Source organism: Gracilinanus agilis, chromosome 6, assembly GCF_016433145.1.
Source record: "Gracilinanus agilis isolate LMUSP501 chromosome 6, AgileGrace, whole genome shotgun sequence".
In the NCBI taxonomy this organism is placed as follows: Eukaryota; Metazoa; Chordata; class Mammalia; order Didelphimorphia; family Didelphidae; genus Gracilinanus; species Gracilinanus agilis.
In genome coordinates, this window is record NC_058135.1 from 18,453,576 (window position 1) to 18,524,678 (window position 71,103).

At 45.8% G+C, this 71,103-nt stretch overlaps 3 protein-coding genes and 1 pseudogene across 3 annotated transcripts; 2 read left to right on the forward strand and 2 right to left on the reverse strand.

The window, feature by feature from the left end:
- Positions 1-3,196: 3,196 nt before the first annotated feature.
- LOC123251828 (GTPase NRas-like) lies at positions 3,197-5,415 on the reverse strand. The gene is given in 2 exon segments (XM_044681144.1): positions 3,197-3,795; positions 5,370-5,415. Coding segments are annotated over 2 exon segments (645 nt in total).
- A 10,011-nt stretch (positions 5,416-15,426) lies between these two features.
- On the forward strand, positions 15,427-45,815 carry LOC123251829 (E3 ubiquitin-protein ligase Mdm2-like). Its single transcript, XM_044681145.1, is given in 17 exon segments — positions 15,427-15,600; positions 15,603-15,698; positions 19,175-19,308; positions 20,062-20,111; positions 22,374-22,420; positions 22,552-22,642; positions 29,623-29,786; positions 31,614-31,692; positions 32,282-32,449; positions 32,677-32,678; positions 34,224-34,314; positions 34,655-34,803; positions 36,231-36,321; positions 39,192-39,355; positions 43,232-43,354; positions 45,070-45,148; positions 45,493-45,815. Coding segments are annotated over 17 exon segments (2,025 nt in total).
- Positions 45,816-49,871: 4,056 nt separating this feature from the next.
- Positions 49,872-50,438, forward strand: LOC123252165 (annotated as a pseudogene).
- A 19,049-nt stretch (positions 50,439-69,487) lies between these two features.
- On the reverse strand, positions 69,488-70,510 carry TRMT9B (tRNA methyltransferase 9B (putative)). The gene has a single exon (XM_044681150.1). The coding sequence runs from the start codon at positions 70,442-70,444 to the stop codon at positions 69,488-69,490; it is 957 nt and encodes a 318-aa protein (XP_044537085.1). The 5' UTR covers positions 70,445-70,510.
- Between the last annotated feature and the right edge of the window lie 593 nt (positions 70,511-71,103).

Genomic DNA, 71,103 nt, shown 5'->3' on the forward strand with positions numbered 1-71,103 from the left:
TTCAGATGCAGACTTCTCTACCTCGGCAATTTCTCTCCCTCAAGCAACAATTAGCATTCACATATCACTTTAAGGTTTGCAAAGCAGTACAAATATATCAACTGATCCTCACAATAACCCAGAGGTAGTTACTGTTATGAGCCCCATTTTACAAATAAGGAAACTGAGGTCCAAAGAAGTAAACTATTGACAGCTGATGTCTGAGGCTTCATTTGAACTCCAGCTTTTCTGACTCCAGGTCTAGTGCTCTATCCATAGTATGACCTTTTAAAGTGCCTACTATGTGCCAGATAGTTTTAAGCCTGAAGGGATAACCAGCAAAGGATGATTCTAGTCCTCAAGGAGCTCCAGGTCCAATGGGAAATGTAAATAAATAAGATATCAATAGTATAAATTGGAGATAAATTCAGAGGGAAGGCACTACCATTAAAAGGAACCTAGACAGACTTCTTGTAGAAGGTGGTATTTTTAGCTGAGATTTAAAGGAAGTGAGAGGGTAGAAATGAGAAGAAAATATTCCAGGCATAGAGGACAGCCAGGATGTGGGTACTAAGTTCAGAGATGGAGGACAATGAATAATAGCAGCAAGGAGGCTCCTTCCCAAATGGGTATGGCCACAAAATTCTGTGGGGCTGCCCAAGATGAGTCCTGAGAGAACAGGCATTCAGTCCCTTGTGGGGTACACCTGAGAACTTTCCAACTTGGCATCAGTGAAACGTGTCAGATTAGAGAGCTCTGACTCTTCAAGGTATGTAACCCCCTTTCCTCCTATCCCCTATGATGGACTCCAAGATGGGAGGGACCTCAAAAGTCACCTTCTCTTACCTAACAAGAATGCCCTCCCCAAGTTCTCTGATTGCTGTTGCTTCATTTCTGAATGATCCAAACCAGCAGCTTTCAGCAAGTCCCTGAGAGCAAAATGGAAACAGTCATGTTGATTCACTGAAATAGTTTACAAAGCAAGGAGGAACTTCCATTTCTACAGGGCTTCCAAGTATGTCTAGCATGAGGTGAAGAAGGGAGAGAGATGTCAGAGACAGATAAAGACAGATGAGCTAGAGATGATAGATATAAGAGATAGGGGCTTGATCTATGGAAAGATGATGGAGATTCATGATCAAGATGGTAGAGACACTAGAAGTGATATGTAATAGATAGAGATGATAGATTAATAGAGAACTAAATAGAGATAATAGATGGGGGTGTTTGGGGTGTCCAGGGAGGGCTCACACCTCTGGTGTGCGGGCTTGCTGAGCCTATTTCAGGGCAGCTCATCCATTTTGGGGGTCTACCTGCCTCCCAGCTCTCACCCGTGACTTTAAAAACCTGTAGCATGTACAGCAGCCATACCCTGGTAAACTGTCTAAGTAGACATGTTAAGGGTGAGTGATAGGTCTCAAACCCACTGGGGAGTTCGAGAGGTATCTACCCCAGGTATGTGAAGACTTCCCCTGGCCGAAGGGGTAGAGAAGTTCCATCAGCAGGCACTGTGGAGAGCTTAGAGCTTCATCAGACATCAAAAACCCAAGATTGTTCACTGCAACCCAGACCATCATATATCATCCTGACTTTTGTTCTGTCACTAGACTTGGGTGACTCTGGAAGGGAGAGTGAGGCTAAAGATTGAGATCCATTTCACACATGAGTTGGCATGCCCTGAAATGGCACTGGTCCTCTTTGAAAAGAAGGAAGAATAAATAAGACTATAAATATATCCATTGATCTACAAATGTAATCTCATTGACCTTCCCAATGACTGTAAGATAAATGCCATTGTCCCTAATTTTAGAGATGGGGAACCTGAGGTTCTGAGGACCGGGGATTCTTAGATTTACAAACTAGTCCTAGAGTTGACCTGAGAGAATCCCATGGTCCCATAGCTAACGTACCCTTGCCTTCCTAACTCCCAAGTCCAGCTCTCTCTCCACCAGGCCACATTGCACTCATTATTCCTACCCCAAATAGAACAGCCCCTAAGAAATCATCAACAATACAGACTTAAAAACAAACCAGCAATCTTTATTTGTAATAAATCTTAGTATCCTAAAAAAAAAAAAAAAAAGGAAAAATGTGCACATTCTATAATAAATCTTTGAATAAGAAAAAGAGCTACCTTTGAATCAGAGCATAAGGGGAAGTCCCTGTTAAGATGAATCAATCCCCTCAGCCTCAAACCAAGTGGCTTTAGAATTCTTAGCCCTCTTGGAACTGAAAGCTGAAAACTGAAGCAAAGTAGCCCACTTCCCTTTGTACCAGCACTCCCAAGGTGGCACAGAGACGCACTGGTTAGCAGGCTCCCAAGGGGAAAGACCCTGCTTGACCTGCAGCTATGAACACTAAGAGCCTGGAGCCTCTCCTCCATCCCTCAACTTCTCCTGGCACTGCCACTTACAAGGGATGAGGTAGCTGTTAAAACATAAATAAAAATAAATAAATACTAATGGTACTTCCATCCCAGGCTTCCTCCAACCAGAAGACATGTCCGTTCTACCCCCTAGCCCTCTCTGCTAGGGAAAGTCTTTGGGATGATATGGAAGTTGAGGACAAGGGTCCATACAGACACAACTCAATATGAGCAACACAAAAAAAGCACCCCTGAGTCTTTGGTCTTGGAGGCACCAAATGGAGGCCACTTCCAAGCGGGACTCCTTACCCACAACAACACCCCAGATGAGGTTCTCCAGGCTACAATCCAAAGCTGCTGCCCCTGGCCCCAGAGAGCAAAGCCACCAAGCCCAAGGGCTGGAGGGAGAATCACCAGTGCCCACCCTGGCTTCTAGGGTCAGGGTCTCTGTGAGGGGAGAATGATTTCTGGGAAAGAGAAAGTCCAAGAAGGAAAAGGCCACCCCTTCTTCCTGGCCCTGACAGGAGCTGCTGATGAGGATGGTGACAGGTGGGGAAAAGAGGCCAGGGGCGCCCTGATGTTGATGGGAGCCTGAGTAGTCAGGGAAGGCGGGCATCTTCTCTGGGCTGATCAGGATCCCAAGACAATGAGATGTAGTCATTTCTCCTCAAAGGAAGGGGGGGAAGGGAGGGAAGCAAAAATCCAAAAAGCTTGGGTGGAGAATTGCTGATGAGTCCACCAAGAGGCTCTCCTGGAGAGAATCCTGGTAAGACTCAACAGGAAGGTGGCCCCAGAGGAATCCAGTGAAGAGCAGAGGAGGATGTGGGTTTAGTGGGGTAGGAGCACACCTGCTTACAGGATTGTGCACAGCTTGATGCCACAGCCGCGGTTCTTTCTAATCTCCCGGTGGTCCTTAAGCTCTTCCTCAGTTTCCAACCTCCGAATCTCCCGGACCAGTTCATGGAAGGCACGCTCCACACCTTGTCCAGTCTTGGCTGATGTCTTCACGAAGGGAACCCCGAGGCTCTTAGCTACCTCTCGGCCCAACGCGGGGTCCACCTGCCTCTTGGTCACATCAGCTTTGTTGGCTACCAGCACCACGGGCACCCGGTCACTGTCCTTGATTCTCTGCAGCTGGTCCCAGACAATGTTCACATACTGGAAAGATCTGAAGTCATCCAGGGCATAGACACAGAGGAAGCCCTCCCCCCAGCGAATGAACTGGTCCCGAAGAGTGCTGTATTCTTCGGTGCCTGTGGTGTCCAGGATGTCTAGCAGGCAGGGTTCCCCATCTACCACCATCTGCCTACGGTAGGAGTCTTCAATGGTGGGCTCATACTCAGTCACAAACCGATTCTGAAGAAGCCGGAGGATCAGGGCGCTCTTGCCCACACAACAGCTGCCCATCAGCACCAACTTATACATCTTGGCTCTGCATCTGTCTGGATCACCTATGAAGGTATGGACACCAGAATCAGAAGCCGGGAGAGCTGGAAGGGCCCCCAGAGGGGTCTGCCTGGGTTCTTCCAAGGCTCCTAGGAGTTAGCCCATTCCCCTGGAGGCCAGCTGTCACAAGGAAGAGCCTTTTTCCAACATTCAACCTTTTTGCAACTCTCCTCCTTCAATCCTGTATCCCCACCCACCCTGCTGTTCTGGGGCCAAGCTGAACTAGGCTCATACCTCTTCCCAATGACAGACAGCTCCCAAAGGCTCTAGCTGACCGTCTCCAAACAGTCCTTGGGACTCATGGGCTTCCCATGGGCTGGCCAGACTCTTCAAGACCCTCTCTTTGTGCTCTTCTTTGACCCTGGGGGCAGTTCTGGGTTCCAGGTTTCTTCCAGAGGGATCCCAAGGACCTTGTTCTGCAATCCATTCCCCTCGGCTTTAATGCAGCCCAAAAGAGTGTGTGGGCTGGGTTCCCCTTCAGGGCCAACAGCTCTTGCATTAATGCCTCCCCTGAGTGAAGGGGCTGTCCCTTCAGCATTAAATTAGCCTAAGAGGGCAAGAGCTCAGTTGCCTGGGGGCAGGGGCAACAGCGCCTAAGAGGGCATGATTCTCCTTGGCTGTAAGGCCAGCACCTACTACATTAATGCTTCCCAAGCGGGCACTGGCTAGGGGCTAATGGCCACTCTCATTGTCTTTAATACTGGGCTCACTGACCACCCAAATCACTTTCCCATACCCTGAACAGCTGGACTGGCCTCTACTTACCCTTTCTGAATTATAAAAATACCCAGACATCTAGTCTGAAACTACAGACAACTTGAACCTACGGAGAAGTCCAAGTATTAGGAGTCACGCCCCCCATGCAGTGCCGGGGTTTCTGGGAGCCCCACCCCCCAAACCAAAGGCTCTTGGGAGCCACACCCCACGGGGGGGCGGGGTTGGGGAGCTCTGCCCCACTTCCAAACGGATTTGGAAAGCCCTGCCCTCCCTATTGAGTCTCTGGGAACCCCACCTCCACCATTTAGGGTTTTGGGGAGACTCGCTCTCATGCTGGGAATTCTACCCTACTAGCGGATTTGGAAAGTTCTGCCCCCAGATATTGCAGGGGACTTGGAAAGCCTTGCTCCCACATCAGAATGCCACCCCTGTTGGCTTTGGGGGAGACCTATACGTACTCATGCTGCACAGCATTCAGGAAGCTATTCTCACGTGCCACAAGGGCTTCTCAAAGTACCCATTTATCCATCTTCTGTTGTTCCCCGCCCCCAGCAACACAGGGGTTTCTGGGAGCCTTAGTCTACCTCTGTTAGGGTTCCGAGAAAGCCTGTACCCCTGCTGTTGGAGTTGGGGGGGGGGTCTTGCCCCCATAGCACAAGGATTTCTGGAAGCAGGTTCTCCAGGCTTTGGGGGAGCCCTATTCCCATGTACCACAAGATTTTGGCCTCAGTTCCCACACTGCCTAGAGCCTGAAGTAGTTTTCCCCCAAGGGATCCAACCTGTGGGAGGGCAGGCCCAGAGGGACATTCATGGTAACAGAATTGTATACACAAAGAAGACTTCAATGGGTCTTCCCACCCACCTGGAAAAATCCCTGCCCTGGCCCTTCAGGCCATTCTCCTCCTCATCCTTCACCCTCCTTCTGACAACCTTGCCTTCCTCCTGCTGTGCTCAAGGTGTGCAGGAACTTTCCCTAGTCCTCTGCTTCTCCCATCTCTTTCAAAGCACCAGGTCCAGTTGGTTCTTTGGTGTTGCTTCCTGGCCTATCACAAGCCACCATGGCTATTTCCTCCTCTGAATTCTTGAGAAATGACTTGCTTGGCCCATGCCTTGGGCACCTGGTAAATGCCACCTGGAAGCATTGGCTTCTTTGCACTTAGATTCAATCAACCCAACTCAGTGCCAAGGTCCTTGGGAGATGCAGACCCAACCCCAGCCCCCTGGACCCTTTTATCTGAGTCAGTTAGAGACGGGTATTTCTAATGCCTTCTAATGCCCCACATTCCTTTCACTTCATTCCCCAATAGAGTGGGCACTCGCCTAGCCCAAGTGACCGCCAGGCCATGCACCATTCTGCTCCCCCAGCTCCAAGCCCACAGGAGAAAGTTGTGGGCTCCATTTTCCCAGTCAAGAGTGACGGCTCTACTCACACAAAATGTGGGTTCCTGGTCTTTGCACTGGCATTCTGACTCAAGAGTTCATTTGCTTTCTCCACTTCTGCTCCCCATTCTCTGCATCAGCTCCTACAAGGCTTCCTGACTCTCAGAACTACAAAGCCATGTTTCTGACAGTGTAATAGTATTCTGTCCCATTCGTTGACCCTAATTGCTTCAAACATTTCCCCAATGATGGGCACTCACTTCGCTTCCAACTTTGAGCTACCATAAATGTTGCTGGGATTATTTGGGGGCATATTGGACCCCAGGCTGCCCACGGCAACCCCCTTCTCCCACTCTCTACTGGGAAATTCACCTTTCTACTGGACCCAGCAAATGTATTTATTTTTATTTTTTAAACCCTTACCTTCTGTTTTAGAATCGATACTGTATCAATACACAGAAGAGCAATTCGGATGAAGTGACTTGCCCAGGGTCACACAGTTAGGAAGTGTCTGAGGCCATATTTGAACTTGGGACCTCCCATTTCTAGGCCTAGCTTTCAATCCACTGAGCCACCCAGCTGCTTCCTGGACCCAGAAAATTTAAAGAATTTGCTGTGAAGTCCCTCCTCTTCTAACAACCTCTTGGAATCATCTCCCAGTGCACTCTCTTCCATTCTCAGATGCAGAGGTGCCCCCTCCACTTGCCTAAGCCAACCCTTTTCTATGCCTCCTCCTTGCCATCCCTTCCCATCTTCTCCCCAGACTGCCTCTCACCCCCTTTCTCTGGGTTCTCCCTTTAATCTTTAACTACTGACGGCTTCCCTGCTGCCTAATGCCCAATTTTCCCCAACCCTTAACAAACTCATTAGAAAAGAGAGGGAGAGGGGAGAACAGAAGAAAATGGGATGGAGGGAAATAACACGGCAGTCATAACCGAATGTGAAGGGGTTGAGCTCACCCAAAAAACAAAAGTAGATAGAATGGATTAGAAACCAGACCCCAATGACCCTTGAAAGAGACTTACAGCCTTAAAATAAAGGGTTGGATCAGAATCTAATATGCTTCAGCTGAAGTGAAAAGGGGCAGAGATTAGCAATCATGATTTCAGACAAAGCAAAAACAAAAACTACCCTAATTAAGAGATAATCAATGGGGGCAGCTGGGTAGCTCAATGGATTGAGAGTCAGGCGTAGAGCTGGGAGGTCCTGGGTTCAAATTTGACCTCAGACACTTCCCAGCTGTGTGACCCTGGGCAAGTCACTTGACCTCCCCCCCTTGCCTACCCTTACCACTCTTCCGCCTATGAGCCAATACACAGAAGTTGAAGGTTAAAAAAAAAAATTAAAAAAAAAAAAGATAATCAGGAAAAGTACTACATCATGCCAAAAGGTGCCATAGACAATGAAGTAATATCAAAAAATTTTACAGCAAGTTTCTCAAATAAAGGCTTCAATTCTCAAACATAAACTGAATATAAAACTGAGTCAAATTTATAAAAATAAGAGCCATTCCCCAACTGATAGTCAAAGGAGATGAACAGGCAGTTTTCAGAAGAAATCAAAGCCATCTATATTTGTATGGAAAAATGTTCTAAATCTCTATATTGATTGGGCAAAAATGGAAACTGAAACAACACTGCGATGCCACTTCACACCTCTCAGAAATGCCAAATTCTGTAAAGGATGAGGATGAAAATAGGTACACTAATGAACTGCTGATGGAATTGTGGACTGGACCAACCATTCTAGAAAACAATTTGGGCTATAAAACTATGCCGTACCCTTTGACCTCCTCAGACTGTAGATCTAAGAGATCAGATGCAAGAAAAGGACTATATGTACACAGAACAGCTCTTCTGTGGTGGCAAAGAAATGGAAATAAAGGGGATACTCACAATTGGGGAATTGTTTGTATACAAGCTGTGGCATATGATTGTGATAGAGTAATTTTCATTTCTTCCTCTCTAAAAATCATGTCGGGATGGCAAGAGGTACTTAACACAAAACAGTAGTTTGCCAAATGTTTTACATAATCAATTTATTTTACAATGGCTCAATACAAAATGGATTTTTCTCATTCCTGATAACCACATAAACACATGGAGTTTAAGTTATCCTCATTCACTACAGTGAGTTTATAGAGAAAGATCCTTTGATTTCATTGGTCATAAGAACTCCCAGATGAGGAAATTCCCTCTAATACAGACTGGTAACTTCTCTGCAACTCAGTCTCAGCTGCCCTAGACATTGAAAGGTTAAATGACTTGTCCAGGGTGACACAGCCAGAATGTCTCAAAGATAGGACTTGTACGCCAGCTCTTCTCTATCCATTATGCCATACTATCTCTGTTATATTTATACCTACACAGTGTATACCCACAGTTGCATTAGCAAAAGTAAACCTCATTCATGACAATACACAATTATATAGTATATAAGCAACCAAATGTATTCCTTAGGTGTGATAATCCTGCAAATGAAAATACAAGAATGACACATTACCATGCCATAAAATGAAATAATATTCAGAGAGCACTTTAAAAACCTTAGCACTATATAAATGCTAGCTTTGTTGTTTTAAACACCTATTATATATAAAATTATACATTATATATTTTATGTAGCATAAAATATATAGTATATCTAATTTTACATAGTACATATAATTATATATAATAGGTGTGTATAACAGCAAAGTTTTATATATATATAAATTATATGTGATGCATCTTTTGAGTGGTTGTATGAGTTTGTTCTCGCTCTCTTTCTCGCTCTCTTTCTCGCTCTCTTTCTCGCTCTCTCTTCCACGTGAATTGAGTGGGGAATGTTACCTGTGTTCTCTAGCTCTCTAGTTAAATATTAATAAATCTCTATAAATATGATACTTTGGAGATACTCAATATTAATTTTAAAATCCACAATATATAGAAACATGTATAACTATATATATAAAACATATATAACTGTATATATAATTTTATATATTAGTACTGTAGTGACACTTCAACAAAAGCTGAAAGTTTACAAGGGCAAATAAAGAGCCATTGAAATAGAAAGGATGAGGATGACAGCTTCCAATCAAAGAATGAGCATGGAAGACCAGGAAGGGCTCAGAGGCTCCAAAAAAGAATCCATACCTACAGACTTCGACCTGTGGGCTCTTCTTCCCAACCCGCCCCAGTAACAGCTTCCCACTTCCCAAAAGCAACCTACCCAGGCCAGGCCAGCTACCCTAACAGAGCCTGGGGAAGGACAAGAACAGCTACTGTATCAGGGGCATCAGCTGAACCCAAAAGCAGATTGGCTCATCTAGGTCAAACATGGCTCCTCTCATTAGGTTCTCCTCATTTATAATTAACATAATTAACAATAATAAATTGCGCTTAGCCACCAGCCCGGTCCTACAGGGAATACCATGAGGGGCTTCCAGAGAGAGAAAGGACAACAGGGCTCTGGGCTGCATGCAATGCTACCCAAAGGAATGCTTTAGGTATTTTTAGAACACAACAATTTCAGTCTATCGATGTGGACAGATGGATGATGGTGGGAGTCTGAATCTCGATGAAGAGAGAGGTTGAAAGAGCGGTTCTGGAGCTGCAAGCTGCCTTCACCCTCTATCCCTTACAAGTGTGCATTGCTAGTCTTGTACCAAACTTGCTACCCCTCGCTTCTTTAGCCTCTGAGTGTATCTGAGTGTGTGTCCCTAGTATTTGGGAACTAAATGTTTTGCAGCTGCTCTTGTTCATTTGAGTAAATGCCTTTGCTAAAGAACTGAGCCTTTTGGCTGATTATTGAGAAAGCAGACTGGTTGGGGCTTGTGAGCTAGGGGAGCTAGCTCAGAGTTACAATACTGGTGCTCTCATCAGCTCCTGGAGATTTTATTGGCAATTCTCAAATATCTCTGCTGTCCCACAAGCGCCACTGACCTCCGATCTTATGTATCCGACTGTCTTTCAGCCATCTCAAACTGAATGCACACTTCTGGAATCTTAAACTTAACATATCCCAAACTAACTCATTATCTTTCTCCCACTACCTTCTCTAGTACTGTCAAGGGTACCAGCATCCTCCAGGTATTTCAGACTCACAACCTAAGAGTCATCCCGGATTTTTCTCTCTCTTTCACACCTGAAATCTGTTACCAAGGTCTGGTGATTTTGTTGTGGGGTACAGCCAATGTTGTGGGGTGTAATGGTGAACCCCTGGGTTTGGGGAGGATACCTTTTGCAAGAATGCAAGACTCTAAAACTTAGCTTAAAAGTGAAAAGAAAAATGTATTAATTTGGAAAGTAATGTTGAGAATGGCCAGGAGGATAGGAAGGTGGAACAGCAAGATGGGGAGCTGCTCCTTGGGAGGACAGCATGGATGGAAAAGCTGTCCCCTTGGACGACATCAATTCTGGGGCTTTTATAGTCTTTGTGACAGTGGAGATGTGACTCTAGTGTGGTAAACACTCTGGCATTTGGTGGGGGGGTTTGGTCATCTGACCCGGTCTGCCTGAAGACATAAGGGGTGACCCTCATAGTTTAGGGGACAGATGGATGTCTGAGATACAACTTGATGATATCAAGTAGGTGTCTCTCTCTTTCCATCTAAAGGACCATCCTAGGAGGATAATCCTCTTAGGGTCTTATAGGAGTTATCAGATGTTTTGGGTTAGGAGTCACGAGAATGTAAGGGAACAAAGGAATTTCCCTGCTTATAGTTTGCCTGAAACACTTCTAATTGTTTTGGGGGTACAATGCCCATGCCAATTTCACCTTGGCAATGCTTTCATAAAGCTCCGCTCCCCTCCTCTGACATGCCACAATCCTGAACTTCTGCAATAGCTGCTGATTGCTCTGTCTGCCCCAAATCTCCCCACTCCCATTCATTCTCCATTCAACCCCTAAAATGATTTTCCTAAAGCACAGATCTGATCATGTCACCTCCCCCCTCCCCCCAACTCATTGACCTCCAGTGGCTCCCTATTGCCTCTAGGAGTAAATATAAAATGCTGTTTGGCATTCAAAACCCTTCATAATCTGTTCCCTTCTACCTTTCCAGTCTTTTCTTCCAGAAGTTTACTCAGTAATCCAGTGACATTAGCCTCTTGACAGTTCCCAAAACAATAGATCTCATCTCTCATCTCTGGACATTTATTTCTGATTTTCCCCTTTGACTGGAATGTTCTCTCCCCTCATCTCTCTGCCTCCTGGTTTCCCTAGCCTCCTTGAAGTCCTAAAAAAAAAATCTCATTTTCTGTAAGAAGCCTTTCCCAATCCCTCTTAAATCTAGTACCTTCCTTCTCTTAATTATTTCCTTTTTTTCCTATCTATAGGTTGTTCATACATGTTTTGTTTGCCTGTTGTTTTCCCCATTAGGCTGTGAGCTCCTTGAAGGCAAGGACTGTCTTTGTAACCTCAGTACTTGGCACCATGACTAGCATATAGTAGACACTTAGTACCTGTTTATTGGTTGACTTGGGAATAGCAGCAACTTCCCCTCTGGGCACCCAGTTTGCCAATATTAGTATGAGTTGGGCAAATAAGCCCTGCATAGGGAATATATATATATAAGATGATTCTATTTTAAATATTCATTTTATATAAAATATAAATATATTTTAGATGTATTTATATAGCATATAATATACATTTTTTCTATAGTTTATTTTTAAATTCCTAAACAATTAATATTTAAAATAATTTTTTATTTTAAAAATAAAATACAATTATTTTCTAAAAATATTTTATTGATATATTTCATAAAATGTATCTATAGTATATATTTATATTATGTAATGTTACATATTAATAATAAAATATAAATATATATAACCCCTATAGATATATATGCAATATATAAGTAACATTACACAAAAGTCAATATATCAACATTTTATTTTGTTGTTCAGTTGCTCCTGAAATAAGGGTGCGGGTTCCCCTGGGGGACCCCAAGTCTCTAAAGGAATCCCAGGTCAGAAAGAGTACATGAGGAATTCCTTGATCCTGGACCCCAGGTGGCAGAAGAAAGCCAGGCCTGGTGTAAACAGAGACAATTGCAGAAACAAAGGATTCTCGGAGAGATGCATTTCCTTCTGTTTTATGATGAGGGCTTTAGCAAGGTATGCCTTCTGTTTGCACCTCAAGCATCACTAGATTCTCAGAGATATGCAACTCTCCCTCCTTTATGATCAGGGCTTAATGTGTCATAAACAACATAAACCTGTGCTTCTACCCCAGACACCAAGACATCTCACATGAGACTGTCACCTAATCCTCCTTGTTTGTCCCCCGCCTCACCCGCCTTTCTCTGTTCCTTCAAGGTATAAAAATCTTGGACCCCTTCTCTCCAACAGAGGCAAAGTGCCTCTTGGCCGTTCATTCAATAAACTACTCTATTTTTAAAGATCTCTAGGAGCCTGGTAATTTGTTAAGTGGGCATCCTGCAGGACCCACAACACTTCAGTCATGTTTGATGCTTCATTTGAGCCCATTTGAGTTTTCCTTGGCATTATTGAAGAAGTTTGTCATTTTGTTCTTTGGGACATTTTACAGATGAGGAAACTGAGGCAAATGGTGAAGTGACTTGCCCAGGAAAACATAACTAGTAAGAGTCTGAGCATCAACATTTTATAGACAATAATTCTTCCCACCTTTCAATAAATGTTATATTTGATGAATGGTTTAAAATACAGATCAAAATGCAGTTGCCCACATCATATCTACACCATAGCAAGAACTATGTTTGGCAAAATGAGTGTTTTACTTGGTACATCTTATATAAATCTAATCACTGGCTTAATAGTGTGGACATGGAATCTAGAGACCCCAAACCTGTGGCCTGGTGGGATCTGATGAACCCCAAGTTTTAGGACCAGCTTGTAAGTTGGAGACCCCAAAACTTAAACTTGTTCCCTGTTCCCCTGAGAATCCACCCTGAAAGGAATCTCAGGCTAGCAGTTTCAGACTGAATAATAGACCCTAAAGTAAAAGCAAGTGACTTTAGCACAGTAGGCAGCGTGTCAGTCTCCTAAGCTGAAGGTCCCGATCCCAGAAAGGAGGGTGTGGTACAGTGGGAGAAATGGGAGAAGCTTCTAAGGCAAAAGGAGTCACTTAGCTTTTACCTTAGGGTCCATTATTCAATGTGAAACTGCTAGCCTGAGATTCCCTGCAGGGTGGATTCTCACAGGAACAGGGAACAAAAGGACAAGCTTTGGGGTCTCCAATTTACAAGCTAGTCCTAAAACTTGGGGTTCATCAGATCCCACCAGGCCACAAGTTTGGGGTCTCTAGATTCCACGTCGACACTAGTTCTGACACCCTTCTTAGTTCCTAGATTGCTGATTATTGGTGTTCTAGGAAGGTTAAGTCTGAGATGAGATGGGTGTGCAGTGTTTCCTCCACCTCCACCTGGGATATTAAATTTAATCCTCACTAATCCTCTGCAGGGGTCCCTGTGTGCGGGACAGTATCATCTCAGCCCCCGCGATTTCACATGTTTCTAAGTTACTCTTGTCTTGCTTTCTGTCTTTCCACAAATATGTGGGCAGATACTTTCCCTTGAAATTTACTTAGTTGTGCTCATCACCACCTGGCTGAAGGTTCTTGTGTGTTACCTTGTCAGGTTTATAAAATAGCTCCAGAAAATGGTCAAGTTGACCATTGTCTCTACTGCATAGGAGGGGGTAGATTTCTAGGGGTTTCGTGTGTCTGGAATACATAAAATCTCAAAAGTTTCTTAGACTACCTGTGCTACTCTTTTATTTACTCATTTGTTTTTAAGCCCTTACCTTCACAATACTGTGTATTGGCTTCAAGGCAGAAAAGCGGGTAAGGGCTAGGCAATGGGGGTCAAGTGACTTGCCCAGGGTCCCACAGCTAAGAAGTGTCTGAGGCCAGATTTGAACCCAGGAACTCCAGTCTCTAGACTTGGCTCTCCATCCACTGAGCAACCCAGCTGCCCCCTGTGCTACTCTATCTTGACCCAGAACCAGGACATCGCATAAACACGACCTTCTCTCAACCCTCTTCCGGATCCTTGCCAATATGCCCCAACAGCCCCTCCCTTAATCCAGACTCCTATTGCCTCGAGTCCCTCCCACCATTAATAGATTAGTCGTCTTTGCTCTTTTTCTAAACATCGATAACCCCTGTGGCATCATTTTGAGTGGCATTATATGCAGGTATAAGCCGTCAGGAGGACTCCATTGTGATTTATGCTTAGATTTTGATGGTCCTGCTACATTCTTTCATTGTCATTGTTTTTGTAAATCGGTTCCTTTTTAATTCTGCTTGTAATTCTCCTTCCATTTTCCTCCTGAAATGGCCTGGGGATGGATAGCTTTGCTTGATTGGCTATTTTGCCAAGCTTGACTTAGATTGGCTCTCTCAGGTTAGTGAAACAATATTGCTCATTATGTGGTTCTCTCCAAGAATTTAGAAATGAGTTTATATCCTAACCCTACTTTGTCTTGGGTGGTCATCTTTCCCCATTTGGCAAAGTTTGCTGACTAAAGTGCCCACTACGGTGCTCTTCTGGTCTCCTTTTTTTTGGATGACGTTATCATACTTGGTGTTTATGCCATTTCTAGTTTTCATTCTGTTTCTGGACAGAAAACAGGCTGGAAAGGAGGGGCTAGAGCTCCTCCCTCAGGCCCCTCGCTGCAAGTCAGCAAGATTAATTGGGCTCAGGAGAGAGAACTAAAGGCTTTCTCCAATTGCCTCCTTTTTGGTTTCACTGATATAGCAAGAATGTTGCGATTTGTGATGAGTTTCTCTACTCAACCAGTTCCGCCCCGCCATTCTTGGATCATTGGGCAAGCAGGTAGCATCTAGAGTAGCCACGGCCAAATGAAACCTAACCAACGTTAGTGATTCTTATTTCCTTCTGCTCTTCCTCCTGCCGTTTACTGTCACAGCCAGAGGAAGGGACGGGAGGGTAACGTGCACGCAAAAGCTAGATGAGCACTTGGAAAAATTCTCTCCCTGTCTCTGTCTCTATCTTTGTCTCGGTCTCTCTCTCCCCGCCCCCCACAAAATAATACAAAACATTTCCTTATTAGCCAAGTTGCAAAAAGAAAAGCAAGCAAGAAAAATAAACTGAAAAAAAATCAAATCTCGGGTCCGCACTTAGAGTCCATTTTTTATTTTTTTTTTTTTGGAGGGGAGCACTTGGGGAGTTTAATCGGCATCATCAGCCTTTCTTGTATGTCTTTTTAAAGACTAGGCAATGAACAAAATAAGAAATAAAATCCTAATTTGTAAATGAGCTGCGCGCTCCCAGGATGCTCCCCTTCCCGTCCTGGGGTTAGGAGGGAGGGACGCCTCGAGGCACCAAGTGGTTGATGGGTGGGAGCTAAGGCACAGGCTGTACCAGGGAGGCCCAGCCCAGCCCGGGAGAACACCTGGGTGGCACGAGGCTGGCCGCGTGTCCTGAGGGCGGGGCTTCCTGTGGAGGAGGGGTGGAGGCGGAAGGGCGGGGCTTGGGGCAAAGACTCCAACACGAGGAGGTGAGACCACAGGGCCAGTCCCAGCGAGGTTCTTGCTGGGGTACCATGGAGCCAGCAGCAGCAGCAGCAGCAACAGCAGCGGCGGAGCTGGTGCAGGGTACCTCCAGAGACTCCCTGGTGAGTGAGCTGAGGCTGAGAGGTGGGCTCCTCTCAGGGGAAACTGAGGCAGAGTTGGGGTGGGCAAGCATCGGGGTGCGGCCAAGTTCACAGCCTTCCTCCTCGTGTGTCTCCCCCCCACCCAGTTCCGGCCCCAGACCTTGTTCCTGAGGGTCCTCCGGCACGGCGGCGCCTGCGAGGACAAGTTCACCTATGGTCAGGTGAGGAGGAGGGGAAAGGGGGTGACCGGGTGACTCCCCCGGGGTGGAAACCTTTAGAGGGAAAGGGCCCTACGATTAGGGGGAGAGTTGGATCCTGAGCAGCCCTCCCTTTCCTTGAACCCTTTTCAGCCACCCTGAGTTGGTGTGATTAGGAGGCCTCCCTCGAGCGCCTCAAAGACAGGCTTTGGAGAAAACAGGTTGCACCGCGGGGATCCTCATCCCACTGACCACCATGTGCGGAGGTTGGCTCCCCAGGTGCTAAATATGCTATTATACCCACAGCAGGGGTAGGTAGTCCCCGCCCGTGGTATGGAGCCAGCCTACAGGCTCCCCCCCACTCCCACCCGGGCATCTTTGAGGACCCTTGTTGAGGGAGAGGCTCTGGGGGAGGCCCCCCTGCAGGGCCCAGCCATTGCGGGCTCCTGGACTGCATACAGCTGACTCAGGCGAGGGGGTCAGGGCTTACACACTTTGGGGAAGGCACCAACTCTGCTTCTGGGGGGAAGAAAAAGGAGAGGCCCCCACCAATAAGAGTAAAAGCCGTGTTGTTGTAACACTTTTAAGGTTATCAGAAATCTCTAGAAACCTTCCCAGCACCCTGGCAAGTAGGTGCTGTTATCCCAATTCCGCAGTTGAGGAATTGGAAGCAGTCAGCTTCAGAGACTTGGCCAAGGGCACCCACATTTGCTGCTTTTTTCCCCTAAGCTGGAGCCCATCCAACCGGCCCCCTCCCTTTGGGGCAGGATGGCTCCTACTACTCCCCCATTGGCCAGATTGTTTTTTTTCCTTGAGCAGTTATTTATTTTTTCCCAATTATTTGGCCTTTGCTTTTAAACATTTGGATACGGTTCACACCCATTTAAATGCTGCCCTTTCAAAGACAATAGGAAGAACAATGACCCATCTTAGTTAGGCATTTGCATTCAATAGGAAAAGGGCTGCCCACAGGATTGGAGCCTCCTAGGCTTCTGGGATTGGTGGGCTGGAGGTCCAAGTAAGTTGGCACAAGTTCTTATTAATGTGTTAGGCCCCCCCCCCCCAGAAGCTCCCACTCTTAATAGAAGATGAAACACTAAAGGAAGTGGACTAGTGGAACCGTGGAGGTGGGCGGGGGAAGCCTGCAACCTGGCCTGCCAGTGTTAGAGTCCTTAAAGTCCTGGGGGAGAGCAGGAAGACCAGGGGCTGGCAGGGCAGAGGGATGCCCCAGGAAGTAGGTATTCCTACTAAGGAAGCGACATGGAAAGACCTGAACCTAAGAGGGTGATGTTGGCATCCCTGAAAAGGGTGTGCACTAGGGTGGAGATCTGGTAGAAGAGAGCTGATGCTTCAGTGGGTGTGAGGGAGATTGCTTGGAGGCTGGGTAGTAGTGAACTGCACTGAGTCTAGAAGCGAGGTTGGGGGCTTCCAAGGGAGGTTCATGGCACTGGGTGGCTGAGATAAGGTGCTATGGGCAGAGTGTGGCCTCCAGGTCGAAGGAGCTGGGTTTAAATGTACCTGACGCCTTGACCAAGTAAATAAGTCTCTGGAGACTCGGTTTGGTCATCTATAAAAGGGACTGGACTCCTAGACCTCTAACAGTTCCCAGTCTGGATAGGTGTGTCTGCCCCCCCCCCCTTTCCATCAGATTCCTTGGTATAATGCAGGACTGAAGCACCAGATGGCAAACTGGGCACATGGCTTGTGCCTGGAGGCAGGCTAGTATCTCTTAATAGTTACTAATTTAGTGTTCTAAGGTTTGGAGAGCACTTTACAACTATTATCTCATGTGAGCCTTACAGACATCCCTGGGAGGAGCTGGTCTTAGCCCCATTTTGTTTTGTTTTTAATCCTTTATCTTCTGTCTTGGTATTCAGTCCAAGAAGGGGGAGGGCTAGGCAAATGGGTTACTGTCCCAGCTATAAAGTGTCTGAGGCCGGATTTGAACCCAGGACCTCTTGTCTTTTAGGTCTTGATACTATTTCTGAGCCTCCTGGCTGCCTACTTCCGCCACACTTAGTCTGTTAAGTGACACTGACCTTCCTGACCCTGGAATGAGCTACTCTAGGTGTTCTCAATGATTCTCCGAAGCCTGCAATTCTCTCCTCCTCTTCCTCTGCCTCTCCGGTTTGAAATACCAGCTAAAGTTCTGCCTTTCATGGAAGCCTGTCCGGGTCCCCTCTCTGGCATCTCCAGTTTATCCTGTGTATATCTTTGTTTTCCATCCTGTTTTTAGCATGTTGTCTGCCCTCTTAGACTGAGCTCCTCAACAAGAGAGACTGCTTTTTTTCTCTGTCTCCCCGGGCCATGGCACTCTGTGTATTGGCTGACTGAGGTAGGGTCGGAGAGACCTTGATGGACAGGTAGGGGGATAGCCTTATCTGGGGAAGCTTAGATGATAGTTTAGATCAAGTTGCTTAAATGGAGAGAAATGATTGGATCTGTTTTGGGGAGACCATGGCCTTGGGTATCTTGCCCGCCTAGCTTAGCTATCTGAGCCTTCAGGGAGTAGATTTCTAGATGGCTCGGATGCAGATAGACTGGAGGGCTGATTTCTAGATAGTTTAAAGGATGGCCAGAAAGCAAGATAAATACAGAGAAGTAGAGCCACAGCAATGTACAGGGCAGGTAGGTAGGTAGAGCGACAGAGGACCTGGTGGATACCTGGGTGCATATAGGATTACAGTTTGAGGCCTACCTGCTTGCTTACTTAACCATCTTAAACTGCCTGCTGTTCAGTTGGGACCCCATTGGGGCTTTGTTGCCAAAGATACTGAATGGTTTGCTATTTCCTTGTCCGACTCATGTTGCCAGTGAGGAAACTGGGGCAAACAAGGTGGTCACACAGCTAGGAAGTGTCTGAGGCTGCCTTTGAACCAGGGAAGATGAGTCTTCCTGACTACTGGCAGGCACTCTTACTTGCTATACAAGCTAGCTGCTGCTATCTCTAGGCAGATATTTGGGTAGATAGAAAGCTAGAAGTCAAGAAGAGTAATAGGTAGGTAGAGAGAAACCTGGCAATTGTCTGCAGAGAGATGGCCCTGTAACCCATGGGAACTGGCCAGATCACTGAGGGGAGAGAGAGAAGAAATAGGACCCGGGACCCACCCTTGTGGGATGCTAAATGATGAGCTAGAAAAGTGCAGCCAGGCAGGAGGCCCATTCCCTTTGGGGAGCTCTGTTTGCAAAGCTTGGGGGGGGGGTTCTTCAAAAGTAGATTCCTGCTGTTGGGAAGAGTAGGCAGAGGGCCTGGGAAAGACCAGCAGGAAGATCCTTCGAGCAGCGCCTCTCCAGGGATTCTAATTGAATGAGGGATGGGGATACACTTAGCCAACAAAGGGCTCCGAGTAGTGCTCACAGTGAGAGAGAACCCCTCTGAACTGCCTGTGTGGGTGCCAGTGCTTTCTCTTCCTCCCCTCCTATTCCTTCCCATATAGATCCTAACATCTGTTGGTGTATTTGTGACCATTCACCTTCCCACGTCTCATTTCTTCCCCCAGGTTTTATTCTATCTTGGAGAATATATCAAGACAAAGGGGTTATTTGATAAAGAACAAGAGCATGTTGTCTGTTGTTCCAATGACCTTCTTGGAGATGTGTTTGGAGCATCCAGCTTCTCTATGAGAGAGCACAGGTAATTGGAGCCCTTACCCCAACCAGAGCTATTTGGGTGATGGCTTCAGAGCCTTGGGGAAAGGGCCAGCAGGCAGTCATTCTGCAGGTTTGAGACTCAAGGCCTGATCACTGTGACTTTAGACAAAGCCTTGGCTCCCTTTGGCCTCTGCTTAAAGAATGCATCTTGCCTGACTGACAGTATTAAATGTTTTTTCCCCAGTTTTATCTAAAGGGAATGGTGAGGCAAAACGTGTTTTCCATTGGAGTCTTGTAAACTGGAACTTTATACCTGGTTTGGTTCAGAAGATGGACCCTGGCCTCCTACCATCCTTCTGTCTGGATCTTCACAAGTTATTAACTAAAGATGATGAGAAAATCTGCCAATTTCCAATTACTTCTTTACATTTCCATGAAAACGGATCATTTTTTAATCTGCCCTTTGATCACAGAATATTTTTATCTGTATATTATTAGACATATATACACTATATAAAATTATATATTATATTTGAATGTAATTTGAGAAATCACAGAGGAGCATACATACACATGTTGAGATGGCCATCTAGCTCGGCTTATGTGCCCCCCGCTCCCAGTATCTGCCCTGTCTAGGAGGCCCATGGACCGTTGAGGAAAGGAGCTTTTCTTTCATCCCTGTTGTGGAGGTTCCTCCTAATAGCCTAAAGTTTTTGGTCTGATTGATGTATGGAGCACTGATGCAGTTTTTCAGTTTCAGATGTCTGGATTTTGTTGTTGTTTTCCTCTCTCCTAGGAAATTATCTGCAATGATTTATAGAAACTTAATTGCAGTTGATCCCTCAGGTAAGTTGAGCTTTAAGACTTCTAATGTGTTTCTAAGCAGTGTCTATATAGACTCCCGAATTGTGTAATTATGCCTTTCTCAAAACATCACATTAATTTAGCAGAGTAATTAGTTTTAATTGCTCGATGTAATGAGAGCCTACAAATGAACAGAAATTATATGATACTTGAAAGGATCTAGTACATCCTATTTTGGGATATGTTTAGAATATCTCCAGCTTTGACAAGCCAGAATTTATTGGTACGGAAAGTTAGGGGACGAGGAAGACCTTGGTTAGTCAAGGGAATCGAGTGCTAGAAGTGAAAACTGATCTACAAGCAGATTTCAGATTATGATCAGTAGGCCAGACACTTGGCTAGGACAAGGATGGCTAAGTCTTGACTTCTTCCTTTTCCACTGGGCCCAGTTGCCTATGCCCTTGAAGGATTAGAAACAGTGTCCTGGATCCTTTGTGCCTGTGCTGTGCCAGGCCAGCGCCACCCCCACTGCCAATATGACAAGGAGAAGGAATTGACTTTGAGCCCTCCCTGGCCCTGAGGAGGGAGTACTTGGAAGCTATCATTTTGGAGCAGGAATTTCTGTTATCCTTGCTTTCCTGGGCCAGACCTCTCAGACAGCATTCAAGTGCTCTTCTCCAGGATCCTAGGCTGAGTTAAACACCAGGCTATCCCCTGTACCATGGCTAGTAACACCTTCTCTGCCTCCCTTAGCCTTGCAGCCTTATACCAGAATCACTTGGAAAGGACATTGTTCACTTGGGACCCAAAACACAAACAGTGTTTAGACACATGTGCACTCACAGCTCTCTTATTTCTGAATGGCAGAAAAATGTTTTCACAGAATTGAAAAAGAAAACCATGACAAAATTAGTCTGTTGGATTCTCTGAAGCCTGGATTCCGACGTCCTAGGCAAACAGTGCTATTCTGGCTTCACTTCTTAGGCAGTGAGGAGGCACCACAGTGCCATGCTCGCCATCAGGAAGACTCAAGTTCACATACAGACACAGATACTGTTTGTGGCCCTGGGCAAGTCTTCATCTCTGTCTGCTTCAGTTTCTTTAACTAGGAAATGGGGATAATACTTAGTAGTTCCTTCCCAGGGAAGTTGTAGATAGACTATCTGTAAAGCATTTGGTACAGTGCCTGGCATGGAGTATGTGCTATATAAATACTTTAATTATTATTCTCCGTTCTTTGTTGTAAGTTAGAACTTGAATGTTAGGTCCAAGTACCTCTTCCTGGGCCATCAAGTGATCCTGTTATCTAGAATCTCAGCCCTTTTCAATCTACCCAAGTTCCCTTTGTCTGCATCTTGCCCTCTGCCCTGATCCTCTGGCTGCTACCTTTTGCCCAAAGAGACAAAGCAAGTATCCACTTGTTAACCCTGCTTGCAAGAAAGACCCTGAATAGAGGTGTGCAGCCCAAGAAGGAGAGCAGAGGAGGCCATCTAGGTAGACATCTTTTCATGGAGAAACTCCTCAAACAGGCTGCTGCGTGAGATTGCTAACTTGTAGGGGGCTTGAATGTTGCAGAGCATTTTTTTCTGTGTTACCTCATTGAATTCATAAATAGTCCTGGAAAGGCAGTGTCCTTCAATATCCCCATTTTATAAATGGAGACACTGAGGCAGACTTGAAATGAGTTGCTCAACTAGCTAGGCAGTATCTGAGGCCTAATTCTAACTTGGGTCTTCCTGACCCAAGTCAAGCACACTATCCACTAGGCCATGAAGCTGCTTCATTAATTATTACAGCATCTGGAAAGGTGTTTCTCTTGTTCAGAGGTTTGTTTCCCTGAGAAGCCTTGGGCACGTAACTACAACAATTAACGCCAAGATAGGCATCTCCATATGCTCTTCTCTCCTGCAGTAATACCTAAATATTTGCAAGAGCAGAAAAATGGGACGGCTTCAGTTACTATTCATGTTGGTGGGAAAAATAGGCAAGCTGTACCTGATAGTATGGCGAAGGTCTCATTAAAGACTTTAGTGAGAGTTGGCAGGTAGGAGTATCTATATCCATTTTACAGAAGAAATTGAAGCGCTGTAGCAGTAGATATCTGCTCATTTTTAACTTCCAGCACTTGGCAAGCCTCTGCCTGGGGCCAATACTACACTCAGATTTCAAGGAAGTACTTTGAAGACATTAGCAGTGTTGGCTAAGAGAATCATTGGATAAGAATGAATTGTGTAAAACTATTTCTATTTTGCCCATTATACCTAATTTTCTTCTATGAAATTCTTGTGTATGTTTTTACTTTAGAGTCTACTAGCCCTTCTGAGTCACATGAATCAGAAAGTGAACTCAAGGTAAGCCTGAACCTTTCCCATTGGGCTGTGGTATCCTTGAACTCAGAAGGAGTTAGATACTGAAGGGGGAGAACTACCTCTCTGGTGTTTCTTCAGCCTGCTTTGTTTGTTTCTTTGTCCCCTGTGCTCAGAAGTCAGTGCAGGAACTATGGGAAAAGCAGCCATCCTCTGTGGACACTAGATCATCCACCACCTCTGGAAGAAGATCCCCAAGTGAAACAGGTATTCATGAATCTTTACCTCATTCAAGAACCTTTGCTTTAGTATTTCTGGAAATAACTTGGTGGTTCCTCATGGTTCATTTCCAGTTACTGCTGGAAAGGGGCTCCTTGGCAGTTGTGTACATAGATGGATCTCCAAGTTCTTGCCATCCTCTCTTCATATAATGTTTGACTTGTCTCTTGACCCTGTTAATTCTTCTTCTATGGTTCATTGCAGTTTGCTACCTGTCCTATTACTACATTGCATTTTGCTATGGGACATCCTAAAATCAGTTTATAACCCACAAAACTTCTCAATCAAGAAAACGAGAGTATCTTTAAATTCAAAGAAGAAATGGCTAGTAATGCTAAGAAATAGGTCAAGTCCAAAGCATGCACACAAGGCATTCCACTTGGTAGCCTGGGGGCACCAGACTTTTGATTTCATCTACCAGAGCCCACCTCTTTGGTATGTACCTCTTGAAGTGAATGTCAGGTAGAAGGGGGCAACATCAGTATTCAAGGGTTATTGGATCTGCTGTGAAATGAACCCAGAAATAAAAAACAAGAAGATAGCAAGATGAAATAAACATTTTAAATTTATTAGTGACACTCACTATTTTGCCCCCTACCTTAGTATAATCAATGGTAATATTAATTATCATTATAAAGGGATTATTATTAATACTGTTTCAATGGGAGCCAAGTGATTGATTGAAAAGACTTTGTCTTTAAAAATTCCAGTCTAACCCAAGAGTTCTTGCCCTTGTTTATTAGCATGATGAAGCCCTCTGGACCTTTTCTCTGAGTCAGATTTGGAAAGGCATTTAGTAAAGAGAAACCAATTATCTTAGAATGCAGTTATCAGGATATTGGACAAAACCAGATCTAGGTCTTAGGTCAAGAGTTGTGGGCCTAAGCAAATCTTAAATAGCATTTTGATTACAAGGTCCCTTGGAGTTCTGTCAGTCAATACCCATTAAGGCTTGGGAACAGGACCATAGTTGCTCTCCTCTGTGACCTGTAACCAGGGACAGATGTCTCCTCAGTCTTCCTTGCTGTATCACCCAGAAGTGCTTTAGCAAGATTACCAGAGGCCATTCCTTCCTATCCTGAGAACTAGCTGACATCCAAGGACCCCTTCCTAAAGAGTTTGCTTCCTTTGAGTCCTTGTTGCCATGCTCCCAAACAGATTCCTCTCACTTTTGTTCTTTTTTTTCCCCTAATTTTAAATTTTGTTGGCTGCATGTAGAAACCATTTTTGACTTTGTTTTCTGATACTTTAGAATTCAGATTTTCACCTTCCCATCACTCTCCAGGCCAATGAATACTCTGATATAAATAGAGGTTATATTAGTACTTTTGTGCAATGCATATTTCCCTATTGCTCATGTTGTGATGGAAGATATTGCACATATAATGGAAATAGAGTGGAAGATGACATTCTTTGATGTGTGATAGTTCCTTCTTTGGCTGTGGCTAGCATTTTCATCATGAGTCCCTTGTGGTAATCTTGGAAATTTGCTTTGCTGATAATGGTTTAGTTCTTTAGTTGATCGTCATGTAATATTTCTGTTACTATGTACAGTGTTCTGGTTCTGCTCACTTCACTTTGCCTCAGCTCATGAGAGTTTCTGAACTCCTTTTTGTCATTTCTCATGACACAGTAGTATTCCATTAAACCATATACCACAACTTGTTCTATTATATTGAATGTACCACAACATTCCCCAAGTGCTGGACAACCCTCAGTTTCCAAATTCTCTGCCACTACAGAAAGAGCTGCTAAAAATATTTTGGTACAGCCAAGTCCTTTTCCTTTATCTTTGATATCTTTGGAGTACAGACCTATTATGGCATTGCTGGGTCAAAGGATAGTTTTATGGGCCTTTGAGCATGGTTCCATATTGCTCTCCAGAATGGTTGTATCACTTCACAGTTATGACAACAATGTGTTAGTGTTTCAGTTTTCCCCACATCCCCTCCATAATTTTATCATTTTCCTTTTTTTGTCATGTTAGCCTATCCGGTAGGTGTGAGGTAGTATCTTAGAGTTATTTTCATTTTTATTTCTCTAATAGTGATTTTTGGAGCATTTTTTCCCACTGCTTTTATTGATATAGCTGGCATTTCTAGTACAGTATCAAATAGTGGTGATAATTAGCATCCTTGCTTTATAACCCTGATCTTATTGTGAAGGAGTTTAGTTTGTCCCCATTACAGATAATACTTGCTGATGGTTTTAGAAACCATTTATCACTTTATAGAGGGTTCCATTTATTCCAGAGTTTTTCTAATATTTTTATAAGAAAAAGGTATTATATTTTGTCAAATGTTTTTCTGCATTAAATAATCATATGGTTTCCCCTTGATTTTGTTACTGAAATCATGATTTCCCTTGGCTGTTATGCTGGTGGTTTTCCTAATATCGAAAGAACCTTATTACATTTTTTTTTAAACCCTTAACTTCTGTGTATTGGCTCCTAGGTGGAAGAGTGGTAAGGGTGGGCAATGGGGGTCAAGTGACTTGCCCAGGGTCACCCAGCTGGGAAGTGTCTGAGGCCAGATTTGAACCGAGGACCTCCCGTCTCTAGGCCTGACTCAATTCACTGAGCTACCCAGCTGCCCCCTGTTCTTGATATAAAATTCACCTGGACATGGCAATATGATTCTTGTGATATTGCTTATAATCTTGTTTTTAAAATTTTTGCATCAATGTTTACTAGGGAGATCGGTCTATAGTTTTCTTGTTTTAGCTCTTCCTGGTTAATTATCAGTATCATATTGTGTCATTAAAAGAGTTTGGGAAGGACTTCCTTTTCCCCTTTTTTCCCAAATAGTTTATATAGTATGGAGATATTCTTTGACCATTTGGTAGGATTCATTTGTGACTCCATCAGGCCCCCTGGGCCTTTTTTCTCAGGGAGTTCTTTGGTGTTTGTTCAGCTTCTTTTTCTGTTAAGCAATCTGTTTCTTTTTTTTTTTGGTTAATCTGGGTAGTTGTTTTTTTTGTCAATATTCATCAATTTCACTTAAATTGTCAGGTGTATTGGCATATATTTGGCTTGTGATTATGACTTTTTTTGTTGTTGTTTTTTATACTAGCAGTTGGGTTTTCTTTTTTAAATCAAGCTAACCAATGATTTATTTTTCATAAAACCAATTCCATTTCTTATGTATTAGTTCAGTGATTTTCTTTAAATTTTTATTAATCTTTCCCTTGAATTTTAGGACTTTCAATTTGGTGTTTAATTGGAGATTTTTAATTTGTTATTTTTCTATTTTTTTGATAAAACTATTTGGAAATATGAATTCCACTTAAGTACTCTTTGCAGTATTTTCTTCTTGGCTTGGGAGCTCTTGAACTTGACTATAATATTCCTGGAAGTTGTCATTTGGGGATTTATTAATAAGTAGGGGGTGATCTGTGGATTCTTGCAATTTCTATTTTACTTTCTTGTTCAGGTATATAAGGGAAGTTTTCTTTGATAATTTCTCTTAATACAATGTCTAGGGTTTTAAAAAAAAATTTATATTGCCTCCGGGATCAATTATTTTCCAGGTCATTCATTTATTCAATAAGCTATTTCATATTTTATCAGTTTTTTCATTCTTTTGATTGTTTTGTTTTTTGATGTCTCATTAAGCCATTAGCTTCTATTTGGCTGATTCAAATTTTTAAAGAATGATTTTATTCCATGACCTTTGATTCTCCTTTTCCATTTGGCCAGTTCTACTTCTTATGGAACTCTTTTTCATTAGATTTTTGTTCTTCTTTTTCCACTTGACCAATTTTGCTTTTTAAGCTGTTATTTTCTTTTTGCATTACTTTCATCTCATTTTTCTTCTACCTCTCGGTATTTGATTTTTCAAATTCCTTTTTTGAGCTCTTGCAGTGCCTGAAACCAATTCCCATTTTTCTTTAAAGTTTTTTGTATATGGCTACTTTGATCTTACTATTGCCTATTGAATCTGTGTTGTGCTCTGTCTGCATAGAAATTTTCTTTGGCTAGGTGCTATATGCTCATTTTCTCAGCTTTTTTTTTTTTTTTTTGGCCTGTAGGCTGGGAGTTCTGAAAACTGCTATTGTGGTGGTCTTCTCTGCTTATGGCTTGAAGGACTTACTAGCCCCGTGTGTTATTTTGCCCTAGGACTAGGGGATTCACAATGCAGCTCTGGGCTTCCCTTTGGGCTGGTGCCAGGGCTTGGGACTTCAAGCAGTGGGTGTATTGGCATAGGCAATTCAAGCAGTGGCTTGTATTGGCATAGGCAGGCTTCTGGAGTCTCAAAGTTGTCTTGTGCTGAGGTTTGGAACATGAGTGGCCTGAAACTCCTCTGTGCATGGCTTTCACTGCCACTAAGTTGCCATTTTGGTTCTGCAGCCCATACCCACCCCACTCCATTTCTTTTTTTAACCCTTACCTTTTGCCCTAGAATCAATATTGTGTATTGGTTCTAAGGCAGAAAAGCAGTAAGGACTAGGCAATGGGGTTAAGGGACTTGACTAGTGTTACACAGCTAGGAAGTGTCTGAGGTCAGATTAGAACCCAGATTCTAGATTAGAACCCATCTCTGGAACTGGCTCTCAATCTACTGAGCCACCCAGCTGCCCCTTCCCCTTAATTTCTTAAATGAATTATTTTTTTCCCCAGCTGCAGGATTTTTCTGTCAATTTTCTGGTCATTTAACTTCTTTTCAAGTTATTCTAGGAGCTAAATCAATTGTGCAAAAAGCAAGCCATGCCCCAATTGATAAATGGTCAAGGGATATGAATAGGCAATTTTGAGATAAAGAAATCAAAAGTATCAATAAGCACATGGAAAAGGTGTTCTAAATCTCTTATAATTAGAGAAATGCAAATCAAAACAACTCTGAGGTATCACCTCACACCTAGCAGATTGGCTAACATGACAGTAAAAGAAAGTAATACATGTTGGAGGGGATGTGGCAAAATTGGATCATTAATACACTGCTGGTGGAGTTGTGAATTGATCCAGCCATTCTGGATGGCAATTTGGAGCTATGCCCAAAGGGCTTTAAATGACCGCCTACCCTTTGTTCCAGCCATGGCACTGATGGGTTTATACCCTAAAGAGATCATAAGCAAAAAGACTTGTACAAAAATATTTGTGGCGGAAAAAAATTGGAAAATGAGGAGGTGTCCATCGATTGGGGAATGACTAAACAAATTGTGGTATATGCTGGTGATGGAATACTATTGTGCTCAAAGGAATAATAAACTGGAGGAATTCCATGTGAACTGGAAAGACCTCCAGGAACTGATGCAGAGTGAAAAGAGCAGAGCCGGAAGAACATTGTACAGAGACTGATACACTGTGGTAAAATCGAATGTAATGGACTTTTGTACTAGCAGCAACGCAATGACCCAGGACAATTCTGAGGGACTTACGAGAAAGAAAGCTATCCACATCCAGAGAAAGAACTATGGGAGTAGAAACACATAAGAAAAACAACTGCTTGATCACATGAGTCAATGGGAGGATATGATTGAGGATGTAGACTCTTAAACGATCACCCTAGTACAAATATCAATAATATGGAGGAATTGCCTGTTGGCTATGGAAGGAGGGGAGGGAAAGACCATGAATCATGTAACCATAGAAAAATATTCTAAATTAAATAAAAGAATTTTAAGTTAAGTTATTCCAGGGGCTCTTTTGGGGTCTGATATCCTTTCACACTTTGGGGGAGAGTCGCATATTGTCCTTCTGAGTTCATATTTTGGTCTTTGTTAAAGTAACTTTCTAAAGTAAAGGTTGGTTGTTTTTTTGTCTTTTGTTCATCTATCTAGTTCTCCTTCCCTCCCTCCCCCCAATTAGTTTATCCATTGAAGTTCTCCTCCTGTAGTAGAGGGTGCATTGCTCCAAGTTTAATGAGTATCCTTATCTGGTACTTGAGATAAGCTCAACTGCCTTTGTTCCTCATGGTATGTCTGTCAAGGAGGTGCTCCTGCTGGCTGGCTCCAGAGAGGGGATTGCAGCTGTTTGGTCCCAGCATCTCATGCTGCCAGTCCCCTGGTTGTTTCATGGACAAGCCCCTGCTTTGCTGTTTCCTTACCCCTGCCAGTGGCCTGGGCTCTGCCACCTCAGGCACTCTGCTGCCACAGGAGAGTTTGTAGGGCTTAGGCGCATTCTGGTGGGGTTGTGGCATGTTGGGCGGTCCCCGGTTCTGCAGATTCTCACATATGCTGTGCTGCCTAGGCCAATCTCTCCTTACCCCAGTGAGACATGTTCCTCTAGATTTCCTTTGTTTTGAGATGATTTGTTTATTTTTTGTGTGGAGGGATGGGGGAGTGGAGCTATCCTTATTCCTCCATCTTCATTCTTAGCAAGCAACTCCACTATGCTCTTTAATTTGTTGGGATGTTTCTTGGATTTCACAATCAATATTCTTTCAGATGAATTTTCTGTCTATTTTGAGCAGGATGAGTCCGTTGTCGGTATATCTATGTTGTGGACAGATGGGTTCAAAACTGAATGTTGTGGGAAGTTCTCCTCATTTTTGGTTTTGAGTTGCTGAAAAATTTGGGTACTGAAGACACTCAAACTTTTTAAAGTAACTTTCTGAATAAACCACTTAGGGGCATGTTTGGGGTTTTGTTTTTTGTTTTTCCCCTCACAATTCAGGTGCTAATGACAAAAATTGCAAAAGTTCAACGTACTTTCCAGAAAAGCAAACATTTTAAGACTTTTTAGGGGAACTGAATTTAATCAATGATAACCCAAAGAATTTACTAAAGGATGGTTTTAGGAAGAGTTAAGTCTGCAGAGGTCATTGGGGGATGGGAGAGGGGATGGCTGCTTACAGTCTCATCTAGAGGTGTTCTAGGCAGCTGTTTTTCTCTTTCCAGTCATTGTTTGCAGTCACCGTTATCTTTCTTTTAGTCCCCACACGTCTAACAACACTATTTTGGTGACTATGAATGATCCCACATGGAGGTTGTTGCAATTGTATGAATTAATATTTTTTTTTATTGTAAAGAAGATAATGTGGAAGAGTTGCCTTGTGGACAGCCAAGAAGCCAGCAGAAGTCAGAGAGCAGCCTTTCTTTGCCATTGAGTGGTTGTGGTATGCTCAGTGGCATATGGCCTGGAGAGCCTGGAGAAAGCAGTCGGAGGCGTCCAGGGTTCATCACTTCAACTCTGGTAATCATTATTTGATTCAAAGAGATGGACACTGTGAAGACAGTGAGAGAGGGGAAGAAGGGAGGAGAGATTTTTTTTTTTTCCAAAAGGATGAAAGTAAGTTTCTAAACCAGGGTTTCTTCACCTGAGGTCTGGGAATTTGTTACTTTGGTAAATGGATTACATTAAAGTTGCATTATTTAATCCTACAAATTTTATGCATCTAAAGCTGTAATTCTCAGAAGTGATCTTTGGGCCATTTACCAGATTGCCAAAGGGAAATTTTTAATTTAAAGAAGTTTCATGAACCCTGTTGTGAAGTTAGTATTTAACTCTCCCCATTAAATGAAATAGCCATATTTTAAAACTGCCCTTTTACAATTCAGAATTATGCCCAAAGAGCTATAAAACAATGCATACCCTTTGGGATACAGATCTAGCCTAGTAGTGGTATCCAGGATCAAAGAGATCAAGAAAAGGGAGAACTCTACTTATACAAAAATTTATAATTTCTCTCTTTGTTGTGGCAAAGAATTGGAAACTAAAGGGATGTCCCTCGACTGGGGAATGGCTGAACAAAATGTAGCATATGATGGTGATGGCATACTATTGTGCTGTAAGGAATGATGAACAGGAGGATTTCAGAAAGAGCGGGAAAGATCTCTGTGAACTGATACAGAGTGAAATAAAGAAAATTGCCCTTTTAAAAAGAGTAGTATATAGATGGATGAGTGTAATAATAGTGTTGGCTTCCTTATGCTGAACCAACATTTGCCTGGTGGCACTTACAAACCCTTAATCTCTTTTGGTGGCCAAGCAAAGAAAATGGGATCCCTCTTCCACCAGATGGCCCTTCATATGTGTGACAACCGTGCAATCCTTTTTTGGTGGGTTCTTCTCTAGGCTTCCACCAAACTTTCCTCAGTCCTGAAAAGGAGAGGACCCTCCCCATCCTGATCACACACCACCCCCAGGGTGGGGGTGGGAGTGGATTTTGGCTGATCACTTTCCTCAGAAAGCCTCTCAAGACCTAAATAAAAGACCCCCAGAGACAGAGGATGATGGGGTTGCCATCCCCTTTTTTATGGAGGTTCCCCTTCATCTGAACATAGAATCTCGTTGACATAACACCAACCACCCATCCACCCCACCTCTATGGATGTAGACAGACAAGCAGCCAGAACTACATAGTCTGGGAATTGTCTGGAAGCCTAAGGGCTTCAGCGACTTGTCCTGGGATCCAGTGCCTGTGTGTGTTGCCCACAGAATCCCTAGTCATAAGGTTTAGTCTCTGCCTATAACATGATCCATTATGACAGTCTGTCACAGTGGACCCTAATTTAAAAGATGTGTGATTTTATTGGCGTAAGACCTCCCATCACCAACATTTCTTGTAACTTAGGTATTTGGTTTTCGTTATTTTCTTCACTTGGTCCCTTTGGACTTGGAGCCTGCTCTAGGGGACCATGGACCTTCCTTTCCCCATTAAAAGGCTAAAAATAAAAAGCCTCCTCTTTGGACCATTGGAACCTAGGTCCAATGTTTCCATTGAGTTAAACTTGCTTCTCAGTCCTTATATCCAACTGTAATATAAGGGATTAATGGTACAGGGTGAAGTGGGCCAGAATCTTGCCTACCTCTAGAGTGGGGAGAGGAAAGACAGGACAAAAGGTAAGGCAATCAATGAGATCAGCTATCCACACAAATTAGGGGGTAAATACTGGGCAAGCCCAAAACTTTCACATTTGGTTGTGATGTTCTTGGATGTGGGAAGGAGTTGGACCCCCTAAAGGACACCTGTAGCTGACTGATGGGCTTCAGCTTACTGATTATTTTGTTTGTGCTCAGGAGTCAGAACAAGAAGAGCATCCGTGCCCCAGTGTGGGCTCTGGATTCCCCTCTGCAAGAAGACCCTCAAGTGAAACAGGTACCCATCCCCTGAGACTTACCTGAATGGGAATCATTGGCTTCATTCTGCCCCTAGGATTAACTCTGATGTGATCGATGAGTGATCATTGCTGGGAAGGGGCTTTTGGTGGTTAGATCTCTGAATTCTTCTAATGTGTGGCTTTTTCATATGATTCACATAGCAGATGCCATTATTCTCGACACTTGAGTTACTCTTATTCCTTTCGGTTTGCTACGCACCATGTTACTGCCATTGCATTTTACTATGGAACACCCTAAAATTGGTTCCTAGCACATTTAAACGTCTCATTTGGTACAAGTATTTCTGGATTCAGAAAGGAAATGGCTGGAAATGCTGAGAAGAGGTCAGATGCAAAGCGTCTACGTGTAGGTTTCCACTTGATAGTGCAGGGAGTCACCCAGCAGAGGCTAGCCTCCAGACTGACGGGCCCTTGTTTAGATGCCAGGCACGTGGGCTACCTCAGATTTGTTATAAAGTGTACGCAGAAATTTAAACTAGAACAAAGACATTGAGACTTAAGTAAAAAACAATTTATATTTTCTAAGTTGTCATTTATCAGTTAACTCAAATTTCTTTTCACACAAAGAATACAGTTTGAATGAATCACCTTATGGAGAACTGAAAAAACGGAAGAAATCGGACAGCAGCATTTCCTTCTCCTTCAGTGGATGTGGTATATTCAATAGCGTAGGCCCTGGAGAAAGCAGTAGCTGTCATACAATGGTCTTCCCTTCAAATAAGGTAATTCCTAAGGGTAGGGAGGAAGGGGGTATGAGGACCTTTGTTTTAAATTTATTTAGCTGAGATCTTTATGTAAGGGGAAAGAAGGTAGAAGATTCAGCGTGGGGGGTGGGGCCCAGAGCCCGGTTGTGAGTTTCTAAACCAGTAGTCTTAATTCTAATGTCTTGATATGGAGACTACTTTAAAATTGTATTTTAATCTTACATCATTTTATGCATTTAAAACCACAATTCTGAGAAGAGGTTATTATGAGCTTCCCCAGAGTGCCAGAGAAGTTTTTGATTTTAAAAAGTTTCATGAACCCTGTTGTAAAATTGCTGCTAAAAATCTTCCCCATTAAATTAAATAGCCAGATTTTTTAAATGCCCTTTTTAAAAAGTAGTAGGGTAGAAGAGGGTGAAGTATTGAAAATACCTGATTTATGATTAAGGAAATTGCTTCCTTATCCTGAATCAAAATCTGACTGCCACATTCGCCACTAGCCCTTATTCTGCTCTTTTGGTGGCCAAGTAAAGCAGATGGGATCCTTTTTTTTTTAGTGTGTTCCTCTTTAGGCTCTCACCTAAATTCCTCAGTTCTGGAATGGGGAGGTCCTTCCCTATCCTGGTCACGCTCTCCCGGTTGGATTTTGACCCTCACCATTCCTTCTCTGACATCCTGGATATAAGACCCCATTGGCAGCTGCCAGAGGCAGAGGATGATGGGCTTATCATCCTTTTTCTCAGGAAGCTCCCTTTGTCATGAATGTATGATTTCATTGTCAGGGCCCCCAGTAGAGAAGCACCCTCTCAATGGATGGAAGTAGATAAGATGAGCAGCCTGGTTTGTGTAGCTTGTGGTCAGGGAATTGTCCTGGGAACCAAGACGTATGTGTGTTGGTGTTACAAGCAGGACCTGAAACTACTACTTGGGATTCTGTGGGCAGTGCTATCAATATTACATGATTTTTGTCACAATGGAGCCTAATTTAAAAGATGTATGATTTCTTTGGCTTAGGACTTTCATCACCAACACTAGAGAATTCTCATAACTTGGGTTTCTGTTAACTTTTGGGTTTTGTTATTTTCTTCCCTTGGTCCCTTAAGACTCAGAACCTGGTTTAAGGATACCTACATCCCACTCCCACCCCCCATTGCTCTATTAAAACTGAGGATCCCTCTGGTTGGACCTTTGAACCCAGGCCCAAGGTTCCTATAAAATTGAACCTAGTTCCCCATGTTCTAACCATACTGCAAAGAACAAACTCTAGAAGGTTTTATGACGGAGGAAGATAACAAATGCTTATCATTAAGTGCCTATGCGTCAGGCATCGTTTTTAGTGCTTTATAGATATCACATTTTATCCTAATAATAACCCTGGAATATAGGTGCTGTGAAGCATCCCCATTTTATAGTCAAAAGAAACTGAGACAAAAAGATTGTGACATACCCATGTTTACACAGCTCAAAAATATCTGAAATTGTTTGAACTCAGGTCTTCCGTGTTTTAGATCCAGCACTTTTTCCAAGGGGCCTCCTACCTAGGGATTAATGGCATAAACTAAGGCCAGCAAGGATTCGTTTTTTCCTCTAGTGTTTTGGGCCTGGAAGGAGAAAATGGCCAAGAATATTCAGCAGCCCCACCTGGATCAATCAGTGAAATCAGATAACCACATAAATTGGGGAGTAATTACTGGTGATGTTCTATTTGACTGTGATATTTGTGAGCATAGAAAGGAGTTGGATACCTTTGGGAGATTTGACTGGCATTTTTTAACCTTGTTTCTTTGTATGTATCCTGTGCTCAGGAGTCAGCGCAAGACCCGTGGGCCAAGCATTTATTCCCCAATGCGGGTACCAGACCATTTACCTCATCTGAAGGGAGACCAAGTGAAACAGGTATCTACTGAGACACTTCTGAATGGGGAACCTTCTGCTTAGTCTGCCCCTGAGAAGCAGGTCATACAGGGAATGTCCACACACAGCAGTCCACTCAGTAGTGCAGGGATCACCAAACTCTTCCAAGGGGCTTGGAAGCTTCCCGAAAGGCAGGTGCAAAGCCCCCAACAAGCATGCACTTCTTTAGTTGCTAAGCATGGGGGCTGCTAAATTTCTTTTAGTCTAACCCAGGCCTCCAAAGTCAAAATTTTGGGGAAACTAAAAATCCCCAAAAGATGAACCCACCATTTTAGGTTGTTGCGGTCACCTGAATTAACGGCATTTTTCTTTATGTTCAAAGAAGGCAGTGTGGAGGAGATACCTCGTGGACAGTCAGTTGAGAAAACGGAGAGCAGCCTGTCTCAGCCAGGTGGAGAGTACTCTGCACACAGCGACAGAATCTCTGAACAGAGCAGTGGCTCTCCTGCAGTGGCCCTCTTTTCAAGTCAGGTAATCCTTGTAATGCTCCAACAGAATAGGGGCTTTAGTCAGTCAGGAGCAGAGGACAGGAAGCAGGAGCTTCTATACTCCAGAGTATGACGTCCTCTTCAGATGAAGCCATCATAGTCATAAAATCCATCCTTAAAAAGTAATGGGAGGGCAGCTGGGTAGCTCAGTGGAGTGAGTCAGGCCTAGAGACAGGAGGTCCTAGGTTCAAACCCGGCCTCAGCCACTTCCCAGCTGTGTGACCCTGGGCAAGTCACTTGACCCCCATTGCCCACCCTTACCACTCTTCTACCTATGAGACAATACACCGAAGTTAAGGGTTTAAAAAAAAAAAAAGTAATGGGCAAGTGATTGCGGAGAATTCATGCTGACTCTGCATCTCATACAGAGAACATTACCCGATTAGTCTTTGAAGATTATCTGGTTATAAACAGAATGCTACCAGCAGTGGGAGCTGGGCAGTTTGGTTGCACACGGGAAACTTCCTTGTTTCCAAGAGATTTAACCCCATGAGTGGCCATCCCCCTAAATACTAGCCCAAGGTATTCCCCTAATTAGCTGATTATGATAGTGAGGCTTATGGAACACAGAATCCTGGCCACTGAATGTTGGAATGTGAGCTGGGCTGTTGATATCTTGTCTCTAGAGGCTTTCCCTGAATTCCCTGAATGGAAGATATCCCTGCTGCTTAACCAGGCTGGCTCTTTCTGAGGTCGATTTTCTCCCAAAGCCTTTTGGGGTTCAGTGGACCTTGTTCTTCCTAGGAGACAGTGTCTCAACTGTACACTGGTCATGATAGCAGGTTGCTGATCACACTGGGCTTTGCAGGGCCCAGCTTCCCTGTGACTCTGGAATCCTAGGCTTTTATTCTTTAGTGAGTAGCTACAGGTATTGGGCTTAGTTTCCTTTCCAACTTCAGCCACTTCCAGGTGTCAAACTCTCCTTGGCTGCAGTATGTCCTGGCTCTTCTAGTTCTAACACAAAACCCTTAGATTCTAACATTCTTTGGTGCTCAAAGTCCCTTTTCTCAGTAAGTCACTCTATGCTGCCTTAAGGTCATTCATTCAATCATGTTCACTATCCATCTTCCTTCAGGAGTCTTACATAGGTGGGAGGGGCTAGAGAACTAGCCTGTCCTCTTGTGCCTTTAAGAGACTGCCATCTCCCAGCTTTTGGTAGGATTGGAATGTCTGCTTTCCATCTTAATCATTTCCTTTTATTTTTAAGTGTCTTACAAACTTTAGGCTCGGAAATCCTGTTTCAAAGTTCTTACTAAAATCTCTCTGTAAAATAAGAAGTCAGGGTAATGTCCTTTTTTGGAAAGGTATTTTACTTTGGTTTCTTGGATGTGGGAAGGAGTTGGACCACTAAAGGGCACCTGTAGTTGACTGATGGACTTCAGTCTTACTGGTTATTTTGTTTGTGCTCAGGAGTCAGAACAAGAACCATGGGAAGAGCATCCATCCCCCAGTGTGGGCACCGAACTCTCCTCCTCTTCAAGAAGACCCTCAAGTGAAACAGGTACCCGTCCCCTGATACTTACCTGAATGGGAATCTTTGGCACATGATTGATATGGGTCATTGCTGAGAAGGAGCTTTTGGTGGCTAGATCTCAGAATTCTTTTCACTTTTCTTGTAATGTATAACTTTTTCATATGATGCCAGTTTCATATAACACATGCCAGTATGCTTGACATTTATATATTCTAATTCCTTTCAGTTTGCCACTACCATTGCATTTTACTGTGGGACATCCCCAAATTGGTTCCCAGCACATTTAACATCTCATTTAATAGGAGTATTTTTGGATTCAGAAAGGAAAAAGCTGGAAATGCTGAGACTAGGTCAGATGCAAAGTGTCTACATATAGGTTTCCTCTTGATAGTGCAGGGAGCACCAGCCTCTTCTGATATCACCCATCAAAGGCTAACCTCCAGACTGATGTGCCCTTATTTAGATGCCAGGCACATGGGCTACCTTAGGACTGAGGAATGACGTGTGTGAAATGTATCCATAATTCAAAAGCAGCCAGACATCAAGGTGGAATTTTAAAATTTCATCATTCATTAGTGGTGTCTACTGTTTTGCCTAAACAAGTGGTCAGGTGGTCGTGTCACCATGTCCCTTTGAATACCTCTCAGGTCAATGTAAGTATTACTGGCTCAGGAGGTTTCCTGAGAGACTGGCTGGAAATGCTTTCCATTGTCTTGGGTGCCAAAGTGATGGTTTTTCTCTCTGTTGATGTCTCAGGTCATGCCAGCTGCTTTATCAATCCTTTCCAAATCATTGTGGCCAAAGATCTGTCTGGGACAGGACCTTATCTCATTTGAGGGAGTTGGGCACAAAAGCCAAGATTCCAATTGAGCCAAGAAAATAGCTATTGAATGCTCAGGAGATGAAATGATCTCAGTATTGGAAATGGCTTTTCTGTTGACATTGATGAAAGCAACTTTCCCCTTGCCGCTTCTAGTCTGAGACCTTCTGGACCTAGTGGAAGGGCCTGGTGTGGGGAGTCACCAAGGAAGAGATTGTTTAGGGTAGGATATCGTAAGGACTTATGTGTTGTCTTGGAAAATCTTGGATTAGCCTAAGAATTCTTTTGGTTGTGTCCTGGAAATCTGGTAACATGATGAAGCCTCTGGACCCCTTCTCTTGAGTCATGTTAGGAAAAGCAAACCGAATTGTCTTGAAATACATTTATCAGGATATTGAACAAAACCTGGTCCCCAGATCTTGGATCAAGAACTTAAGTAAGGTTTTGGGACACCACAAGATAGAGGTGGATGGGGTTTATTTAGATGGCCTTATCCAAATAGGAGGAATCTTCCAAAACATCTGAACATTGCCTAATTGCCTTGGCTTAGTCATTTTTCAAAACCATTATGCAAATGGTTTTGTCTGAATGTGTCTTGCAGATTGATATTTTTCCATGGCACCAGCCAGTTTTTGTTAATGGAATTGCAAAGTGTTTCATCTTTATTTGTGACAAATAGGTCAAAAACCCTACAAAACTCCATTAGGCAGAATGGTAAATGGTGTCCAGGTATTTCCAGTACAGTACTCTCTTAAGTGATAGTCTTCTATTCTTTTTAGCAACCAGAGTTTTATGTCCTTGATGTGCTGCTACTGGGATGGCTTCCTAAAGCTCTCCCAGCTCATCTCTCCAGGAGGAAGTGGGCAGCAGCATTGGTTCATTTCAGATATGGGGTATTGACTTCTTATCCAGACTAATTAGATATATCCTCATTGTTTTGACCACCTAACATGCTTGGTGAAGAGCTCAGGCCAGGGGGAGGAAGGTGTTGTCTTGGCCTCCTTTCCACTGTTCACAGGGGACTGGTGTTCTGCCATCATTTTAAACCATCTGACCTTTTGTGGGGGCCAGTAATCTCACAGACAAAGTACTATTCCTTCTCCCTGCTATCTTTAAAATCTGTCATCCACTCTGCCTGTGCCATGGGTTATATGTTACCAGTCAGCTGGTGGTGCCAACTAGCAAAGAAATGATCAGAAAAGCATCTTTTTTTTAAAAAGAAAATGAGACAAGCTCTAACATGCTATTTTCTTTAGTTTTTATTATGTGAAACACTTCCATATTAGTCATTATTATAAGAGCACACTCAAACAAAAATAAACACCCCAAATGAAACCATAAATACTCTGATGTGAAAGATAGTCTGCTTTGATCTGCATCCATCCAACTCCAGCAGTTCTTTCTCTGCAGGTGGATAGCATTCTTTGTCAGAAGTCCCTCAGGATTGTTCCAGATCTGTTCCATTGCTGAGAGTGGCCAAGTTTTCACAGTTGATCATCATCCAGTATTGCTGTTATTGTGTACAGTGTCCTTCCTGTATTGTTCTGCATCAGTTCATCTTATGTGTTCCTTCTGCATTTCAGCATGGAGTGTTTTATCTTAGCCTCTTCACTGGTGGTCAGCCTGGCTCTTTTTCATAGAACTTGCCTATGTTGGTTTCTGGGCTGAAGAACTTCAATCTAAAAGCTGCTTTTCCAGGAAATGTTTGGGATCGGAGAGTAGTTACTTACTTTTAGACAGAAAAAGTTGCTTTCCCAGAAATCAGCTTGAGCTTTGATGTCAAACATTCAGGATTCTAAAGAAGAAGGGAAAAGAAATTGAATAAGTGATGATTGAGAATGACCGAGGTCTTGAAGGGATAATGTGAGAGATGACTGTGGTTTCATCTAGAAAGGTTCTGGCTAGGTCAGCTATTTTTTCTTTTTGATCACTGTTTGCATGTCACTTAAATTTCTTAGTCCCCAGGTCAATACCGCAAAGGTTTTGGCAACAGTAAAAGATTAGTAGAAATGGATTCACCTTTCCCAAGTCATTGGCAATTGCTTTGAATTAACTCTAATTTTCTTTTTGTTCAAAGACGAGGATGTGGACAAGTTGCCTTATGAACAATCGGGAAACCTTGAGAAATCAGAGAGTGAGAGCAGCATCTCTCATTCGGTTGGCGAATGCTCAGTACGCAGTGACGTAGCCTCTGTACAAAGCAGTGGCCATCCCTCTGTGATCACGACCCCTTCAAGTCCGGTAATCCCTGTTCTGTCCAAGTAAATTAGACTGTTAAACCAGGGAGAGGCAGGGATAAAGGGATAAGCAACAGCTGCTCCTAGACCAGTGGCTCCTTCAATTTCAGGCTGAGAACAATCTGTTTTTTTTTATTTTTCCAATTAGGGTTTCAGATAATGGGGTTTCCTCTCCTGATCTGTGGATTTTATTTCATGCATACTACTATAGTTTTGAGAAAAGGTCCATATGGTCTTCACCAGACTGAATTGAGTTGCCACACTGATGGACCTAACTATCCATGAAAGGAGCTAAAGAACAAGGAGGTTATGGGGAAGAAGGTACCTGCCCAGGACATGGCAGCCAAATTGGGATCCTCACACAAAGCCAGGAGGGAGGTGAAAGAAGCCTGATTGGCCAGGGCTTTTCCAAGCCACAGTGGGATCCAGGACACAGAAGAAGCTTGGAAATTTTGTTCTAAATTTGAAGGTTGGGTTTCCCCTACAGTGAAGCAGTGGCCAGTGGTGGGGATGAGTAGAGGGGCAACGACATTGGGGTATAAAATGGATGTTAAATACACTTGAAACAAAGAATCTTCTCTGGAGCAGTTATAGTCTTGAGTATAGGGGTCTCATCGAGGTTAAAAATGTTTTTAATGAGGGTTGACTGCAATTTTTGTTAAGCTATTGATCCACAACGCCAAGGCAACAGACATTTCATGAATCCCCTAATGAATTTTGGACACTGCTTAGGTCTTGGGAGAGATGCTGAATGATTCTTGTCTCAGATTTCTAATTCATCCCATTTTTGAAACTGCTGGAGGCCTTTCTTCTTTCTCTTTGAAGGGAGCAGAGTTTTCAGCATTTGTTGTCTCTTCAGCTACCTACCTAACTAGTATAGGGGAACCTTGATGATATATTTTCTATGACATTAAGCAAGGAGGGCGTCATGGACATGAAAAACACCTTCAGGGTCCCCTCCTTCAATTTATTCATTTCCCAGAAATCCCCAGGAATAAAAGCATTGCATTAAGGGCCCTCATTCATCTCTCACTGTTAAGAGGTATTTATTTTCATCTGCTGAACCAGAATCTGGTCCTCTGCTGCTTGTTCTATGTTTTGGTGGCCAAGCAAAGCAAATGAGATCCTTTCACCAGATGGCCTTTTGTCTATGTGAGGACTTTTCAGTCTCTTTGATATGTTCCTCTCTAGGCTCCTACCAAACTTTCCTTGGTCCTTTTACCTGTCCTGTAATGAAGGAGAGGACCCTCCTCATCCTGGTCACACTTGACAGGTTGGATTTTGGCCAGTTGCTCTTCCCTTTCAAATGGCCTCCCTAGACGTTGATGCAAGAGCCCCAGTGGCAGCTGACCACAACAGAGGATGATGGGATTACCCTCAGCTCTCTTTGGAGAGCTCCCATTAGTCTGAACATAAAATCAGTCTCATTGGTTTAACCCCCAGGAGAAAGGTTGCCCTCTGAGGATGCAGGCAGATAAGCATCCTCTGCTGTGCAGCTCATATGGAATTTTCTGCACTCTGAGGACCTGAGTGACTTGCCTTAGGCCCCCACTTCAGAATGTGTCCCTCCCTACTCTGCCAGCCAGACCCACTAAACACAGCCCAGAAACAGAATGAGGATCTCTATGGTTTGACATTCCTATAAGAATACTAGCAAGCAGCATTTGTGTAGCATGACTGGATCTCCTGGGGTCCTTGCTGGTACATCCAGCAGAAGCAGAGACTTCTCCGATTGTTTGGCGGCATCAGAGGCCTGAAACACAGGAAGGTCCTTGTCTTGTCCCCTTCTCATAGTTCAGATAAGGGGGTTTTGTGATTGTTGCTAGTGTATCTGGGGTCTCCTTGTGACAAAACAGAAACAGGTATCCCCAAGAGATCTTGGGGAAGAACCTCACCTGGTCTGGCGGCCCTGCTGTATACAAGCAGATTATTCTCAACCCTGGGACCTGGCTGTGCCCCAGATGAGAGGAGAGGATTTCAGGGATAAACTTGTTCTTTGTAACTACAGCAAATCATCCAACTTGGGACTTGAAAGGCCTTACAATGCCATCTTTCACAGTCTGTAAAGAGACTGCAGAGCCTAGGAGCTCCCAGCATGGCCTGGCTGGAGCAGACCCATCCCAGCTTGGGGTGAGGCTAAGGGCAGACCTCTTCTGGCCACCCTGCTCTCTGAAAGTTGCTTCCTTTTGTTATGAGGGTTTTCTAACCCTTATTGATTGTTGGTATGGTACAGTAATACGAACACATTTGTCCTGTGTGGACAGGCTGTTGGTGTGACCATTTGAGAAAAATGGCTTCTCAGAACAGCCTAAGAATTCTGGCTCAGCTAGTTGCATAAAATATATATATTTTTAGTATAGGTAAAAAAACTAACGAAAGGGACAGTAAAAAGAAAAAAATTCTTATATAAGTTCCTAAGCTAATAATTCTTACTCTAACTACCCAAAATCTGATCTGCAAAAATCATCTTCTTTCCCTTCACAATCTCTCAGAGCAGCTCCTCTAGGACCTCCTTTCAAAACAAAGTCAGCCCAAAGAGTGAAAGTCAGTTGGGTAACTCTCAAAGCACTCTGGGAAAATTCTCTTACCCATAAATCCATCTGAGATTCCATTCAGATTTTAAAGAAACCTAACTTATAACTCTTATGCATCCATCAATAACTTATGCTACTAAACTCTATTTCCTAATGAACTCTTTAATAAATAATTCTCTACACTTTGGAACTGAACCTCAAATGAGAGGCTGGCTAATCTTGCTTCTACTCCAGCAAGTCTTTCTAGTTAGCGAAAATCCATGAAGCAGTTGCCTGCCCCTAGAGCATCAGGTTCCAAGAGAGGACTTCACTACAAGGAGCCTTGGGTCAAGAGCCCTTTTCTAAAGGACTTGCATCTTTGTTGACCTTTGCTTCCATCTCCTTTCTTTTCATTCTCCCTGGGCTAATCCTGCAAGAAGTTTAGAAAACAAATAACATATAACTTTCTTTGCTATACTTCAGAAGTTATCCCAGATTTTTTTCCCTTCAAATTCTTACTATAACTTTTTTCATGTGATTTTTGGCTTTGAAGGAGGGGAAGGGGGACAATTTTTTCCTTGAGACTTGGAGCCCTGGGTTCAAATGTGGCCTAAAGACATCTATCTACCTGAGTGACCCTAGGCAAGTTCCTTAACCCTAGGTATACCTTACCTTCTTCCTATGAAGCGATTCTTAGTATCACAGACCGTAAGGGTTAAAATGTCATCAGGGTTGTGTGTGTGTAATATGTAAAGTGTTCTGGGCTCCAGGCCATCTCTTGATGGCTCATCTGTGAGCAGGAGCCAATCCCTCGGAGACTCCTTGGTCTTCTCCATCATGGTTGCTCACCCTTACTTACTGGAGGACTCGGGATCAGGCCAGGAGGCATCTGCCTCGTTGAGGGGCTGGGATTTAAGGAGCCACCCATGAGGGCAGCCTGGCGGAGCCCAGGACGGTGGGAGCAGCTGTGTCTCACCTGGGCCTCTCCCCCCCACTGGCAGCAGCTCTGAGGGGGCTGAGGGCGATGGCCTCCCTTGGCGCCAAATAACAATAGCTGTTGAGCTGGGCATCTTGTAATCACTCCATCGGGAATCAGATCAGGCCAATGGAGGTAGAGGGGGCAGTGTCCCTGGGGCACTGGGTTACAGAGGTAAGAGATGAACACCCTCTGGGGGGGGGAAGGTGACTTGCAGAGGCGCAGAGATGGAAACAGGAGCTTGGCCAGACCCACCAGGACCAGTTTGGTTCTAGCCTGTAGGCCCTGGAGAGGCAGGGATGGTTTCTGAACCTAGAGCCGGGGAACTTGATAAGATGGCTTCTGGCTAGGCTGGGGCTTCCAGGGCTCACTTCCTTTTTTCCCTTTTTAGGACAACTCAGCTGATGCTATTTCAGACCAGTTCAGTGTGGAGTATGAAGTAGAGTCTATGGAATCTGAGGATTACAGCCCCAATGAAGAAGGGGAGGAGCTGGGCCCAGCCTTGGCCCTGCAGGTGAGCACTTGCGCCTTCTGATTTGGGATGGTCCAGGGCAAGAGCATTGTGGGAAATGGAATCTGTAGTTGTCACTCCCCCTGGAAGGTGGTGTGAGCCTTGGCAGAGGTGCCCTTGGGTGGATGGCCTTTTAGTACAGACTCCTGGGAGGCAGACTGGTCATTAGTGACATGACCTCCCTCTTCAAAGATAAGAGGCAGCCGTTTGCTTTGTGTCCAGTTCTTTGCCACCCCAGAAGGGCTGCCCAGAATATTGTATGCTTGTGGCAGACATCACACCACCCATGTACTTTCTTCCAGTTAACCTGGCTTACAGGATGACCTCCACACCTTTCCCTTGATGTTTCTGAGTTTCACCATCTTCTCCCTCTTTTCTTTCTTGATTTCTTACCCATCCTTTAAAGCCCAGAGCAGACAGATGCTCTTTCTCCTCCAGGAAGCCTTTCTTGATTTTTTTCCCCCCTCGTAATAGTTTCCATGAACGCTTCAGTTTTACGTGTTGCCAGGAGGCCTGGTGTGCTCCTTTGTGGTCTCAGCATGGGCACACCAAACACAGGAGGGCAGAGATGGCAGTGACTTCCCTCTAAGCATCCCAGGATGTAGCACGCTGTGTGCAGGAGCTCTGCAGCCAGACTTAAACGGTATAAAATGTAGCTGTAGCTACTGGCCGTACGAGGGCTGGAGACACACCATCACACCGTAAGGGTGCATCCCCACAAGAGGCAGAGCCCATGCCTGGAGGATGACTGACCGGATGTGGTGGCCAGGGCCAGGGAAATGGAGAAGGCTGTGGTGCTCACTCGGGGACTTGGCCCATGAGCCCAGATGTAAAGGAGCTACAAAGTTGGCAGCAGGAGCACAAGTCATTATTAGAGGCTTTGTTTCAAAGGACGGGTTGGGAGCACATGATGCGCTGGTTGTAGGCCCTATTGGCTGAAATGGGAAAGTTGAGAGGGGAACCGGTTTGTGCCGGCCTCTCCCACCCAGCCCACCGCCAAACAAGCACTCCAAGCAAACTCGATCAAAATTTTGAATGAGGGAGCTCCAATGAGGTCCTCTTCCAAAGCCTCCCTGCAGGGCACAGGACACACAGAGCCAGTGGAATGGGACTTAGGCTCTGGCAAGCCCCCTTAGCCCAAGAGAGAGGCTGGCTGGTGGCCCTCCGTGACTTGGCTTTAATTTTATAAAAAGGTGTATGGCTACTAATAGATTGTGTCTGCCACTCTGGGTGCCAGTGCCCCGAATCCCCAACTATGGGACAGGGCAGCCAGGAAATGGAGTGAAGAAGGATTCTTCCCTCCCTCCACATTTTTCTACTGCTAACAGCTGGCATTTTGATTCCAGAGTAGAATTCTCTCCACAGGGAAGCAAGAATACCATTCATGATGTGAGCTTTCCAGAGAAGCCCTTAGCTGTTGAATGTTGGATAGATTTTTCCTCCCTTTTTCTTTTAAATCCTTACCTTCTGTCTTAGTAGTACAGAGGGGCAAAGGCTAGGCATTGGGGATTGCGTGACTTGCCCAGGGTCACTCAGCTAGGAAATGATGAGGCTAAATTTGAACCCAAGTCCTCCCAGCTCCTGGCCTGGCTGCCCCATGTTGGGTAGATTTTTCAAGTAAGGCCCAGTGGACCCCAGACCAGTAAGTCAGTCTTTGGCCTAGGGTGAATGCCTTGGTGCGCCTAACCTGTCTTAACTAGTTCCTCATTTTTTTGCAGGGCTCTCAGAAGCTTGCTGTGCAGGAGAAGGGGACGCCTCCCCTGCTGCCACAACCCAGCACTGCCCATGATCCCACAGGTGATGTGCCTAGGCCGTGGAGGTAGCTCTGACATTTCAGGCAGGCAATAGCCATGGGGTGATAAAGGCAGTCTGCCCTAGGAATGGAGCTGCTTCTGCAGCTTGGCATCCTGACCCAACCTCCCTTCTCACAATATAACAAAATCTGTTCCCAGATCCAGTGAGCTTCTTCCCTAACACAGTCTGGTAATGAAGTGGGCACCTTTTGGGGTCATAATTCTTGCCACTAAAGCCCTGGGCTTAAGAGAAGGAGGCGGTGGGTGAGCAAGCCCCCTCTGACATCCCCTGGAACAGGCGGTCCTCCTTTACTCCAGTCAGCTTAGCTGCCTTTTCTCTCATTCCAGGTGGAAAACCAGTGCAGGGGAGCTATTCTCAACCCCCCCAGGTCAGGGAGAGTAATCCCCGAGCTGTCAGTGCAATGTCCAACTATTGGAGCGGCCTGGGAGATTCTCACTCTTCTTCTTGGCGAGCCCCCTCAAGCAGTCTGAGCATCACAGAGCCCTGTATCATCTGTCTGAGCCACCCCAAGAACGGCTGCATAGTGCATGGCATCACAGGGCATCTTGTGACCTGCTACACGTGTGCCAGGAGGCTACAGCGCCGAGACAAGCCCTGCCCGGTGTGTCGCCAGCCCATCCATCTGACGGTGCTTGTTTACCTGTCTTAGGTATACCCACCCCACACCTAGGGGCAGTCATCTTGGGTGCAGACACTCTGCTAGGCACCTTTCCCCCCAAAACAAAGTCCTTTAGATAATTTACTTATTTGGAGAGAATTTTCCTTTTCCTTAAGAGAGAATTTCTGGCTGCTGTGTTTGTACCTGGTTTTTACCTGGCACACATTTTTGGGGTAGCATTATGTAGTAGATGGAATTCCCCGGGTTCAAATCCAGCCTCTGACGTGCATTCTCTTAATACTAGGCAGGATTCCGAGTTCTTTAGGCAGCTCCCAAACCCATCTCACTGGGCTGTTGGTGTGGATTGTGGATCAGTTATCCTAGTTCTCTTGTTAATGATTGCTGCCTCTCCTAATATGGGAAGGCCCGATTTTGGTGGTGGTGGTGGTGGGGGGATTGGGTTGGGGGGAGAGAGGCGCCAGAATCGTGCTGTAACTACTACAGATAATAAACGTCCTTAGCAGTTCATGAGACTTCCTGCTTTTGTGTACTTTGCTGGGAATCTTGGGACTAATGTTGCTCAAAGCATCCTGTGTTCTTGGCACAGGAAAACCTGACGCCTTATGGTGTTGCCCCAACACCTCTGGTATGGAGCAGACAAATGGGTCTCCAGCTTTAGATCAATAGCCCAAAAGGGTGGCTTCCTCGAATGGGGAGGCTTTCAAAATGACCTCCCTCCAGCCTCCAAGCCTTGGGGAAGGTGGCATTCGCCCTTGGAGGTCCGGCCGGCTAGTGTGTATTAGTCGGGGAGCAGCCCACCCTGTCTGAGGAGTTGTCATCCCCCTCATCACCAGCATGTTGACCTAACGAGCTCAGGTGCAGAGCAGCAGGGAGCAAAAACATCCATTCCTGGAGGATGGGGTGCAGCCTGTGCCAGTGTCCCAAGCCCTGCGGGAATCCTGCCATGGCAGGGTTTGGGGGGACAGTTGAGGGAAGGCCCCAGAGGAGTGAGGAAGGGGCTCCTCATCCCGTCACCCTCTTTCTCCCCTCTGCGTGGCCATCATCTAACCCCACCCGCAGCACCGGGGAGCCCAGCTGCTTCTCCCTGTCAGGAAGGCTTCCCATCCTGCAGCCAAGAGGGGCCTCCAGACCTGCTGGTGAAACAGCAAGTGGAAATCTTGTTCACTTGTGGGCACTGACTACTTTTATTTTTGTTGCAACTGGTTGGTTTTTCTTAACTCTTACAGAAGAGCAAGGAAGGGCTAGGCAAACGGGGTTAAGGGACTTGCTCAGGGTCACAGCCAGGAAGTGCCTGAGACCACATTTGAACCCGGGACCTTCTGTCTTCTAGGGCATTGGACCAACTCACTTCCCCCATGGCTGACTGAACGCCAAGCCCTTTATCTCCCCTACTATGCCATCTTCCCCCTTCATATCTGCTGTTTCCTTTGGGCACCTTTCAAATGAGAGGAGAGACTAAGGTGCCTCTCCAACTGCAGCACCTCCATTACTTCAACAACCAGCTCAGGACACACTTCTGAGGCCCTTGGGGCCAGGAGAACCTGGAGCGAGGTGGTTGTCCTCTGCCTCTTGGCAGCCCATCCTGAAATGTCCTGGGGCAGAACACAGCGCGGCTGAGGGATAGACCCCCCCCCCAGGGCCCCGCCCACATCCCCTACTGCGCAAGGAAGGTTCTTGTTCCCTTTCACGTTCTGGCCGCCCTGCAGCCGCCACTAAGAGCTCCAAAGTCTGGATGCTTTCTAAGCTCCAACATCTCTCCCAGAAGACTCCAGCTGTGGCTTTCAGAGGGGGCGGTTAAAAAGGTCCTTCCTGCTTCTTACCCGTCCCCTTTCCCGCCTGAGGCCGGGGCCCCAGACGCCGCCATCCTATGGGCTGCAGCCCCTGCAGCCTTCCTGCTCAGCGGTCTCAATACCCGCCTAGCCCTGCCCTTCTTATTCCACTCTTGGTAGATGCTGTCTGGATGGTTTCACCCCCCGGGAAGGAGATGCCCCTCCGCAAATAAGCCGTTACCCAAGCCTTAGTTGGCACCCCCTTCTAGGCTTCCTTCCCCCCTCCCGCTGGAAGAGCTTCTCCCCATGCCGGCCTTTCCGTAGGGGACGCAGCCAGGGGCCGGGATACCTCTATTCTCCCCTCGGACTCCACAGGACCAGGTTGGGGGAGATGGGGCAGTCTGGTACCCTCCCTGTGGCCCCTCCCTCTCCTTCCCGGCTCAGCCCCTAATAAATCGGAAGCTCCTCGAGGCTAGGCCCCGCCTTTCTTTGACGGGGTAGATGTGGGCCCAAGTGGCAGTGTCCCTGGAGAGAGAAAGGAAGAAGGGGTCGGGAAGGAGGGGCATTCCCGAGGTGCCTGGCCCTGCGCTCTTCTGGTCCCGTAATAAGATCTGCAGCTCACTGATAACGAGTCTGTGGGCAGGTTTGGGGTGTTTGCAAACACTTCCTCAGGATTCTCTGCCTAATCCGGATAATTTGGAAGCACCTCCTAACATCCTGCCCTATCGGAGGCAGCTCTTCGGCTCGCGCCCTCTAACCTCCACACCCCCGGGTCCCTCCAGCTGCCATCCTTCGGGTGGGTGGTGCGGCCTGTCTCCTACCGCCCTGCAGTGATTTGCTCCCGATCCCGCGGGCTCCGCCGCCCCACCCCTAATTCCGGGCTGCTAGAGTATGGGAGTGATTAAGTGGCCCTTCAGCCTCCCTCCCCCCAGCCCGGACCAACGAGGACGGGTGCCCAGGCCCAGAGGCCCTCCCACGTGCCCCCCCCCCGGGGATGCCCAGCGCTTAAGATCAGGGGCTCGCGAGGCGGGTGTAGGGGGTTAGCACGATGAGCACGGCGGGACCCTACTTCGGAGGCGCCCCGGGATCCAGGCTTTGCTTCCTACCGTTCCCGCCTACGCCACTGGCTACATTGTAGCGGCCTCCCGATGCCAGCCCCTGCGGATACACGACGACGTTCCAACGTTCCCGCCATGCATACGCATCTGGGGGCAGATACATTCCATTCCCCTCCCCCAGCCCCCAGGCCACCCGCAGCAGCCCCCACCTAGCCCTGCCCTCCGCGTGGCTCCATGGGGCACCTCCTGGAGGCTGGGGCGGGGCTACGTGAGGGGGCAGGCTTCCTGGGAGGCTGGGTCGCGGGGGCGGGCTTTAGCACCCTCGAACTCTACGGGCTGGGGCTGGAGGGGCTTAGCCCACCCTCCAGGCTACCCTCTTGTCCCTGAGCCCTTTGACCATTGGCCGCGACTTCCAATGGCTGCTGGTGAACGTTCTGGCCCAGTCCCATCTGCATTTCAGAAAGGGTAAGTAGAGGCAGAGGGAGCATGCGCTTCGGAGGGAAATGCCCCGCGGCTCCGTGGGCCCCTAGTCTCCTTTGATCCATCTTGGATCACATTAACGGGGAGTGCGAGAGGCCTGGGGCCACTTGGAGAAGAGTCTCTAAAGGGAAAGGCCCTGAAGCCCGTGGGGTTCCTGGGAGCTGCCCTCCAGCTGGGGAAGTTCTTCCGGAAATAAGGAGAAAGGGGCATTGCTGAGCCTCGAGGCCTTCTCCCCAGGGAAAGGATGCTAAGGGCTAACACAAAGCCAGGATCCATGGGCACCCAGGGCAGCACACCGGAGCCCAAGATGGCCCTTGGCTCTTGGGGATCCTAGCCTTGGGCTGAAAAAGGGAGCCTTTGAGGGGTGAGGTCCCCCCAAGAAACTGGCTAGTCAGCCAAGGTTTCGGGATCTCTTGTCTCAGATAGAGTAGCCCGGAAGTCCCCAACCAATGGGCATCAAGGGCCTGTTTCTTTGGTCAGGATGCCCAAGGGCAGAGAGAATGGCCGCCTTGGCGCCTCTCTCAGCACTGCCCTAGCTGGGGAGGATGATGTTGCATGAATAACAATTGGTTCTGACCTTCTGAAGCTGCTTCAGCGGAGGCTATCCGAAGGGCTGCCCCTTAGAGGCCAAAATTGGCCTTGTCCTGCTCAGCCCCGAGGTAGGGCAGTGCTGAGCATCCCAGGGAGGTGAGGGTGGTCCCCGGGGTCCCTCCCGCTCTCGTAGACCCTTCCTTGGCCGTTCTCCCCCCCCCAGGTGACCAGCCAAGGGCTGAGTCCCAATGCTGTACAAATTGGTGGTGATGGGCAGCTGTAAAGTGGGCAAGAGCGCCCTGACCATCCAGCTGGCAAGAACCGCTTTGTCCCAGACGATGACCCCACCATCGAAGACTCCTACTACACCCAGCCGGTGGTGGACGGGGAGCCCTGCCAGCTGGACATCCCGGACACCACGGGCAACAAGGAGTGCCAGTCCCAGCGCCAGGAGTTCATGCGCCGCGGGCAGGGCTTCCTCTGTGTCTCTGCCAGGGACGACATCAAGTCCTTTGTGGACGTGAACATCTTCCGGGACCAACCAGCTGCGCAGGATCAGACACCGACCGCGTTCCCCTGGACCTGGTGGCCCACAAGACCGACAAGGCCTGCTGGGCCGGGAGCTGGGCCGGGGGGCAGCCAGGAGCTTCAGGGCTCCCTTCGTGGAGACCTCAGCCAAGACCCGGCCCAGCGTGGAGCTCGCCTTTGAGGAGCTGGTGCGGGAGATTCGCCGCTTCAGCGTCCAGGAGCTGCAGCGCTGCCGGGACGCCGAGCTGGAGCGGGGCTGAGGGTTCAAGGCTTGCCAGGTCATGTGAGGCAGTGCCCACGCCGGACTCCTCCCCACAGTCTCCCCAGGAGCCCCTGGCTGGGTCTCCTCAGCATTGCTCCACCCAGGCTTTTCAGATTTTTACTTTTCCCTTTGAGACGGGATGACTCCGGGTGACCAGCCCAGAGGAGATGCCCGCCCGGCCTCCTCCCCAGCCTCTGTCTCTTCCCCATCGTCCCGTCCTCCTCAGCAGTCTCCTCTCCCCTCCTGGCTGGGCTGCGAAGGGGCCCTTTTCTTTCTTGGACTTTCCCTTTCCCAGAAAATCATGCCCCCTCACAGAGACCCTGACCCTAGAAGCCAGGGCGGGCACCAGCGATTCTCCTCCTGCCCCTGCCTTGGTGGATTTGCTGTCTGGGGCAGCAGCCCTGGCTGTGGCCTGGAGGACTTTGTCTCAGGTGTTGGCGAGGAGCCCCGCTTGGAAGGGGCCCCCGTTTGGCGCCCCCAACCTCAAGGTGTTGCTCCTATTGAGTTGTGTCTGTGTGGACCCTCATCCTCGACTTCCCCGTCATCCCAAGGACCGTCCCTCGGATGGAGCCGTTTCCTGGGCCAGCAGCCGCCTGCACCTTTCCCTTTAGACCTCGTCAGCAACGGGGGCCTGTTGGCTCCCTCTGAGCCTCCTAGCGGGCTCTCTGGGCCCTCGTGGGGGTGCTGGTAAAAGTGCAGGTGGCCGACCCTCGTGTTTCAGGTGAGAGTGTAAGAATGCCAGAGCTGCCTGCCTGGGGGGGACGAATGCACCTCAAAAGCGCTTCTCTCCTACTCTGATTCAAAGGCCACTGTTTTCCTTGTTCTGAGATGAACCGAAATAAAGGTTATTGGTTTGTTCGTAAGTGTGTGTGTGTTGCTGGTGGTCTCTTGGGGGGCTCTTCTGTTTGGGGTTGGAATAATGGGAGTGCCGTGTAGCCTGGTGGAGAGCAAGCTGGGCTTGGGTATTTTGGCTATGGGCCCGTGGGCCTCAGTGTCCTTAGCCGTAAGATGTAGGGGGTTGGCCGGCTCTAGGATTGACTTCCGTGGGTAGAGTGAAATCCTATGAAGCCCTGGCTCCCAGAACCTCAGTTTCCTCATGTGTGAAATGGGAGTCATGACACCTGATTCCCCAGGCCTTGGTCAGGCTAAGTAAGATGTTACACATCAGCGAAGGAAGCCCTTAGGAGACCTGGAAGCCTGGGAACAGGCCTTACCGAGCCCTTTCTAAATGACTAGGGTCCTAGAGGATCCACTGGAAAACTAGTTGAAATAATGAATAACTTCAGCAAAGATGCAGGATACAAAATAAATCCATACAAATCATTGGCGTTTCTATATAATAGTAACAAAGTTCAGCAACAAGAGAGGGAAATTCCATTTAAAATAACCCTAGACATAAAATACCTGGAAACCTTGTCAAGACAAACCTGAAATTATAGGAATGCAATTATAAAACACTTCACGCAAATAAAGTCAGATCTAAACAACTGAAAAAAGATTAATTGCTCATGGGTAGGCAGAGCTAATATAATTCTACCTGAATTAATTATTCAGTGCCATACCAATCAAATTACCAAATCATTATTTTATAGAACTAGAAAAATATGATGACAAAATTAATGTGGTAAAACAAAAGGTCAAGAATATCAAGGGAACTTAGGAAAGAAAAATGTGAAGGAAGGGGGCCTTGTAGCACCAGATGTCAGACTAATACTAGGCAGTAATCATCGAAACAATCTGGGGCCGGCTAAGAAATGGAAGGCTACACCACTGGAGCAGATCAGATTCACAATACACAGGGGTAAGTGGCCTTAGCAACCTCGTGTTGGATAAATCCAGAGATCCCAGCTTTTGGAAAAAGAACTCACTCTTTAATAAAAACTGCTGGGAAAATTGGAAAACAGTATAGCAGAGGCAAGGTATAGGCTAACATCTCACACCCTATATCAAGGGAAGGTCAAAATGGTTATATGATTTAGACATAAAGAATGATACCATAACTAAATTAGGGGAACATAGAATAGTTTAAGAATTTATGACCAAACAAGAGGTAGAGAGTATTATAAGATGTAAAGTGAATAATTTTGATTATATTAAATTAAAAAGCTTTTGTACAAACAAAACTAATGTAACCAGGATTAGAAGGGAAACAACAAATAAGGAGAAAATGTATAACAAATTTCTCTCATAAAGGTCTAATGTATCAAATTTATAGAGGAGTAAGTCAAATTTACAAGAATACAAGCCATTCCCCAATTAACAAATGGTCAAAGGATATGAACAAGCAATTTGCAGATGAAGAAATCAAAGCCATCAATAATCATATGAAAAAAATGTTCTAAATTCCACTTGATTAGAGAAATGCAAATTAAAACAATGCTGAGGTGCCACCTCACACCTAGCAGATTGGCGAATAGGGTAGTAAAGAAAGTGATAAATGTTAGAGGGGATGTGGTAAAATTGGGACACTAATGCATTGCTGGTGGAAGTGTAAACTCATCCAGCCATTCTGGAGAGCAATTTGAAATTATGCCCAAAGGACTATAAAACATTTTGATTCAGTAATACCACCACTGGGTCTATTTCCCAAAGAGATTATAAAAAGGGGTGGGGGGGAAACCCTTCTGTATAAAAATATTTATAGCAGCTCTTTTTGTGGTGGCATCCATCAATTGGGAAATGGTTGAACCATTTATAGTACATGTTGGTGATTGAATATTTTTGTGCTATAAGAAGTGATAAGCGAGATGATTTCAGAAGAAGCTGGAAAGATCTACAGGAGCTGATGCAGAGGGAAATAAGCAGAACGGGGAGAACATGAGACACAATAACAGCAATACAGAATGATGCTTATCTGTGAAGACTTGGCTGCTCTCTGCAATGCAGTGATCTGGGACAATCCTGAAAGACTTATGATGGGGAAGGCCATCCACCTGCAGAGAAGGAATTGTTGGAGTCGTCTTTCACATTTATGGTTTTATTTTGGGGTTTTGGTTATGTATGAGTTTGCTCTTACCAAAATGACCAATATGGAAGTGTGTTTTAAGTGACAAAAAAAATAAATTTTTTAAAGTGACTAAGGACTCAGCATTCCCATTCCCATCACTCTTCTGCGCTTACAAAGAAATTCTCTGGGCTTACTTGAAAACTGCTGATTCTAGTCTTGTTCTGGGGAGTGAGGCAGGGATAGAACTTGAGGATACAAAGATTAAAAAAGACAGATATGCCCTGGAGGAGCTCTTTTCTATAAGGGGAAACCTTAGCCAGAGGGGAGAGAGGGCCTAGGAAGGGGGCCTTGTGTAAGGGGTCTGGGGTGCTGATGAGAACCCCTGGCTGGTTGGGACAGCAGCCTGGTCTCTAGAATCAGTGTGCCGCTTGTGGGTCAAATGGGTTCTTCTTAACACCCATGGACTCTGGTCATCTGGGCCAGGACCTAGGACGGTGATGGCAAACTATGTCAGCACTGACACGCGTAGCCATTTTCCATTGAAAATACAGAGAAGCACAGGACCACATGCCGAGGATGAAACATTTGTTGTAGTGTAGTGTAGACACTGTGCTCTAGAGATGCCAATTCTACCTATATTAATTTACCTATTTTGGTTTATTAAATACAGTTATATATTACATTTACACATATTTGTTATTTAAACTATAAATATCACAAAATTATGGCTTTTTTTTTCTCAAAGTGACACACCACCCAACTTATGCTTGTTTTTTTTTGGCGAATTTTGACACACCAAGCTCAAAAGTTTGCCCATCACTGACCTAGGACAAAAGCCACTTCCCCAGGAAATGCGTAAGCCCTGGACTGGGGCAGACCTGGTGGGGAAGGAGCCTCATCCCCCAGGTCCCCGGTCCTGTAGGAGAGTGCAGGTCAGAGTGAAAGGGGGCTAGGGAGCAGGTGGGGTAGGAGGAGAGCAGGCCTAGGTGGAGCTAATGGGTCATTAATGAAGCCAGGGGCCATTCCCAAGGTGCTTTACTGCAGTCAATGGGCTTTGTAGATAGAATGTCAACCAGCTTCAGAGACCCAAGAACTCAAGAGGCTGAGAAGGACCAAGGCAGACTCTTACTTAGGAGTTTCACTGGCTGTGTAGCTCCAGGCAAATCCTCTGGCATCTGTGAGGCTCAGTCTCCCCAGAGTGGGTACTATCTAGATCCCAGAGCCTCAGTTTCTCCAGGGAGGGTGCTGTCTAGATTGTGAGGGTTGAGGTTGAGGTTGAGGGTAATACCTTGTATTACCTTTCCTGTTTTACAGATAAGGAAACTGAGCTTCAGACTGGGGGGGAAAAAGCCTACGAAAGTGTTCCGCCACCACTGCCCCAGGGTGCTCATTCCCTAGTGACCCCGGAGGCTCTCTGTGTGACTGTGTGGTTGGGGAACTCTGTGAGCAGTCAGTGGCATCTCTTTATGATGGAGAGGTGCCCAACCCTCCCTCCGCAGCTTCCTAATATTTGAGAGGAAGAACCAGCAGAATGCTGGATTCCAGAGGACATCTATTTCCACCTTTACCCCCAGGGTCTCATGTACCCAGGGGGTCTTTAGGGCCAGAAGTCCTGTGTAACTCTGGACCTGGGCTTCTCCTGAGGGCTCCATCTCTCCTCACCTATAAAATGAAGGGCGTCTCTTTGAACCTTTCTGCCTCCAAACGTCCCCTTCCTGCAATGGACCTTCTGTCTGGTCTATGGACAAGTAATTCTCTTCCTTGCACACCTCAGTTTCCCCTTCTGGACAATCAGGGTGTGGGGCCCAGAAGCCCCTGAGATAGAGCAATCCCATCCAATCTTGGATCTGTCATCCCATGACCATCAACAAAAGCAAACCAACCCAGGACCCTAAATCTGCACCTGTTTTTTTGGCCATCTCTGTCCCTCTCCCCGTTCTTATGCATGACTGACTGTGGGACTGACTCTCTGGCTGTGATTATGAGGCCCTTTGAGCCTGTGACTGGGTATTCACTGGGGCCATTCTTCCTTTTGGGGAGAACTTCAAAACAATTCCCCAGTGCCTTGGCCCTCAGCATGATGTATTTATCATGGGTGGCCAGCCTTCCCAAGCTCTGGTCTCATTTTGTCTTCGGACAACTAAACTCCTCCATCCACATTGGAGTTTCCTTTTTTAATTCTTTTTTTTTTTTGGCTTTAAAAAAATTATTTTTTATTGACATTGAAGTTCAGAGGCATCTTCTTCTTTCCCTCCCCACACTAGAGAAGGCATTGTTTGACAGAGAGAGAAAGAGAAAGGAGGGAGATGTTAGAGAAAGAAATAGAGAGAAAGAGATAGGAGATAGAGAGATGATAGAGATATAGACAGATAGAGATATATAGATGAATAGATAGATAAATAGAAGAGATGGAGAGAGATCTCGAACCATGTCTCATGCATGCTTCCATTTATCTGTTCTTTCTTTGTAGGTGCACATTCACAGTTATTCTTCCAACATTCTCTTGGTCCTGCTCATTTGGTTTTTTGTAATTTCAAGCAGATCTCTCCATATTTTTTTTAATTTACCTGCTCGTCATTTCTTAGAGGCCAGTGGCATTCCATCACAATCGTACACTACACTTGCTTAGCTATTCCCCAATTGCTAAAACATCATAGTCATAGTAGTAGCATACATCTGAGTTTCTTCTCTTAGTTCTCTAGATTGAAAAGTCCCTCCTTGGGACTAATGAGAAAGAATGTTTTCCACATTGAGAGAAAGAACTGTGGGAGCAGAGATGCAGAAGAAAAGCATATTCTTTGTCACTTGTTCATACGGGTATATGATTTGGGGTTTTGGTTTTAAAACATTACTCTATTAAAAAATAAATAATATGGAAATGGGTTCTGAGTGATAATACATACATAACCCAGTGGAATTGCTTGTTGGCTGGAGAGGGGAGGGAAAAGTGGAGGGAAAGAATATGAATCATGTAACCATGGGAAAATACTTTAAAATGAATTAATTAAAAAAGAAAAGAAAAATCCCTCCTTTCCAGGTTCTAAGGGACAGATCCAATGGCACTGAGGTCTCTGTTGCCACTGGATGCTAAGTAGATCTGGATTCAAATTGTTTTTCCTTCCCACCTCCCCAGGACTTTGGGTTGAATGGTTCTTTCTTTCCCTGGGGTTTGGAGTGTAGGGTTAGCAAATGACCCTGGGATGTGTTGGAGGCACCCTTGACTGGATCTTCAGCCTGTGTTTCCCACCACCAGGCAGCCAAGGTCTTGCTTTGCAGGGCAATTCTGGTTTCTCCTTCTGTGCCTGGCCTATCCCAGGGCCCCCTTCTCATTGGGCTGATCTGGGAGCTTCTAGCTTCTGACCAGAACCTCATTATCATTAGTAGCGCTGGGAGCAGGACCAGGGGTACCCCCTCCTAACTTCCTCTGTCCTGGCTCTCCTTTCATTTCTATTTTGGCCCCGTGGCTGGGTAGTCTTTCTGTGAAATGGATGGCAGTAGATTTGGTTTTTTAAGAAAGCACAGTTGTGGGCCACCCTGACATTGGTTGGCAATGGGATTCTGTCCCTTCTTCCCAGATTTGGGTGATCTCCCTCCTGCTTCCAATGGGACTCTTCTCAGCTATTCACCAGCTCACTCAGTCATGACCGTTCTTCTGCAGAGTCATGCCATGGATAAAGAAAGGTTGTAAGAGAAAGAAAAAATTGTCAAAACTCATCCATGCATGAAAAAACCCTTAGGAATATTGTAGTATCCCATGCTGTACCCCCGCCCCCAAAACCACCTCTGCAAAGGAAAAGGATTTTTCCATGCTGGTGAACCTATGGCACACGTGCCGGGGGGGGGGGCTGTTTCATTTCTCCTCTCCACACCCACCTGAGGACATTTCTCCCATCACCCACGCCTCTGCCCAATGACCCAATGGCAGCGCTTCTTCACCCCCCTGTCTGGGGTAAGGCAGGGGGCTCACCTGCTGCTTGAGGGTTGCAGTTTGGTCACAAAGATTTGCCATCACTGTGGCTTATTCTGTGATCTGTGCTAGTCCGTAAGCTCTTTGTTTACTATTCCAAGGCCCCTCCCAACCTGGACTTTACCTGTTTTTGTTTGTTTTTTTAGTGGGAGGAGATATTTTGTTTTATCAATTACTTGCAATAAAAATTTTCCACTTAAGTTTTCTGAAGTCAAAAGAGCCAAATTGTCTCCCTCTTTCACTTCCTTCCCCTTTCCCAGAGCTAGTAAGCAATTTGATCTGGGTTATACATGTATTATTATGTAAAACATTTTCATATTGGTCATTGTTGTAAAAGAATAATCATAAAAGACCAAAATCCCAAAATAAAAATCCAAATAAACTAAAGTGAAAAAGCACATGTTTTCATCTGTATTCTTATTCCAACGGTTCTTTCTCTCTATGTGGAGAGCATTCTTTGTCATAAGTCCCTCAGAATTGTTCTGGATCATTGTCTTTGCTGAGAGTAGCCAAGTCTATCACAGTTGATCATCCTACAATGTTGTAGTTACTGTGTACAATGTCCTCTTGGTTCTGCTTATTTCACTCTGCATCAATTCCTTTAGGTCTTTCTGAAATCATCCTTTCCAGCATTCCTTACAGCACAATAGTACTCCATCACCATCATAAGCCTTTGTTCACCTGTTCCCCAATTGAGGGACAACCCCCTTAATTCCCAATTCTTTGCCCCCACAAAAAGAGCTAACATAAATATTTTTGTACACTCCCCCTTTTTTATTATCTCTTTGGGATACAGACCTAGTAGTGGTATAACTGGATCAAAGGGTGTGCACAGTTTTAGAGCTCTTTGGGCATAGACCTGTTCAGTGTTCAGAATGCCTTCCTTCCAGCCCAGCTCTTCTCTATAGACTAGGAAGTAACCAACCCTTCCCTCTCTCTGCCAATGGCCCAAAGTCTGGATAAAGGTGTGGCAATGGTGCCATCTGGAGGCCTGTGCCAGACATCAAAGATAGCTGCTGCCTTTTCAGGTCAAAAAAAAAAAATGGGACCAATAACTGCCCTTGGATTGCTCTGGGCCAGGAACTTCCAGGGCAGGCAAGGTCCTCGAGGGCCCCAGGAGGCCAGCAGGGTCCGAGTCATCGTCCCCTTGGAGCAGAGGTAGAGACCAAGCCTTTGAGGTGATGTGACCTGCTGGGCAGGACTCTAAAATGACCTCTAGGTCAGAGGAGGACTGGACTGCAAGCCTTAGCAGGGCTCTCTCCACAGACCACCCATCAGGGCTGGCTCCCAGTGGCAGAGCCTGTGTTCACTGCGTTCATATGGGAGACAGAGGAGAAGTACCGTGCTGTGTCCTATTCTCAAGGTCAGCGTCAAACAATGGTGTGTTCTGGGAGGCAAAGGGACAAAGTCCCTCCCTGGGCTTCCATTTCTACCTCAATGAAGTGAGGAGGATGGATGGAGCTCTTTTTCTCCGCCTCCATGTGGGTCTCAGTCTCCGTCTCTGTCTCTGTCTCCTCCCCTCCTCTCCCCTCTCCTTTCTCTCCTCTTTCCTATCCAGCTACAAGTGCATTGTCACAGGTTTTTATTGGCTGGAGGACCTTGGAGGGCCGTGTCAGCTCAGGCCTCTGACTGTATGGGGGATTGAGTTTCAGGGCAGTGAATCCTGTGATCCAATGATTTAAATGAATTTGCTAGAATGGTTTTTGAGAAGAATGAGTCTGAATAATGGTCCCTGTGGGCATCTGGATGCTTCCTCATCCTCTAGGCAGACTGGGGTGATCCTTTCTGCTCTCTTTTCCTCAGCCAGTAAAGTTAGGCATTGGTGAGGGCATTCTATAGGCTTCCTGAAATCCCCTTCCCACCCAGCTGGTGCTGTCACCATCCTCTGCCACTCCCTACAGTGGCCCCAGACTCCCCAGAAACCACCACTCTACCCCACACTATCTCCCACCCTTGCCGGAAAAATGCCCCATGGCGGAGGCCCAGGTGGTAGGGCCCCAATTGCCCCCCCCCAGCTAAGCCCATCAGGAGATCTTCCTCTTCACCACAGGGGAGAACCCAGCAGTAGGGTTCCTTTTCCCTTTCATTCCCCTTCTTTGGTCACCTCAGGATAGGATAAGGGAACATTGCTTGTTCTCTCTCCTCCCTATTTTGGTCCAGCCCCAGCCTTGATCAAATCGACTTTGGGGCTGTGGAAGGATGAGGTAAGGCAGGGGTCCTCCTATTTTTTGAAATCCTTCATTTTTTTGTTTAAATCTTTTGAAGAGCTTCTCAGGTCTCTCTGCACTCCAGCCACTCTGCCACTTCAGTCTCCTCCAGTGACTCCCCGTATAGCCTCCAACATCAAATCCAAAACTCTGTTTAACAGAGCAATTTGGAACTATGCCCAAAGAGCGCTAAAAGACTGCCTGGAAAATGAGGGGATGCCCTTCAATTGGGGAATGGCTGAACAAATTGTGGTATATGCTGGTGATGGAATACTGTTGTGCTCAAAGGACTAATGAACTGGAGGAATTCCATGTGAACTGGAGAGACCTCCGGGAACTGATGCAGAGTGAAAGGAGCAGAGCCAGAAGTACATTATACACAGAGACAGATACATTGTGGTAAAATCGAATGTAATGGACTTCTGTACCAGCAGCACTGCAATGACCCAGGACAGTTCTGAGGGATTTATGGAAAAGATGCTACCCACATTATAAGGATGATATTAGAAAATAAGTATTATTATATATTAATTTATTATATTAATTTAAAGATAAGAAGCAAAGAAGCTGGCTTGAGGAAGAATTGGAGTTTCAAATAGAGCTGAGTGTTAATTTCAGCTGTTGGCTGAAATTTCTATGACAGTTTCACTGGCTGGGTGTGGCATTCCAGGAGGGGCTTCTGGCAGTCCACAGAGCCACAGGCAGCTTCTTTCTCTCTCAGGGCTGGAGAAGGTAACATCTTTGCCTCTCTCTCTGTCTCAGGGAAAGACTTGAAGGAGTGGAGTGTTTTCTTTTCCAACTTGAGAAACACTATTCGTTTATCTGTTACTGTCTATAGATTGGTTAAACTGTGAAAAGACCAAACAAAAACTAGTCTTTGGTTTGGACTCTGAGTTTGTTAAGACTCAGAGTCCTAACCTGATTCTTGTGGAGACTCAACCAGCTAGCCTTGGTTCTCTTTATAACTTAAAGGCGAAGTTAAGAGTTAGAGTCATTAGGTTTATTTAGAATAGTATAAATTTGGTTAGTTAGATCAGGGAGGATTAGCATAGCCTGTGAGCCGCAGGATAAGTGGTTCTTTGCAGGACCTGGGAGTTTATTTGGGTGAAGTTAGAATCCCTTAGAATTAGAAATCCTTTTTTTCTTATATATATTTTAAAAAAAAAGTTTATTTTCTATAATAAGAGTCTCTTTAGCATTCCTTGTGCCTTGCATTGCTTGCCCCTAACTTTATTTTTACAACATCCAGAGAAAGAACTGTGGGAGCAGAAACACAGACGAAAAACAACTGCTTGATCACATGGGTCAATGAGGATATGATTGGGGATATAGACTCTACACGATCAACCTAGTGCAAATATCAATAATATGGAAATGGGTCTTGATCAATGATGCATGTAAAACTCAGTGGAATTGCGCATTGGCTGTGGGAGGAGGGGTGGGAAAGAATATGAATCCTATAACTGTGGAAAAATTTTCTTAATAAAATTTTTAAAAGGTGCGTGTTGACTCAAAAGCCATCTATTTATGTTGTCTGTGTTCTATTTCAGTTTGATGTATTGTTAAATATTTCCCGATTACTGTTTTAGTCTGCTTGTTTAGGTCCTGAGGGTATTGGGAGCAGCATTCTAAGACTCTTCTTATAGAAGTCCTGATGCACCACAGGGAAGCACCCTGGGGCTAGTGCTTGTGAGCCAGAGCCAAAGATGGAGACATTCTCTTGTCTCCTCTCTGCCCACTGGAATAAATATTTTATTGAATAAGTCTTGCTTCCCTCTGTGACCTCCATGAGGCACTCGTTCACTTTATCAGTAGATGGTCTGTTCTTTCAAACATTCTGTTGAGCTAATGTTCCCCCTCTAACCTGCAAGTGCCATCTTCATCTCCAGCTTATGCTGACACTAGCCACCTCCACAACACAATGAGATATGGGAGGAAGACTTCAGTGAGTGATCAAGAAAGTGAAACCCCAAAGCACTCTTGATGAAAACTTTGTTAAAAAGTGTAGCCAGGAATGGAGTTCAGTATTACCATCCTTTCCCAGAGGGAGCCCCCTTTTCTTCTAACGATCTATTAAGAACTCAGACTTTGAGAACCATTAGTTTTTTATTTTTTATTTTATAAAAATGTAAACATTCCTACATTGGCACAAAACGAGAGCCTCCTCCTGTCCCCTGAGTCCTGAATGCCTCACTTCTCTTTCCAGGGTAGGGAGCAGGATGATTCATTCTCACCAGTCCTCTGGAATCAGGGTTTATCCCTGTGTTGATAAGAAACAAGGCTTTCAAAGTTGTTTTTTCTTTATTAAGTTGTTGTCATTAGACAAATTGTTCTGCTTCTGCTCCCTTCCCTTTGCATAAGTTCATTCAAGTCTTCTCAGGTTCCTCTAAAGCCATTCCTTTCATTTCTTATGGCAGAATAAAACTCCATTACCTTCATTTACCATAACTGCTTTAGCTGCTTCTCAGTTGATGGGCACCCACTTCGTTTGTGGTTCTTTGCCAATGAGCTGCTGTAAATATATATGTACGTACATATTGTTGTTGTTCATTTGTTTCAGTCACATCTGACTCTTTGTGACCCCATCTGGGGTTTTCTTGGCAAAGCTCCTGGAGTGGTTTACCACTTCCTTCTCCAGCTCATTCTACAGATGAGGAAATTGAGGCCAATGGGGTTAAATGATTTGCCCAGGGTCCTATAGCTAGAAAATGTCTGAGACCAATTTTGAACTGAAGACTCTTCTGCTAGAGACCCTTGAAAGTATCTTGTGTGTCAATTTCTAAATGACATTTTCCTATAAAATTAAAATTATGTAAGCTTTTAAATGGGTTTTGTGAGAATTGAGAGGAATGACCAACTAACTCAAAAATAATCTTGAACTTGACATCAGTGTGTCATTCTCTTTTATTTCATCTTTGAGAAAATGGATACTCGTCAGCCAGTGTCAAAAGTGTTCCAGCCAGCAAGCTAGAGCAAAGTGAGGAGGCTCACAGACATCCTTTTATCCCGGTCTCTAGCAAAGATGGTCCGTCTCTTCCTGTTCACTGGCTGGTTACTTGTGTTATAGACAAATTTATAAGGTAGGATATAAAAATAGGTAAAATAGCTATGTAGCAATGCACAGGCAGCAGGAGGCGAGATCTTGGCTGAGTGACATGGACATTCTGTGTAGAATGCAGCAGGAGCTGGAGGAAAAGGTTGTTGAGTCGTGAGCTGTCAAGAGCTGAAGTAAGGAGTTTGGCAGCTGGGATCTGTTAGCCGTCTGTATACTGAAACTTTGGAGACCTTGGGTGAGAACATCAAGCAAGTGCCTGGACTGAGGAAAGGACAAGTCACTGTAATTGGGTGGACCAATTACAGAGTGCATTTAACCTTGGTTTGTGGATTTACTAGCTGACCAAAGATTTGTTCCAGTACTTGTAACATCAAGGATTCAGCTTGGAGCAGTATCTCCTGTGGCGTGAGAAATCCCCTTGTCTCCAAAGCCCTAACAGCCACTCCTGTTCCAGCCAGACTGAGAAGCCAGCCATTCTGGCAGTTGAGTGTACCCTCTTTATTAGTATAGTCAAAATGTCTCCCACCTTCCTTTCCTCAACTTCATTAAACAGTTTATATAACTTCCTGTTTATTTCCTTCTCCACAACCAACAAGGACCCACTATTGTGTAGTTTAACCCCTGGCTGGAGTTAGAAGGACAGTTGATCTCAGCTGCCACTCTCAGTTCTGTCACCACTCATTCCCAAGCTCTGTCCTTTATTTGTGGGAGTGGGTGTGATTTCCTTGTGTTATTTGTGTCCTGGCAGTTAACCAACTCACCCCATCATTCCTCCTTCTTCCTCTACTACTACCCAGTATTTATTTACCCGCTACATTTGAGAGTTACAATCTTATCTCAAAAGCTAGCTAATCAGAATACACAATTTACAAACTCAATTCTTCTCATTAGTCAAGTGGGGGCTTAACCAATCAGAGGAGGAGGAGGTTATATATTGCTCTTAGTTTTCACTTTCTGTTTGTCCCTTCCTATCTTGTCAGCCAAATGTACTTCCCTGAGAAGATTCCATGCTATCTCTATTCCCCACAGGATCAAACGAGATATTTGTAAAGTGCTTAGCACAGAACCTAGCATATAGGAGACACTTAATAAATATTTACCTAGCCCCTCCTAGAGGGAAAGAGTATGTTCAGAAAGCCAAAGATTTCTTAGAAAGCACAAATTGTCAAGTACCAAGTTCAGCTATTATCATTTGTTACTTAAGTTTGTTGAAATCATATTTTCAGTGTTTTTTTAATTGCATCCAAAAATCTTTTTTTACTTCTTTTCTGTGTTTCCTGAAAAAGTAATCGGTTCACTCACTCGGCAATTAGGTAGGTGACAGACAGAGATTTCCCAAACCCCTGCACTTGCTACCAGTTGGGGTTCTCTGGCTGGAGGAAGCCTTTGGCTTCAGTGACCTGAAGGGGAAAAGCATTTACCGGGGACACCCTCCTGCTACCTTTATCTGGTGAGAAGACATTTATCCAGTCAAGCAATCAAGCAATCACAGATGTTAAACTAAAGGGGAATAACCTGGTAGGTGCATCAAGTGGGCGAGGAGAAGACTTCCAGCCCTGGGATGAAGTGAAACTGGAATGGCTGAAGAGGCTTCATTTCCTACCTGACTACTCTTGCAGGGGCCACTCTCTCCAGTGGCCAAAACGGCTGCTCATTCATCCACTCCATCCAACTTATGGAACCGGTTCCGTTCCTTATTAGGCTTGTAAAACATTGCCACCTTGTGGACAAAATCCACATGGTACCTTGTAGACTAACGTTACAACCTTTTCCTTTAAGCCTTCTTCTTTTTCTTTTCCTAACTCTCCCTCTGGGAGTAGAGACTGGAAGGACAGGCTGCTAGGAAAGCCTCAAGACTCCAGATTTCGGGCATTCTCATCATACTGGCCCAAAATCCATTTGTTTGTTAATTCCTTCCTCCAGCCATGGGGGAATTTATTCCTGTCACATGTCACCACCTCTTGACCAAAATCTACATTGTTTCTCCCGCTGGTGAAAGAAATAATAATTGTTAAAACGTAGCAGACAAAGATTGATTTTTAAATTTCTTTGTGTTTTTTGAGGGGTAGAGGTGGAGAGAGCTTTAGAGAGCTTGGGGAGGGTTACTCTCATGGCCAAATTCCAAGTAACCAATAGGCAACTTTGGGAAGTTGATTCAGGATGCTCTATCCCAAGGGTTCATATGGGCTGCTGGAGCTCTGATTGGCCCAGCCACGCTTGGACACACTGTACATTGGTCCTGACATCATGATGTTGTTTTGATCTTTCTTGAATAAGAAGGACAACAATCACCATCTGAAGAGAAGACCCAAGTTCTAGCCTTGCCTCTGTTCAGTGAGATCCTGGACAAATCTCTTCTTCTTTCTGGCTTCAGTTTCCATTGCTATAAAATGAGGGAGGGTAGACTCATTGACCTCTAAGAACCTTTCCAGCTTTGGCTTATTATTCCGTGATCTCTAATTACATCCTCTATCCCACCTCCAAAGGTTGCAGGTTCAAAACTAGGGTAGACCAGTTTCCATTTCTGCATCTCAGTTTACTCCTGAAGAAGTAGTAGACTAAAGTTATAGGCTCATGGATCCCTGGAAGGGACACTAGAGGGCATCTAGTCCATTTTTCATTATTCAGTCTTCATTTTCGAAAAGGAAAAATTGAGATAGTATAACTGACCTCCAATAACAAACTGCTACATTATATTGAGCTTTTAGTCCACTGAAAACTATGGGTTTCTTTTCAAGCTGCTCAGTTGTCCACCCCCACCCCTATCTTGTACTTATGAAGTCAATGTTTTGAGCCCACATATAAGAATGCATTTTTACCCCTATTAAATTTCATAACATTAGATTTAGCCCAGAGTTCTAGCCACCTGCATCTCACCCTCCATCCAGTATGCTCTCTATTCTTATAGGTATGTCAGGTATAAGTGTGATGAGTAGGTCATCTCCATCAGTATGGAAGCCCCTGATAAAAATGGCAGACTCCACAGGACCTAGGACCCTCCCTGTGCTGGAAGTCTCCTTCAAAGGTCACATCAGTTGTCTCTTCTTTAGGTGTAGCCATCCAACCATTCCCGAGTTCACTTCATTTTTCTCTTTCTGGCACATCTCTCCAACTTGGCTATATGGATAGCATGAGGAACTCTGTCCAATCCTTTTCTAAAACCATAAGAAACTATCCGTAGTCTACATTGGTCCATCAGTCTAGTGACTGTATTCTTTTTTTTTTTTTTTAATTTTAAACCCTTAACTTCTGTGTATTGACTTATAGGTGGAAGATTGGTAAGGGTAGGCAATGGGGGTCAAGTGACTTGCCCAGGGTCACACAGCTGGGAAGTGTCTGAGGCCGGATTTGAACCTAGGACCTCCTGTCTCTAGGCCTGGCTCTCAATCCACTGAGCTACCCAGCTGCCCCCGTGACTGTATTCTTAAAAGAAAAGAAAGCAAGTGAGTCTGGCATAAGCTGTGCTGGATGAAGTCATGCTAGTTCTTGGTGGTCTGCGCCCATAGTTTTGTACAGTAGCCCCAGAAAGCTACCTTTGACCTTTGGCTGCACTAACAAAGGGTTCCCATTCAGTATCAAGGAGGTGGTAGCTTCTGCTATATCAATCCCTGTTCCCACCATCCCTGCAATCTCATATTCAGGTCTGAGCACCCCCTTTGAACTACAGAGAGGCTGGAGAGCATAGAGAGGGAGGTGGCCAGGATGGAGAGAAGATGGAAGATAAGGATCTGATGAGAGAAATGGGGGTGTTTATTCTGAAGATATGAGGGAATGTGACAACTTGAAGGATCAGAAGAGTCATGAGGGGAAAGGGACTTCATCTGTTTAATGGGCAGAACTAAGCATAATGGATAGAAGTTGCAGATTTCATCTAGATGGAAAGGAAAAACTTCTGAATGAGAACTATAGATAAGAAACTCTCCTTCAGTGGTGGTGTTCACATAAAGGCTGGCTCACCACTTGTTGGGCATGCTTTAGAGGGGATTCTGAGTCAGGAAGGAGTTGGTCTGGGTGCCTCTCCAGGTCCCTTCTGGAGCTCTGAGCCTCGATGTAGATGGCTATTCTTATCTGTGCTTACTTAGCACAATCCTCAACAATAGAAATGAATACCTTCTTGGAAGTGGTGACAGAGTTTCTTCACCTCTCCATTCCCTTGGGTAACAAGGGGTCTATATTTGTTTCCTAATCCTAGGTTCTGGTTTACAAATCTACTATTACAGCCACCATTGTGACAGTCTCCCTTCACTTCCAGACAGACGCCAAGTTACACATTCACATGAGCCTTGCACACATGCGTGTCCTGCAACCAGAAGTGAAGTGGGAAGTGGCAAGGTGTTCTTCATTGTGCTCTCCCTACAGCCCTGGCAGGACCAATGGTCATAAGTAAAGTTACATTTAGAAACCAGTTAACAAAGACCAAGCCAGAAAAGGACTTGCATGAATAAATGAGTGAATGAGCATGTAGTAAGCTCTTCCTGTATGCCAAGCTCTACTCTACTATGGCTGTACAATTACAAAAATCAGGCCAGCTCTGCCCTCAAAGAACTTTCATTCTACTAGGGAAGTCAACACACCTGGGTTCCTCCATAGCAAGTCTCCCTCTGAGGCCATGGCCAGGGTTTTTCCAGTGGTTGCTGGTGTGTCCATGAACACACAAATGAGGATCCAAGGAATTAAGACAAAGGCACAATGGGCACAGCTCGGTGCCTCTTTGTGGCAGAACATCTTGGGCTCTGAAAAGTCTATCTTGGAAAGAACTGGGCCTGACCTCCCCTCTCCTTCCATCCAGAAAGGTGCTATGCCACACACCCTCCAGGGTCAAATATAAAGTTCTCTGGCTTTTCAAGCCCTTCATAATTTCCCCCCATCCTTTGTATACCTCCTCCCCCAACATATACTCTTCCATGCAGTGACAATGACCTCCTGGCTGTTTCACGAATGAGGGCTCTAAGCATTCCAGTGGGCCAGGGTGGCTATCCTTGGTGGTGACTTCTTCCCCAGGGAACCTCTGAGGACACACTGGTGGCAAAACCTATTTCTGCCTGTTTCTGTTCAACCTCTTCACAGCTTTATTCCAAGATACAACTTCTTGTTCTTTAATAAAATGAACAAATGTGTTGACAACATTCCTGCCATCAAGATAGAAAGAGGTGGCCCTTCAGCATCTCCTCAACATCAAATATTGCCAAATATGGAATTGAGGATCCTTGAAACCCTAACCCTGGGAGCGAATGAACGAAGACTCATTTATTAGGACTGTCTCTGGGCCAAGCACTGGGGACACAAATACAAAACAAAGATAGTCTCTGCCCTCAGAGAGCTTATATTCTTAGAGGAGGAGATGACTCATGGCCACGGAGTAGTATTTTTGTTTGCTAAGTCCCAGAGAGGGTGAGTAGAGTCACAGAGCAGAGCCCACAGATGGCAGGACTGATTCGATTAAGGTTCCAGAACTTGAAGGGGCAAAGGAATCACACAGGACATGGGCACATCAGAGGCCACAGGGCTGGCAAGACAATGTCTGAGGAGTAAAGAGAGCATGACTGGAGCTTGTGAAGAGAGAGTGGAACTTCCCAAGAGGAACCCATCAAGTAAGATGGCAGGAACCTGGAGGGGTTCTTGAGCTGAGAACAGAAATCCCACCATGGTCTCTGGTTGAGCCAAGGCAGCAGGCCAGAAGAGTGCTGAAGTCTGAATGCCCAGTGCCCAGATCTCTGTGGAATGAGTCCAGCTCTATGACCACCCAATGGCATTGGTAATCCACCAACCAGAGAAGGACCGCAGGCTGTTTTCTCACCTCAAGTCCCTGTGCAATTCTCATATGGATATGAGAAGGGAGCAGCTAGCTCTTCAGTCCATGGGGCAGGTGTCTTTGGGAGTGGAGGGGAAAGAAAACAAAATTGCCAGATTGTCTCCCTGATGAAAGCCCAGGGTGGAGATGTGGGAGAAAGGGAGATGGCTATCAGGATCACAAAAAAGAGCCCCTCCTTCCCCCAGTGCCTGTGAACATGGGAATGGTGAGAGCCAGATTCCAAACTGAACCCTTGGAATTAGAACGACCAAGTCAGGAGATGAGAAAATGCATTTCTCTTCTCCAGAGAGGTGGGGGCATATGGGTGAGGAACACTTCATATTTTCAGACTCAGTTGATGTGTTGTTGGTTATTGGACTTATTTTTCCCTCTTTTTAAAAAATTCTTTGCTACAAGGGAGAGATTTGAAAATAAAAATGAGGTTAGAAAAATAAAAAATAATAATAAAAGCACAAGGGCCTCATGCTTTCTTTTAAAAAATCTATTTGTAATATTAGGCAGTGGGCCTAACTGCCAAGGACTAAAGATTCCAAAGGAGAGTTAATTCTGGGACAGAGAACTTGGCATGTTGTCCTGCTGCCCTTTCTAGACCCTGCCAGTGTCTCGACATCTCGTAGGATAAGGGGCCTCCCCTTCCCCAGACTCTTGGGTGGGAGGTGGGCCACCTCCACTTCCATCCTCTCTCCATTTTCCTTGGCTCACCCCTGGCCAGGGCACTGACTGGCTCAAGTCTCATCTCTGCAGGAGGGTCAGTAAAAGGACCCAAGGTGGACCCATCCAAGGTAGAAATTCTGATTAAAAAAAAGAGAGAGAGAGAGATGCTGATTGTGAGTGAAGAAAAATGCTGGTTTTTAAAGGAAACAGCTCCATCTGGGAACAGAAACGGGCCACTAAACTGAGCAGAAAGGTGGAGGCCTCTTCTTTTGGAGGTTTTCCCTGTGTCACAGGCCCCGGGCCCCAACAAAGGTCTCTTGTGACCCTTCATCACACTGCCGGCCTAACAGCCACCAAAGTGAAATGGGGGGCCGGGGGCAGGCACCAGGCTTGTTCACTTGTTCACCCAGATATTTTTCTAAGATGGCCAGTTCAGCGGGCCATGAGCCCTGGCTTCTTCTCTGCGATAACACACCAGTTGCCGTGGTCATTGATGGAACTTAGGATATGAAGCTCGGGTACGTGCTTCTCCAGCAAGTGACAGAGTTCCCCTTCTCGAAACACGTGGTAGTAGCGGGTGAAGGCTTCAGAGCCCAAGGCCTCTGCCTGGGACAGTGCTGCGGGCATGGCGGACGCCAGGCTGATGGAGGGGGGCTGGGGGAAGGTCCTTCTCCAGAGCGGCTCGGCCGCTGGCTTCTCCATCCCCGCAGGGCAGGCCGACCTGCAGCTCTGCTCCTCCCTAGCTTCCCTGGGGAAGCAGCCAGCTTGCTGCTGGGTCGCAATGTCTTTGTGGGCCTTTCTGGGGAGGGTTGGCTCCCCCGGGGCTGACTGCCCCTCTGCAGCTCGAGTGAGCCTGGGCTCCACGGCGCCGTCTTGCCCTTTTGTCAGTGGCTCCCGATCAGGGTCTCCGTGACGGAGTTTTGAAGGCTGGACAGACACGGGGCGGCGCGGGGTCCACTCCTCCGCGGCGTGCCCAGGCTTCTCCACCTGTTTCTTCAGCGTGCACTCGTCTAAAGAGCGGGAGAAGAACCAGGAGCGGAATGACCGCCCTAAAACGCTGTAGAAGCCGCTGTCTTCCTCCCTGAGCTCCACCAGCTTCCCGCAGCAGCTGGGGGCCCCAGAGCCGTCCAGACTGTGGGCCCTCCGGGATGCGCGTCTCTTCTGAACACACACAGGATAGCCGCAGACCGAGCAGGCCGGCTGGTGGCGGGGCCCCTCCGGGGCAGCTGCGGGCTGCCACCCCGAGGGAGCCGGCTCCGCCAGGAGCTGGGAACACAGGGCGCGGTTCCATGGAATGAACACGTCCTGCTTGTCAAAGTGCCGATGGTTCTTCTCCATGGCCCAGACGTAGATCATGACGCGGCCCCCGGGGGCCAGCACCCGGGCCATTTCCTGGACGGCGCGAGTCCTCCTTTGTGTTGTTGAAAAGTGGTGGATGACTGTAAAGGAAGAGAGAAGAGCTCAGAGCCCACGTGGCAGCAGTGGCGGAGGCCCGGGAGCCCCAGCGTCCCAAACCTCCGAAATACTGCCGCCACTTACTTTCAGGCCTGGGGAATATGGCGACTATCATTAAAGGGAGTCAACCTGACAATCTCCTCCAACTCTAGCACAGACCACTGGTTCCTGGAAAGAGGCTTTACCAACTCTACCACCGGCACACTCCCTGTGTGACCTCCATCAAGTCCCTTCCCCTCTCTGGGCTTCCATCACGGAAAACAAGGAGGCTGAGAGGGGAAAAAAATGTTGTTTGGGGGAAAACTTTGAGCTGGATGAAAAGTGCTACAAAAAGTGGAGACTGGTTTGGCAGAAATCAGGTTCAAGCTAACATCCTCCACCACCTTCCATACAAGGCAAAGTGGGCTGAATAGAAAAGAGAACACATTCCCGGCTATGGCGAGGGGATAGGTCCTGGGCCTGCTGGTTAGGAAAGTCTCCACCAATGTAAGTTTGGAATTTCTAGTCTTAGAGAGTTGTCCAGAGCCAGAGAAAGTAGGGAGATCTGCCCACAGTACCAGAGCCTGAACTAGGTCTTTTCTGCACTTGGTCCC

Bases quoted from the DNA above. Each gene is read 5' to 3' on its own strand.
- TRMT9B (XM_044681150.1), bottom strand. From the start codon at position 70,444: ATGGCCCGGGTGCTGGCCCCCGGGGGCCGCGTCATGATCTACGTCTGG.